This window comes from Pelodiscus sinensis, chromosome 5, assembly GCF_049634645.1.
Source record: "Pelodiscus sinensis isolate JC-2024 chromosome 5, ASM4963464v1, whole genome shotgun sequence".
NCBI lineage: Eukaryota > Metazoa > Chordata > Testudines > Trionychidae > Pelodiscus > Pelodiscus sinensis.
Window position 1 is genome coordinate 134,607,777 of NC_134715.1, and position 61,991 is coordinate 134,669,767.

Sequence of the window (61,991 nt, forward strand, 5' to 3'; positions counted from 1 at the left end):
CTCCTTCACGTGCTTCATAGTGGATTCCTCGAGGATCCCTCCAGGATTTTTCTGGGGACTGAGGTGAGGCTGACTGGTCTGTAGCTCCCTGGATCGTCCGTCTTCCCTTTTTTAAAGATGGGTATTACATTTGACTTTTTCCAATCATCCGGGATTTCTCCCGATCTCCACAAGTTTTCAAAGATAATGGCCAAAGGCTCTGCAATGACATTTGCCAACTCCCTCAGTGCCCTCGGATGCATTAAATCCAGACCCATGGATTTTTGCATGTTTAGCTTTTCTAAATAGTTCCTAACTTGTTCTTTCCCCACCAATGGCTGTCCATCTCCTTCCCACACTGCCTTGTCTAGTGCATTTGTCTGGGAGCTGCCCTTGTCTGTGAAGACAGAGGCAAAGAAAGAATTGAGTACTTCAGCTTTTCCCACATCATCTGACATGAGGTTACCTCCCTCATCCAGTAAGGGCCCTGCCCCCTCTCTGATCACCCTCTGGGAGCCAACCTTGACCTTGCTCAACCCATTGTCACTAAAAGCAACATAATGAAAACACCAAGGGTATGTCTACACTACAGAGTTAGTTCGAACTAACTTAGTTCGAATTAGTGAATTCGAACTAAGCTAATTCGAACTAACGCGTCTAGAACTAAAAACTAGTTTGAATTAGCGTTTTGCTAATTCGAACTAGCATGTTCACATTAAGTGGACCCTGAACAGGGCTTAAGGACGGCCGGAAGCAGTGCCGGCAGGGCATCAGAGGAGGACTTAGAGCGTGGAGATGCTGTCTCAGGCTAGCCGAGGGCTGCGCTTAAAGGGACCCGACCCCCCACCCCGGACAGACAGTTCTCAGGGGTGCCCCGCTTGAAAACCAGTCCTGGCTTGGAGTGCCCGGAGTACCCACACTGGGCACATCACAGCACTCGGCCATCAGCCCGGCTGCACTTGCCGCAGGCTGCCATCTGGGGAGAGGGGGCAATTGGGGGGCTGCAGGAGAGCTTCCACCCCCAGAAGTCTGCAGAGCCAGCCCAGTCCTCCCCATCGGGGTCTCGTACCCCATTCCTCCCTCACCTCCTTCCACTTACCCTTCCCTAGCCCCCCTTCCTGATGTACAAAATAAAGATAACGTTTCTTCCAACATTGACTCTGTCTTTATTGAACAAAACTGGGGGAGACTGGGAAAAGGAGGTGGGAGAGGGGAAGAGAGAGGGTGGGAGAGGGGAGGGCAACTAAAATGATCAGGGGTTGGGAACAGGTCCCAGATGAAGAGAGGCTACAGAGACTGGGACTGTTCAGCTTAGAAAAGAGGAGACGGAGGGGGGACAGGATAGAGGTCTCTAAAAGCAGGGGTTGGGTGGAGAGGGTGCATTCAGAAAAGTTCTTCATGAGTTCCCATAAAGAAGGACTAGAGGACACCAAAAGAAAGGAATGGGTAGCAGGCTTCAAACTAGTAAGAGAAAGTTGTTCTTCTTCCCAAAGCAAATACTTAACCTGTGGAACTCCTTGCTGCAGGAGGCTGTGAAGGCTACAACTAGAACAGAGTTGAAAGGGAAGTGAGATCAAGTCATGGAGGCTGGGTCCATGGAGTAGTCTTAGCCAGGGGGTAGGAGTGGTGTCCCTGCCCAAAGTTTGTGGAAGGCTGGAGAGGGATGGCACGAGACAAATGGCTTGGTCACTGTCTTCGGTCCATCCCCTCCAGGGTCCCTAGGGTTGGCCGCTGTCGGCAGACAGGCTAGTGGGCTAGATGGACCTTTGGTCTGACCCAGGACGGCCATTGTAATCTCAGGGCTCAGGGTCGGGGGTCTCACTGGACCCCCTTGATTTTCATACACACCTGCTCCTGGGTGGCCAGGCTGGCAGCTCTCCTGCCCTAGACGGCCACTTTCCTGTGCCTAGTGCCAGCCTGGTCCCGGGAAGAGGGGGTGGGCTGGGGGACATCGGGTGGGTGGCTCTGTGCCGTGCCAGGTGCAGGGTCTGCTGGCTGGGTGCTGGCAGGCTTGCACCTGGCACGGGCACCGTAGCCAGCCCGTGCCCCTTTAAGAGGTCCGGGGCCGGGAGGGGGACAGAAGAGTTTCCCTGGTGTTGGCCAGAGTGGCCACCAGGGAAAGCTGGGGAGGGCTAGCCTCCCACTAGTTCAAATTAAGGGGCTACATACCCCTTAATTCGAACTAGTAAATTCGAACTAGGCTTAATCCTCGTAAAATGAGGATTACCTAGTTCGACCTAAGCGCTCCGCTAGTTCGATTTAAATTCGAACTAGCGGAGCGCTAGTGTAGCGGCTATGAATGTTAGTTCGAACTAACGTCCGTTAGTTCGAACTAACATTGTAGTGTAGACATACCCCAACACACATCCCACCCTGACACACCTTAGAAAGGCCCCTCTCTAAAAACTACAGCCTTACACTGTGGTACCCATCACCTCCTACTTCCCCCTTTCCCCGGGCCTCTGACATTCACATCCTTGACTCACCAAAGTTCTTTCAGCTGATGGTGACCCCTGCTCTGGGACAGGTTAAGCACAATCCTGCTTCTCTGTATTCCCACAATAACTACAACCTTGGGAACCATATTTCACTGCCCCAGCATTTCGTACTAAGTTGATGTATCTCCAAACCCAGCCCAAATCGATCCCTTTGACACCTCCCTATCCGCTATGTAAGCAACCTAGGAGCAAACTCTATTTACATAACCACACCCATGTCCTTCCCCCTCCCAGCCAGCCGCAGGGACGTGTTCATTCAGACCCTGCTTATGCTTGTGACAGGCGCTTCCACCTTGGGCTGGCGCTTAGCTCCGGCACCCTCCCTCCTCACAGGGACCTTGAGCCCGGGCTGCAGTCTCAGCCAGAGCAGCCCATGCCCCGTAAGCCCAAGCGGGCTTGTGCAGACTTTTCTTTGCTGTGTAGACACACCCTTTGAGCTGCACCCAGAGCAGGAGCAAGCTGTGAAACTTCTAGCAATGGGCCTAGTGACAGGGAGCAGATGGAGAGCTGGCTCCGTAACTCAGCCACCCAGGTGGGTCCCTGCCGGCGGCTGGCTGAACGCTGGTGGGATGGCATGGGGCTGTCGCAGGGCTCTCTGGCTCATGGAGAACTCTTCCAGCAGGTTCAGGCTGTTGGGTAACCCAGGCTCACGTGGGCTCAGAGCGATCCCGGCACAGCGCTGAGTTCCCCTATTACTGTGATGGTCCCAGCAGCCTACGGGGGGCGTTAATGCAGCATTTCCTTCCCTGGTGCATTTCCAGGTTCTTGGGGTGTCTGTGTCTGGCTGGCAGTGTGCGTGCCCGGGGGGGGGCAGAGTGACCCCCGGGCAGGCTGTGCGCCCCATCGTGCTGCTTTTTGGAGAGTGAGCCACTGGTGCCCAGCGAGGTCGTCTGGGTTCTCGCCAGCAGGCCTGTTCGCCGGCCTGGTGTGGGCGTGCCAGTCCCAGAGCCAGATTCTCTGCCCGTGTGAGTCGGCAGAGCTAGGCCAGCAGGGATCAGGCCCCAGCGAGGGAGGGGGCTGCTTGCTACCCTGACAGGTGCGTGGGAGGGTGGCTGCTGCCGGGCCAAGGCGGAGCCGCGACGCCCAGGCCCTGATTCTGCCCCGTGCGAGCTGGCGGGGGCGCGAGGCGTCACGAATGCTGCATCCTTGGCACGTCTGGCGCCCTCGGGAACGTTCTCCGGAGGCCTGGGGCCACCTGCTGGACGGTCTGTGCCTGTCTGCTGCCAGGTCTCCCGCCCACTGCACCCTCCATGGGAACAGCAGCACGGCCAGGCCGGGCCAGGCTAGCAGCCCCTCTCGCCCGCGGGCCCAGGAGCTTCAGAACAGAGCAGTTACGGAGAGACCCAGGCCCTGACCTCCAGCCCCAGCTCCTGCCACTCCCAGGCGTAAGCAGAGGGCAGCCTGCCTTGCCCTCATCCAAGATGGCCGCCCCCAGGATGCCTGCATCCAAGATGGCTTCCTTAGTAAGCAACCCTGGCAGCTTCAACATGGCTGCCCCCTGACTTGCCCTCATCCAAGATGGCCGCCCCCGGATGCATGCATCCAAAATGGCTTCCTTAGTAAGCAACCCTAGCAGCTTCAACATGGCTGCCCCCTGACTTGCCCTCTTCCAAGATGGCCGCCCCCTGGATGCATGCATCCAAAATGGCTTCCTTAGTAAGCATCCCTGGCAGCTTCAACATGGCTGCCCCCTGACTTGCCCTCATCCAAGATGGCCGCCCCCTGGATGCCTGCATCCAAAATGGCTTCCTTAGTAAGCAACCCTAGCAGCTTCAGCATGGCTGCCCCCAGCCTTGCCCTCACCCAAAATGGCCGCCGCCATGGGCGCTCTGAGCAAAGATGGCGGCTCCCCGTTTGGTTCAGGCTGGCGAGCTGGGCTGCCCTTAGCTGACATGGCCGACGGGGCGTCACTGGGAGCCGGTCCAGGCTTTCCAGCGCAGCCTCCCCGTGGAGCGGCCCGAGGGGCGGGGCCGCGAGAAAGTGAAAGTGTCGGAAGCGCCGCGCGCAGCGACCCCCCCCCCCCGGCCGCGAGGTGAGAGCGCGGGGGCAGGGGGAGCCCGGGACGGCCCCCCGAGACAGAGCCCCCCCCCCGAGACAGAGCCCCCCGTTCTGCCCCCCGCCCCCCCGAGACAGAGCCCCCCCCGAGACAGAGCCCCCCCCAGGGACAGAGCCCCCCCGTTCTGCCCCCCGCTCCCCCCGTGACAGCCCCCCCCCGAGACAGAGCCCCCCCCAGGGACAGAGCCCCCCCGCTCTGCCCCCCTGAGCCCCTCCGAGACAGAGCCCCCCCGCACCCCTCCCGGGGCAGAGCCCCCCCGTTCTGTCCCCCGCCCCCCGAGACAGAGCCCCCTGACCCCCCCGTCCAGAACCTGCCCCCCCCAGGATAGGGCCCGACCCCTGACCCCTCCCCCAGGACAGAGCCCTCCCTGCTGTGTAGCCCTCCCCTGCACACCGCTGCCCCCCCCGGGATAGAGCCCCCTGCTGCCCCCCCCCACAGTTTTGTGCCCCCCACTGAGACCCCCCCCAGGTGCACAGGCCCCAGCTGAGCCCTTCCTCCCTGGGTGAGCCCCCCCTGCTGGGACAGCACTTAGGGGAGGAACCCCCCCCCCCCCGCAGGAGACCCCAGACGCTCGCCCCACCCCCGGGAGAGGTGGCTCCGGGCCCGGCCATGCCCCGTCTGGAGGAGGTGGCCAACGTGGCGCTGCGGGTGCCCAGCATCGTGGTGCTGGACCTGCTCTACCGCTGGGACGTCCAGGCCTTTGCGGAGCTGCTGCGGCCCCAGCTGGAGGAGGCCTCGCTCCGGCGCCGCGCCCTGTGGCTCGCCTACTACCTGGGTGAGGCGCCCGGGGGCCACGGGGTGGGGGTGTCGGTCCTGCCCTGGGGCCACCTGCCCTCCTGTGTCATGCAGCCAGCGCGCTTGGCTCCTTCGCCCCGTCCCGCTGGGCGCTGCGTGTCTGCTGCACGTGGGGGGAAGGCTCCGGAGGAGCAGGCGGTGCCCGCGTGGGGCACGAGGGCATGGGCGGAGACTGGGGGTGCTGCTCCCCACACTGGCTGTGTGGCTAGCAGGGGGCACAGTGCTCATGTCACACTGCCCCCGGGCACGGCCCTCCCTCAGCCTCGCGGGCGCCGAGGGATGGACCACGCGGTCACGGTAGCGAACGCCGCGGGCCCCGGAGCGCGCAGGGTGTCCCGTTCTACTCCAGCGCTGGCTCCGTGTGGAGAGGGTGTGGCGGCACGTTGGGGTGCCCCGCCTCCTGCACCCCCGTAGTGGCACGAACAGACTCCACCAGCCGGTAGAACAGAGGGAGTTTACGTTGGGGTCCAGGTGGGCCGAGCCTCGTGCGTCTCCCACAAGCACCGGAGCGGGGCCGACATGAAGTGGGACCCCCGGTCCTTGAGGACCTCCTGGGGGAACCCCACCCTGCTGAAAAGGGCCAGCACTGCGTCTGCCACCGTGTCTGCCTCGATGGAGGGCAGAGCCACGGCCTCGGGGCAGCGGGGAGCCGTATCCACGGCTACCGGGATGTACTTGTTCCCCATCCGGGTCGCCTGGCCGACAGGCCCCTCTGCCTCCATTGCTGCCTTCCACAGCCGCTCCTCTATACGGGGTAGAGACCCCCAAGCCGCTTTCCTCCCATCTTGGGCCTTCCCGCCCCCTGGCAGGAGTTGCAGGACCGACAATATCGCTGCACGGCCGCAAATATCCCGGTCAGTAGAAGTGTTGGAGCAGCCTCAGCCGGGTGCTCCGGATCCCCCGGCGTCCCTCAAAGGAACGTTGTGGGCCAGATACAGCAGCTTGCGGTCATACTTTTGGGGGACGACCAGCTGCCGCTGGACCCCCCATGCCCTCGCCCTCCTGGGGGGGAAGCCATTCCCGGAACAGGAATCCCCACTCCCACAGGAATCTCTCCTGAGGCCAGCCTGGTCCCTCAGCCTCTGCAAGGCGGGGTCTGCCTGCACCGCAGCCTGGAATTCAGCCACAGGGGCAGGAATCGGGACCTGTTCCCTGCCCCTACCTAGGTCCGGAGTCCCAGCCTGGCTGGACCCCGTGTCCGCTGGGATGGGACCCTGAGCCCCCTGCAGGGAGCCCTCCCCTGGGTCAGGGTCACCAGCCTCTCGCTGGCTCTGGCTACGGACGGTGATCAGGGCCCCATGGGGTCCGTCTGGCCACTCCTCTAGGTCACCCTCCATCAGCACCTCTGTGGGCAAGTGCCGGTGACCCCTAGTTCCTTGGGGCTCTTGGCCCCCCATTTCAGATGCACCCAGGCTACGAGCACCTTAAACAGGGTCCCGTCTATGCCCCTCAGGGTCAGCTGAGTGTTGGGCACCATGTGGTCTGGGGCTACGACCTCGGGCCGGGCCAGCGTCCCCTCCGCCCCCGTGTCCCAGTAACCCGTCACCGCCCTGCCATCCACCTGCAGGGGCACGAGGCTCTCACCCTGCCGGGGCCGCCCCGCCCCCACCCGGTACACGGAGAAATCTGCCTCCGGAGGGTCAGATCTCCCAGGGGAGGGGCACTGAGCATCCTCCCCCTACTCTGAGCTGAGGTTTGCCTGCCAGCCCCTGCCTTTGGGGCAGCCTGCCCTTCCTCCCGCCCCAGCCAGTTAACCCTGGGAAATCCCAGGTCTCAGTGCCTGGTGCACTGAGCCCTCTTGTGGCCTTTTTGCCCGTAGCGATGGCAAGTTAGGCCCTGCGGGTCCCTTTGGGCCGGTTCTGTCCGGGCCCTGGCTGGTTCTCTGGGGCGCAGATGACTGGTCCTGGTCCCTGGGGCTCCCCTCGTCGGTGCCTCTCTCCGTCGCTCAGCCGAGAACCGGTCTCTGCGCGATTCCCTCTCTCGCCGCGATTCCTGTTCACACCCGGACCGGCTCTCCATGAACTCATCTCCCGGCCTCCTGGGGGGGTCTCTGGTCTTCGGTCCTTGAGCCACAGCCTCAGGCTGGGTGTGCACGTGTGACGGCGCGTTGGAGTTTTCCTGTCTCCTGCACCCCCGTAGTGGCACGAACAGACTCCCCGAGCCAGTAGAATAGAGGGAGTTTATTGCTTCTCCAGGGTACAGCACAGCACAGATGGAATCTGGTTACAGGAACTGGGGCTAAGAGGCCTCAGTGCCCCCCCCTTGAGATGGGGGGTGGCTGGGCCCTACAATCCCAGCCCCCCTCCCTAGCTCCTTCTCCCCTGCTTCCTAGACAGAAACTAAAGACTGTCCCTTCCAGCCCTGCCCCCCAGCCAGGGGCGTCATTCCCCCTTCCTTTGTTCCTTTCCTTGGGGGGTAGCTGGTCAGACAGGTTGAGAGACCCTCTTTGCATAATGACTCACCCCCCGCCCTGCTGGGCCGTGCTGCAGCCAGCAGCCAGTGGAGGTCACCCACAACCCACTGCCCAGCATAGCAGCCTGCAAGGTACCCCCACTACGTCACAGCAGGCTTCATAGAACTGCTCCATCTGATCAGCTTAATCAGGTCCCTTGCGGGTCTGGGCTCCGACTCCAGACACCCACTTGCGGCAGTATTGCACCCGGCGGGAGGCCAGGTCTCCCATGGCTCCTTCTGCACCCCCCGGAACTTCTTCCTGTACGTCTCGGGGGTCAGCCTCCTTGACCCGCTGGTAATCCCCTGGCTGTAGGTCCTCCGGCTGGTTGAGCACCCCAGCAGCCTCCTGGTTCAGTGCGGGGATGAGCTCCTGCAGCCAGTCAGCTGGGGGGACCCGTTGCAGTCCACAGGCCCTCTCAAAGGAGCTGAGGAGCCCGTCTATGTCGCCCATGTCCTTCAGTTGGGCCACCGTGAGCCTCTCCAAGCGTCTGGCAGTCCTGGGACCCTGGGGCCCATCCGCACTCAGCGCAGCCGGGGCCCCGCCGGTTCTCCGCTCTGCCATGGCCAGCTCATGCTGCCGCTGCCTCTCTCGGTCCTGGACTTCCAATTCCTTCATCCACAGCTGGATCTGCAGCCGCTGGAGCTCTGTTGGGTTGGACCCTGCCCTGGACGAACTGCGGCTGGCAGGACTTTCCTGGGAAGCTGTCCCGTCTCCCCGGCGGGCTTCAGTTCTCCACCCCCTCTGGGAGCCTGACACGCTCCTAAGGGGGGGTCTGGCTGCCCCCCACGGGGACAGGATCCCAGCCCCATGGCTGGTCCTTCTCTTCCAGCTGGGCAATCAGCTGGGCCTTGGTTGCTTTCTGCACAGGCAAGCCCCTCTCTCTGCACAGCCCCACCAGCTCTGCCTTCAGGAGTCGGGCGCAGGCCATCGCCCCGCCGATCCCCTCGGTGCAGACTCACCGGCCTAGTGCTGCAGCGCCCCACGATTCCCAGGAACCGCTTCGCTCTGTCTCCAGCACGCCTGGCTCTACGCCCTCTCCCTGCTGCAGCGCCCCACGACTCCCAGGAACCGCTTCGCTCTGTCTCCAGCACGCCTGGCTCTAAGCCCTCTCCCTGCTGCAGCGCCCCACGACTCCCAGGAACCGCTTCGCTCTGCCTCCAGCACGCCTGGCTCTAAGCCCTCTCCCTGCTGCAGCGCCCCACGACTCCCAGGAACCGCTTCGCTCTGCCTCCAGCACGCCTGGCTCTAAGCCCTCTCCCTGCTGCAGCGCCCCACGACTCCCAGGAACCGCTTCGCTCTGCCTCCAGCACGCCTGGCTCTAAGCCCTCTCCCTGCTGCAGCGCCCCACGACTCCCAGGAACCGCTTCGCTCTGCCTCCAGCACGCCTGGCTCTAAGCCCTCTCCCTGCTGCAGCGCCCCACGACTCCCAGGAACCGCTTCGCTCTGTCTCCAGCACGCCTGGCTCTACGCCCTCTCCCTGCTGCAGCGCCCCACGACTCCCAGGAACCGCTTCGCTCTGTCTCCAGCACGCCTGGCTCTAAGCCCTCTCCCTGCTGCAGCGCCCCACGACTCCCAGGAACCGCTTCGCTCTGCCTCCAGCACGCCTGGCTCTAAGCCCTCTCCCTGCTGCAGCGCCCCACGACTCCCAGGAACCGCTTCGCTCTGCCTCCAGCACGCCTGGCTCTACGCCCTCTCCCTGCTGCAGCGCCCCACGACTCCCAGGAACCGCTTCGCTCTGCCTCCAGCACGCCTGGCTCTACGCCCTCTCCCTGCTGCAGCGCCCCACGACTCCCAGGAACCGCTTCGCTCTGCCTCCAGCACGCCTGGCTCTACGCCCTCTCCCTGCTGCAGCGCCCCACGACTCCCAGGAACCGCTTCGCTCTGCCTCCAGCACGCCTGGCTCTACGCCCTCTCCCTGCTGCAGCCCTGAGCCGGGTGTAATGGGCAGCTGCGCGGGCGCCCAGCATAGGGGAGCGGGTCGGGTGCTGTCCCGGGCTGTGGGTGGGCAGCGCCGTGCCGGGAGCCTCGGGCCGGGCTGACGGGTGTTTCTCTGCCTTGCCAGGCCACGTGCTGTGTGCGGTGGTGCTGCTGCTCCCGCTCCGGGCCCTGGTGAGGCTGTACCTCTACAGCCTGACGCTGCTGCTGCTCTTCGTGGGGCACCAGACAGCCAGGTGAGCCCAGCGACCCGCCTGCCTTGCCCCCAGGGCTCCGCTCTTGCCACGGGCAGGCCTCGGGCACCCCAGTGTATGCGGCTTTCCCAGGGCAAGTGGGGCCCGGCTGCCCACTTCGTAGCGCTGGCTGCCAGGGCTGGAGGTGGGCGCTGCCAGGCTGGGACTCCGACGCCGGGCCCTGGGCTGCCGGGTGGAGGATCGCGGGCGCGTACCTGGGGCTGGGGGACCGCAGTGGGTCGGGGGCGCTGCGGCTAAGGGCTCCTCTCTCCTTCCAGGGACTACGTTCGCCATGAGCTGGAGGCCGAGTTCCGGGGGGCCGTGTTCCAGGACCCCGTGGCGCTCAGCCGCTTCATCACCGCCCTGACGGGTGAGGCTGCCCCGGGGCACGTCCCTGGGGCCCCTTCCTGAGACACCCTCCCTGCGGGGCCAGCTCCCCTCCCCCTTCAGCTAGGGGATCAGCTGGGAGCCTCCAGGCTGGGGGGTGGCCACGTGGGTGTGTCCCAGGGCCATGGCGTTCCCCAGAAACGGGAGCGGCCGTAGCGCGTGTGACGTGGCAAAGAGGGCGGCCAGTGGACGCCGGCGCCCGGGGCGGCCCTGCCATGGTCCGGGGAGACCGCTGCAGGCTGCTCACCCAGCGTCCCAGGGCGCGCGGGGGCCAGCTGAGCAGCACCCCGGCGCATCCCCGAGCCCCGGCCGTGTCTCTGCTCGCCCTGGAGCGTGTGAATTCACACCCCTGCTCCGGCGTCCAGCGCGGCTGGGCAGGACGTAGGGCTGGTCTGAGCGCGGCTGGGCAGGACGTAGGGCTGGTCTGAGCGCGGCTGGGCAGGACGTAGGGCTGGTCTGAGCGCGGCTGGGCAGGACGTAGGGCTGGTCTGAGCGCGGCTGGGCAGGACGTAGGGCTGGTCTGAGCGCGGCTGGGCAGGACGTAGGGCTGGTCTGAGCGCGGCTGGGCAGGACGTAGGGCTGGTCTGAGCGCGGCTGGGCAGGACGTAGGGCTGGTCTGAGCGCGGCTGGGCAGGACGTAGGGCTGGTCTGAGCGCGGCTGGGCAGGACGTAGGGCTGGTCTGAGCGCGGCTGGGCAGGACGTAGGGCTGGTCTGAGCGCGGCTGGGCAGGACGTAGGGCTGGTCTGAGCGCGGCTGGGCAGGACGTAGGGCTGGTCTGAGCGCGGCTGGGCAGGACGTAGGGCTGGTCTGAGCGCGGCTGGGCAGGACGTAGGGCTGGTCTGAGCGCGGCTGGGCAGGACGTAGGGCTGGTCTGAGCGCGTAGGGCTGGTCTGAGCGCGTAGGGCTGGTCTGAGCGCGTAGGGCTGGTCTGAGCGCGTAGGGCTGGTCTGAGCGCGGCTGGGCAGGACGTAGGGCTGGTCTGAGCGCGGCTGGGCAGGACGTAGGGCTGGTCTGAGCGCGGCTGGGCAGGACGTAGGGCTGGTCTGAGCGCGGCTGGGCAGGACGTAGGGCTGGTCTGAGCGCGGCTGGGCAGGACGTAGGGCTGGTCTGAGCGCGGCTGGGCAGGACGTAGGGCTGGTCTGAGCGCGGCTGGGCAGGACGTAGGGCTGGTCTGAGCGCGGCTGGGCAGGACGTAGGGCTGGTCTGAGCGCGGCTGGGCAGGACGTAGGGCTGGTCTGAGCGCGGCTGGGCAGGACGTAGGGCTGGTCTGAGCGCGGCTGGGCAGGACGTAGGGCTGGTCTGAGCGCGGCTGGGCAGGACGTAGGGCTGGTCTGAGCGCGGCTGGGCAGGACGTAGGGCTGGTCTGAGCGCGGCTGGGCAGGACGTAGGGCTGGTCTGAGCGCGGCTGGGCAGGACGTAGGGCTGGTCTGAGCGCGGCTGGGCAGGACGTAGGGCTGGTCTGAGCGCGGCTGGGCAGGACGTAGGGCTGGTCTGAGCGCGGCTGGGCAGGACGTAGGGCTGGTCTGAGCGCGGCTGGGCAGGACGTAGGGCTGGTCTGAGCGCGGCTGGGCAGGACGTAGGGCTGGTCTGAGCGCGGCTGGGCAGGACGTAGGGCTGGTCTGAGCGCGGCTGGGCAGGACGTAGGGCTGGTCTGAGCGCGGCTGGGCAGGACGTAGGGCTGGTCTGAGCGCGGCTGGGCAGGACGTAGGGCTGGTCTGAGCGCGGCTGGGCAGGACGTAGGGCTGGTCTGAGCGCGGCTGGGCAGGACGTAGGGCTGGTCTGAGCGCGGCTGGGCAGGACGTAGGGCTGGTCTGAGCGCGGCTGGGCAGGACGTAGGGCTGGTCTGAGCGCGGCTGGGCAGGACGTAGGGCTGGTCTGAGCGCGGCTGGGCAGGACGTAGGGCTGGTCTGAGCGCGGCTGGGCAGGACGTAGGGCTGGTCTGAGCGCGGCTGGGCAGGACGTAGGGCTGGTCTGAGCGCGGCTGGGCAGGACGTAGGGCTGGTCTGAGCGCGGCTGGGCAGGACGTAGGGCTGGTCTGAGCGCGGCTGGGCAGGACGTAGGGCTGGTCTGAGCGCGGCTGGGCAGGACGTAGGGCTGGTCTGAGCGCGGCTGGGCAGGACGTAGGGCTGGTCTGAGCGCGGCTGGGCAGGACGTAGGGCTGGTCTGAGCGCGGCTGGGCAGGACGTAGGGCTGGTCTGAGCGCGGCTGGGCAGGACGTAGGGCTGGTCTGAGCGCGGCTGGGCAGGACGTAGGGCTGGTCTGAGCGCGGCTGGGCAGGACGTAGGGCTGGTCTGAGCGCGGCTGGGCAGGACGTAGGGCTGGTCTGAGCGCGGCTGGGCAGGACGTAGGGCTGGTCTGAGCGCGGCTGGGCAGGACGTAGGGCTGGTCTGAGCGCGGCTGGGCAGGACGTAGGGCTGGTCTGAGCGCGGCTGGGCAGGACGTAGGGCTGGTCTGAGCGCGGCTGGGCAGGACGTAGGGCTGGTCTGAGCGCGGCTGGGCAGGACGTAGGGCTGGTCTGAGCGCGGCTGGGCAGGACGTAGGGCTGGTCTGAGCGCGGCTGGGCAGGACGTAGGGCTGGTCTGAGCGCGGCTGGGCAGGACGTAGGGCTGGTCTGAGCGCGGCTGGGCAGGACGTAGGGCTGGTCTGAGCGCGGCTGGGCAGGACGTAGGGCTGGTCTGAGCGCGGCTGGGCAGGACGTAGGGCTGGTCTGAGCGCGGCTGGGCAGGACGTAGGGCTGGTCTGAGCGCGGCTGGGCAGGACGTAGGGCTGGTCTGAGCGCGGCTGGGCAGGACGTAGGGCTGGTCTGAGCGCGGCTGGGCAGGACGTAGGGCTGGTCTGAGCGCGGCTGGGCAGGACGTAGGGCTGGTCTGAGCGCGGCTGGGCAGGACGTAGGGCTGGTCTGAGCGCGGCTGGGCAGGACGTAGGGCTGGTCTGAGCGCGGCTGGGCAGGACGTAGGGCTGGTCTGAGCGCGGCTGGGCAGGACGTAGGGCTGGTCTGAGCGCGGCTGGGCAGGACGTAGGGCTGGTCTGAGCGCGGCTGGGCAGGACGTAGGGCTGGTCTGAGCGCGGCTGGGCAGGACGTAGGGCTGGTCTGAGCGCGGCTGGGCAGGACGTAGGGCTGGTCTGAGCGCGGCTGGGCAGGACGTAGGGCTGGTCTGAGCGCGGCTGGGCAGGACGTAGGGCTGGTCTGAGCGCGGCTGGGCAGGACGTAGGGCTGGTCTGAGCGCGGCTGGGCAGGACGTAGGGCTGGTCTGAGCGCGGCTGGGCAGGACGTAGGGCTGGTCTGAGCGCGTAGGGCTGGTCTGAGCGCGGCTGGGCAGGACGTAGGGCTGCTCTGAGCGCGGCTGGGCAGGACGTAGGGCTGCTCTGAGCGCGGCTGGGCAGGACGTAGGGCTGGTCTGAGCGCGGCTGGGCAGGACGTAGGGCTGGTCTGAGCGCGGCTGGGCAGGACGTAGGGCTGGTCTGAGCGCGGCTGGGCAGGACGTAGGGCTGGTCTGAGCGCGGCTGGGCAGGACGTAGGGCTGGTCTGAGCGCGGCTGGGCAGGACGTAGGGCTGGTCTGAGCGCGGCTGGGCAGGACGTAGGGCTGGTCTGAGCGCGGCTGGGCAGGACGTAGGGCTGGTCTGAGCGCGGCTGGGCAGGACGTAGGGCTGGTCTGAGCGCGGCTGGGCAGGACGTAGGGCTGGTCTGAGCGCGGCTGGGCAGGACGTAGGGCTGGTCTGAGCGCGGCTGGGCAGGACGTAGGGCTGGTCTGAGCGCGTAGGGCTGGTCTGAGCGCGGCTGGGCAGGACGTAGGGCTGGTCTGAGCGCGGCTGGGCAGGACGTAGGGCTGGTCTGAGCGCGGCTGGGCAGGACGTAGGGCTGGTCTGAGCGCGGCTGGGCAGGACGTAGGGCTGGTCTGAGCGCGGCTGGGCAGGACGTAGGGCTGGTCTGAGCGCGGCTGGGCAGGACGTAGGGCTGGTCTGAGCGCGGCTGGGCAGGACGTAGGGCTGGTCTGAGCGCGGCTGGGCAGGACGTAGGGCTGGTCTGAGCGCGGCTGGGCAGGACGTAGGGCTGGTCTGAGCGCGGCTGGGCAGGACGTAGGGCTGGTCTGAGCGCGGCTGGGCAGGACGTAGGGCTGGTCTGAGCGCGGCTGGGCAGGACGTAGGGCTGGTCTGTGCCCCGCGCTGCAGGTGGGCCGGGCAGGCGGGTGCGACACCCGCTCAGTTACACGCTGCAGCCCTGGCCAGTGCAGCTGTTGGGGGAGCAGGCGGCAGCTCCCGGGGGGGGGGTCACTAGCCGGGCCGGCCGTGCATCGAGCAGACTGAAACCCACTGGACGGACGGCTCCGGCTCACGGCGCTCGAGGGGCACAGCGACCCCTGGTGGCTGGTCGGAGCCTGGCCCCTCCCTCCCGTGCAGCCTGTGCCGGGCCCTCGGGGAGCAGGGCAGCAGTGGCAGGGCGCTGGAGACGGGTCCCCCATAACCCGGCCCCTTTCGCCTGAGGCTCGGGAGGCCCCGGCCACGCCCAGTGACGCGCAGACTCTGCCCGGGCCCGGCAGGGGCAGCAGTAACCACGTGGCGAGATGGGGAGGCGGCTCGCCACGCCCGACGAGGAGACGCCGCAGGGCAGGGAACAGCACCAGGGGGCCAGGCTCCGGCCCGCGTTCTGGGCGCTATCTGGCCACGTGGCGAGACGGGGAGGCGGCTCGCCACGCCCGACGAGGAGACGCCGCAGGGAACAGCACCAGGGGGCCAGGCTCCGGCCCGCGTTCTGGGCACTAGCTGGCCACGTGGCGAGATGGGGAGGCGGCTCGCCACGCCCGACGAGGAGACGCCGCAGGGCAGGGAACAGCACCAGGGGGCCAGGCTCCGGCCCGCGTTCTGGGCACTAGCTGGCCACGCAGTGAGATGGGGAGGCGGCTCGCCACGCCCGACGAGGAGACGCCGCAGGGCAGGGAACAGCACCAGGGGGCCAGGCTCCGGCCCGCGTTCTGGGCGCTATCTGGCCATGTGCCGGGAAAGCCGGTTTGCGGGGGGGTGGGAAGGGGCCGGCGGCGAGACCCGGCCACGCTGCAGCGCGCTAACCGGCCTGCTCTCCCTCCCCGCCAGGCCAGGTCCTCGTGAGCTCCCTCTGTGCCCTCCTCGTGCGCAGCAGGCAGGTGTGGCTGTTCTGTGCCCCGCTGCTGCCGCTGCTGGCCCGGCTCTGCGGCCTCCCGCTCCCGGCGCTTCCCCTGGTCAACACCTTTGCCACCTTCCTCACCGTGGCGGAGGTGCTGTACGTGGCGGCCTCCCACCTGCCGGCGCCCGGGCACCTGGCGGCTGCGGCCTGCAGGGCGGTGGCTCAGGTGAGCAGCGGCTTGCGGGGGGCGGGGGGCAGCTCGGGGCAGGTCACACAGCGCCGGCTCCTCCTCCCCAGGGCCTGCAGCTGGACAGGCTGGTGGGGCTGGCCATGGCCCTCTGGAGCCAGCTGGCCATTCCCGTGCTGTTCCTGGTCTTCTGGCTGGTGCTCTTCGCCCTCCGGGTCTCCTCTCTCCTGGCCTCTTCCAGCGGCCTCCCTGCCCAGCAGGGGCTGCTCTTCCTGTTCCTCAGCAGGTAGGCAGGGCGGCGGGGTGCCGAGCGTGGCTGTTGCATGGTCTGGGATGGGTGGGGACCTCAGGCCGTCCGGGACCCAGGGCCCCCTCTACCCCACGGCGGGCTGGAGCGCAATCTCCCAGGCTGGGCCCCCCAGGCCGTGGGGTGCGAGGGGAACGTGGGGAGAGTCTCTGCTCCCCGTCCCCGGCTCGTCCCCGAGGCCCCTGCGGCAGAGCCTGGCCCGCCTGCTCCCCGTCCCCGGCTCGTCCCCGAGGCCCCTGCGGCAGAGCCTGGCCCGCCTGCTCCCCGTCCCCATGGCTCGTCCCCGGGGCCCCTGCGGCAGAGCCTGGCCCGCCTGCTCCCCGTCCCCGGCTCGGGAGCGTCTCACCCCGCGGGGTCTCTTGGCAGCGTGGCGGAGTGCTGCGGCACGCCCTACTCCCTGCTCGGCCTGGCCTTCACCGTCTCCTACCTCGCCCTGGCCGTGCTGAGCCTCTGCAAGTTCTACCTGCTGGGCCACGCCGCCTTCCAGAACGGCCACGTCATGCACAGGTGAGGGGCTGGCCGGCGCTGCAGTGGCGGGTGCCTGGGTACCGGGGAGACCTGCGGGTGCCGGTTGGCTCGAGCTAGCTCCGGGAGCGAGCCGTGGCAGCGCGGGCTGAGCTGAGTGCCGGCTAGCTCGGCTCCGTGCCCGTGGGCGGCAGGCGCTGCTCTGACTGCAGGGTACCAGCCGGCTCTGGGGCAGGATGGGCATCGTGCCACCTTCCTCGGGAGTGCAGCAGGGCGCTGCGCCCGCTCTCCCTCGCCCCGTCCCGCACGCTGGGCCTGACTCTTGCGCCCGCACCGGCACGCTCCCTGCAGTTACGAGGGCCGCCTGCTCGGATAGCCAGTGCCGTGTGCACCAGCGAGTGTGTCCGTGCACTGCACGCGCTGTTACCAGGGCCGCCTGCTCGGGTAGCCAGCACCGTGTGCACCAGCGAGTGTGTCCGTGCACTGCACGCGCGGTTACCAGGGCCCCCTCCTCGGGTAGCCAGCGCCGTGCCTGGCCATGTGCACCAGCGAGTGTGTCGTGCACTGCACGCGCTGTTACCAGGGCCGCCTGCTCGGGTAGCCAGCGCCGTGCCTGGCCGTGTGCACCAGCGAGTGTGTCCGTGCACTGCACGTGCAGTTACCAGGGCCGCCTCCTCGGGTAGCCAGCGCCGTGCCTGGCCGTGTGCACCAGCGAGTGTGTCCGTGCACTGCACGCGCGGTTACCAGGGCCGCCTCCTCGGATAGCCAGCGCCGTGCCTGGCCGTGTGCACCAGCGAGTGTGTCCGTGCACTGCACGCGCTGTTACCAGGGCCGCCTCCTCGGATAGCCAGCGCCGTGTGCACCAGCGAGTGTGTCCGTGCACTGCACGCGCTGTTACCAGGGCCGCCTCCTCGGATAGCCAGCGCCGTGCCTGGCCGTGTGCACCAGCGAGTGTGTCCGTGCACTGCACGTGCGGTTACCAGGGCCGCCTGCTCGGGTAGCCAGCACCGTGTGCACCAGCGAGTGTGTCCGTGCACTGCACGTGCGGTTACCAGGGCCGCCTGCTCGGGTAGCCAGCACCGTGTGCACCAGCGAGTGTGTCCGTGCACTGCACGCGCTGTTACCAGGGCCGCCTCCTCGGGTAGTCAGCGCCATGCCTGGCCGTGTGCACCAGCGAGTGTGTCCGTGCACTGCACGCGCTGTTACCAGGGCCGCCTCCTCGGGTAGCCAGCGCCATGCCTGGCCGTGTGCACCAGCGAGTGTGTCCGTGCACTGCACGCGCTGTTACCAGGGCCGCCTGCTCGGGTAGCCAGCGCCGTGCCTGGCCGTGTGCACCAGCGAGTGTGTCCGTGCACTGCACGCGCTGTTACCAGGGCCGCCTCCTCGGGTAGCCAGCGCCGTGCCTGGCCGTGTGCACCAGCGAGTGTGTCCGTGCACTGCACGCGCTGTTACCAGGGCCGCCTGCTCGGGTAGCCAGCACCGTGTGCACCAGTGAGTGTGTCCGTGCACTGCACGCGCTGTTACCAGGGCCGCCTGCTCGGGTAGCCAGCACCGTGTGCACCAGCAAGTGTGTCCGTGCACTGCACGCGCTGTTACCAGGGCCGCCTGCTCGGGTAGCCAGCACCGTGTGCACCAGTGAGTGTGTCCGTGCACTGCACGCGCTGTTACCAGGGCCGCCTGCTCGGGTAGCCAGCACCGTGTGCACCAGCAAGTGTGTCCGTGCACTGCACGCGCTGTTACCAGGGCCGCCTCCTCGGGTAGCCAGCGCCGTGCCTGGCCGTGTGCACCAGCGAGTGTGTCCGTGCATTGCACGCGCTGTTACCAGGGCCGCCTCCTCGGGTAGCCAGCGCCGTTCCTGGCCGTGTGCACCAGCGAGTGTGTCCGTGCACTGCACGCGCTGTTACCAGGGCCGCCTGCTCGGGTAGCCAGCACCGTGTGCACCAGTGAGTGTGTCCGTGCACTGCACGCGCTGTTACCAGGGCCGCCTGCTCGGGTAGCCAGCACCGTGTGCACCAGCAAGTGTGTCCGTGCACTGCACGCGCTGTTACCAGGGCCGCCTGCTCGGGTAGCCAGCACCGTGTGCACCAGTGAGTGTGTCCGTGCACTGCACGCGCTGTTACCAGGGCCGCCTGCTCGGGTAGCCAGCGCCGTGCCTGGCCGTGTGCACCAGCGAGTGTGTCCGTGCACTGCACGCGCTGTTACCAGGGCCGCCTGCTCGGGTAGCCAGCGCCGTGTGCACCAGCGAGTGTGTCCGTGCACTGCACGCGCTGTTACCAGGGCCGCCTCCTCGGGTAGCCAGCGCCGTGCCTGGCCGTGTGCACCAGCGAGTGTGTCCGTGCACTGCACGCGCTGTTACCAGGGCCGCCTCCTCGGGTAGCCAGCGCCGTGCCTGGCCGTGTGCACCAGCGAGTGTGTCCGTGCACTGCACGCGCTGTTACCAGGGCCGCCTGCTCGGGTAGCCAGCACCGTGTGCACCAGCGAGTGTGTCCGTGCACTGCACGCGCTGTTACCAGGGCCGCCTCCTCGGGTAGCCAGCGCCGTGCCTGGCCGTGTGCACCAGCGAGTGTGTCCGTGCACTGCACGTGCGGTTACCAGGGCCGCCTGCTCGGGTAGCCAGCGCCGCGCCTGGCCGTGTGCCCCAGCCGCTCCTGGCTTAGACCCCGGGGCGCTTGGCCTCCAGCAGTTGTTGGGCCCACCCGAGCCCGGTTCTCCTGCTCCCCTGCAGGGGCGTGACCGAGGGCGTGACGCTGCTGCTGCTGGCTCTGCAGACGGGGCTGCTGGACCTGCAGATTCTGCAGAGAACCTTCCTCCTCAGCATCATCCTCTTCATCGTGGTGACGTCCACCCTGCAGTCCATGATCGAGATAGCCGACCCCATCGTGCTGGCGCTGGGGGCTTCGCGCAACAGGTACCCGAGCCCTCGGCCCCGCTGCCTGGCCCCGTGCCACCCCGCACCGTGCTGCTGGCCGCCTGGGACGCCACGCGGGCGGGGCTCCCTCCACAGGGCCCCAGTGCCCTCGCGGGGCTGGGATCGGCCCCTTGGGCCGGCTCCCTCTGCGCCCCCCCCCGCCTGGGAGCCGGTGCCAGGCCCCAAGGACTGGCCGCGAGGGGATGCAGAGCAGTGAGCCGAGCTGCCCGGGCCCAGGACCCCCGTGCTGGGTGTGTCCCTCGGGCGCCGGAGCCTGCGGGCTGGCAGGGCCCTGACCCCCTCTTCCTCCAGGAGCCCTTGGAAGCATTTCCGCAGCCTCAGCCTGTGCCTCTTCCTCCTGCTCTTCCCCTGCTTCCTGGCCTACAAGCTCGTCCGCTTCTTCCACATGGACTTCTGGCTGCTCATCCTGGTCTCCAGCTGCCTGCTCACCTCCCTGCAGGTACGTCTCTCCCCCCCCCCCCGCAGGTACGCCCCTCGTCCCCCAGTGCCTGTCCCCTTCCTGCAGGTACGTCCCTCGTCCCCCAGTGCCTGTCCCCTTCCCGCAGGTACGTCCCTGTCCCCCCAGTGCCTGTCCCCTCCCTGCAGGTACGTCCCCCAGTGCCTGTCCCCTTCCTGCAGGTACGTCCCCGTCCCCCCAGTGCCTGTCCCCTTCCCGCAGGTACGTCCCTGTCCCCCCAGTGCCTGTCCCCTTCCCGCAGGTTCGTCCCTGTCCCCCCAGTGCCTGTCCCCTTCCCGCAGGTACACCCCTCGTCCCCCAGTGCCTGTCCCCTTCCTGCAGGTACGTCCCTGTCCCCCCAGTGCCTGTCCCCTTCCCGCAGGTTCGTCCCTGTCCCCCCAGTGCCTGTCCCCTTCCCGCAGGTACGTCTCCGTCCCCCCAGTGCCTGTCCCCTTCCCGCAGGTTCGTCCCTGTCCCCCCAGTGCCTGTCCCCTTCCCGCAGGTACGTCTCCGTCCCCCCAGTGCCTGTCCCCTTCCCGCAGGTTCGTCCCTGTCCCCCCAGTGCCTGTCCCCTTCCCGCAGGTTCGTCCCTGTCCCCCCAGTGCCTGTCCCCTTCCTGCAGGTACGTCCCCGTCCCCCCAGTGCCTGTCCCCTTCCTGCAGGTACGTCCCTGTCCCCCCAGTGCCTGTCCCCTTCCCGCAGGTTCGTCCCTGTCCCCCCAGTGCCTGTCCCCTTCCTGCAGGTACATCCCCGTCCCCCCAGTGCCTGTCCCCTTCCCGCAGGTACGTCCCCGTCCCCCCAGTGCCTGTCCCCTCCCTGCAGGTACGTCCCCGTCCCCCCAGTGCCTGTCCCCTTCCTGCAGGTACGTCCCCGTCCCCCCAGTGCCTGTCCCCCTCCCTGCAGGTACGTCCCCCCAGTGCCTGTCCCCTCCCTGCAGGTACGTCCCCGTCCCCCCAGTGCCTGTCCCCCTCCCTGCAGGTACGTCCCCCCAGTGCCTGTCCCCTCCCTGCAGGTACGTCCCCCCAGTGCCTGTCCCCCTCCCTGCAGATACATCCCCTGTCCCCCCAGTGCCTGCCCCCTGCCTGCAGGTACGTCCCCGTCCCCCCAGTGCCTGCCCCCTCCCTGCTGGTACGTCCCCTTCCCCCCAGTGCCTGTCCCCCTCCCTGCAGATACATCCCCTGTCCCCCCAGTGCCTGCCCCCCTCCCTGCAGGTACGTCCCCATCCCCCCAGTGCCTGTCCCCCTCCCTGCAGATACATCCCCTGTCCCCCCAGTTCCTGCCCTCCTCCCTGCAGGTACGCCCCCCCAGTGCCTGCTCCCCTCCATGCAGGTACGTCCCCGTCCCCCCAGTGCCTGCCCCCCTCCCCACAGGTACGCGCCCCTACCCCTCAGTGCCTGCTCCCTTCCCTGCGGGTACACACACACAGCCCCCCCTCGCCTCACCGGGTCCCCAGTGCATACTCCCGCGGGAACACAGGACTGGGAGGGATTTCTGGGGCGGGGTCCCAATAACCACTCACCTGGTTCTCCGCATCCCCCCCTCCCCGGGAGGTGGCGTGGGGCCGGCCAGCCTGGTCGTCGTTGGCGACGAAGCCCCGCCCACCGATTCCGCCCCTCTGTGCCAGGTGATGGGCACCCTCTTCGTCTACGCCCTCCTGGTGGCGGAGCTGCTGTGGGACGCGGCCCTGGCGCGCACGGACGAGCTGGTCTACGGCGTGGGCGCGGTGAGCCGGGTGCTGGAGTTCCTGGTGGCCGTCTGCGTGGTGGCCTACGGCACCTGGGAGTCCGTCTTCGGCGAGTGGAGCTGGATGGGCGCCTCCGTCATCATCATCCACTCCTACTTCAACGTCTGGCTGCGGGCCCAGCTGGGCTGGCGGAGCTTCCTGCTGCGCCGGGCGGCCGCCCGCAAGATCCGCTCGCTGCCCAGGGCCTCCCGGGGGCAGCTGCGGGAGCACCACGACGTCTGCGCCATCTGCTACCAGGTGGGCCCCTCCCCGCGCCACGAAACCCCGCTCCCCGAGCACGCTGCCTGGGTTGAGGGGCGCCCGGGGCCCAAACCCCACCCCTGGCGGCCCACACTGCGGCCCAAGCCCCAACCCCTGGTGGGTTGAGATCCACAGGGCCCAACTCTCTCCTCTCCCCCCGGCTGCGCCCCATAGCGTGGGAAGGGGTGGCCTAGCCCTCGCTCAGTCAGCTGTTCTCGTCCCCCGGGCTCAGGCAGCACTGCTCTCCGGACCCCAGGGCTGGCGGTCGAGCGGCTCCTGCGGGGGGCCCAGCCCTGTGGGTGAGGAAGGGGACCCCGGGAATGGGAGGGATGCGCCGCCTGCCAGAGTCGGCAGCCCGCCGGGAGCAGGCGCCCACCCAGCTGTGCTGAGGCCCTGGGACCCAGCAAGGGGCCTCCCGGCACACGGCCCGGCAGGGCGCAGGCTGAGCGCAGGCCAGCGGGCCGTGGAGGGGAGGGGAAGGAGCATGTCCCGGATGGTCCCCGGGGTGCCGCCTGCGCCTCCCCTTGGGCCTGGCTCCCCTGGGCAGCCGCTCCCGCTAACCCCTCCTCTGCCGCAGGACATGGACGTGGCTGTGATCACCCACTGCGGCCACTTCTTCCACACGGCCTGCCTCCGCAAGTGGCTGTACGTGCAGGACACCTGCCCCATGTGCCACCAGCCCGTGAAGCCCGGGGCCGCCGAGGGGCCGCAGCCGGACGAGCACGAGCGGGCAGAGGGGCCCCAGCCGGACGGGCGCGAGCGGGCAGAGGGGCCCCAGCCGGACGGGCGCGAGCGGGCGGAGCCGGAGCCCGGCCCAGAGGGGCCCCAGCCGGACGGGGGCGAGCGGGCGGAGCCGGAGCCCGGCCCAGAGGGGCCCCAGCCGGACGGGGGCGAGCGGGCAGAGGGGCCCCAGCCGGACGGGCGCGAGCGGGCAGAGGGGCCCCAGCCGGACGGGCGCGAGCGGGCGGAGCCGGAGCCCGGCCCAGAGGGGCCCCAGCCGGACGGGGGCGACCGGGCAGAGCCGGAGCCCGGCCCAGAGGGGCCCCAGCCGGACGGGGGCGACCGGGCAGAGCCGGAGCCCGGGGCCGCCGAGAGGCCGCCTGAGAGTGGAGATGCCGGGGCTGGGGGGAGTCCGAGCGCCCCAGCTCCGGGCACCGGCACAGCTTTAGGGGGCGAGGAGCCCAGCTGGCAGGAGCCGGAAGACCCAGCATTGGCAGGGCCCAGCCTGCGTCCAGACGCTGTGCCCAGGGGCGAGGCCACGCACCCGGACCCGGCCGCGGCAGCAGGCCTCCACCACCAGTGTCCCAAGGAGGCTGCAGCCCGTGGCCACGTGCCAGTGCGGGGGGCAGAGCCCTGCTGGGAGCCCCACCCCGCCAGTGGCGAGGAGCAGGCCCCTGCCAGAGCCCCCCCCGGGGCTCAGCCCCAGCCCGGCGCGGGCGCAAGCAGGCAGCGTGACGGAGAACACGGAGGGGGCACGTAGCAGAGGCCGGCACCTCTCGTGGCTCCGCCGGCAGCCGCAGCCCCTCGTCGCGCTGGGCCGGGCAGGGGAGAGTGCGACCGCTACTGGGGGCGTAACCGCTGGGCCCGGGACGTGCCCGTTCAGCCCCGGACACGGGGCCGAGTGCCCCTTTGTGACTGTCCCCAGGCGCCGCCGGAGTCCCCGTCCTGCTGCGTCTGCCCCGGCTGCAGGGCCGGACCGCTCGGGGCCTGGGTGCCTGTGCCCCGGGGACAGCCAACGGGCCAGGCCCTGCGCCCGGCTCCGAGTGTCTCCCTGTGCCGGGAGGGCTGTGCCCAGGCTGCGGGAGCGGGGCGAGGGTGCACGGCGGGCACAGCACTTCCTGCGGCAGGCAGGCCCGTCGCTGTGCCCTGGGCAGGCTGGGTCTGCGGCGGGCGCGGGCCCTTCTCCAGGCCGGGCCCCGAGGGACGGGGGTGCGGAAGCCGTCAGGCCCTACGCGCCGTGGCGGACGCCGTGGCTGCCAGCGGAGACGGGCCGGCCTCGCGGGGCGGGAGCCACGTGGACAGGAGGCGTCCGCTCCGTGCCAGCGCTCTGCCGGGGGAGGGGCCCTCTGTGCCTAGGGCCTTTGTGTGACCCGCGGGCAGCCCCACAGCCGGCACGGGCCAGCCCTGAGTGCGGGGCTCCCTGCCGGGGGGGCTGCGGCAAGCAGGGCGGGGTGCTACAAAAGTGCAATTAAACTCCAGGGACTGTGTGTGCGGCTCGTCACCTGTGAGGGGCAGGATGGGCCCCGGGGTAACCCCCACAGCAGGGAACGGCCCCAGGGCAGCCTGGTCTCACCCCCCCCTCGTCTGTCCCCTCCCCGCCCCGGCGCTGCTGCCTGGCTCGGCCCCTTCGGCTCCTCCGTGCTGCTTAGCCGGGCTCTTCCCGCTCCGTCCGAGCTGGAGGGGACAGGCCCTGAGCCCCAGAGCCTGCCGGGGTGGGGAGCAGGCCCCTCTGCTCCCGTGGGGCCATGCGGAGGAGCAGCGGGGGGGCTGGGAGTTCGATTCACCCCCTTGAATCTGGCCTCTCAGCCCTCCTGGCCTGGCCCCTCTCCCAGCCCCCCCCCAACACCTGGGCTGCACCCTGCTGCTGGGGGGGCAGGAGTTCATTTCGGGCCTGGCTCCTCCTGCAGGGCCTGCTCTGCTGGGCTCGCGTGGGGCGGGGGGTCCGGCAGGCCCTGCGATCTCTGGCCACCTCGGCACGTGGCCCTGCTCCGGTTCGATCCCTCCCAGCTGCCCCGCTCCCCCCAGGGCCCACGTGCGCCGGGCCACGGCCTCACGCCCAGGCCTGGTACCTCCCCTTGCCCTGCCCCTGGGGGCACCAGCCGAGCCTCCGCCGCCTCCCACGTGGGGGGCAGCCCCAGGGCGCTGCTGGCCTGGCTGGGGGCTAAGGGCTGGCAGAGGGGCCTGGTGCCTTTCTGGCGCCTGCCACTAGATGGGGCAGAGGCCTTTCTGGCAGCGACACCGGGCGCCTGGGCAGCCCGCGGGGTCTCCCGCACGGCCCCAGCCCCGGGCAGCGCCTTTCGCATGGGGTCTGCCCAGGCGCTGGAGAGTCCCCCGGCCGGGCCCGTGGTCGTAGTGCGGCTGACTGGGGGCGCCCCACGGCCTGGGCCTTGTGCCCGTGGCTTCCCCCCCTGCGGCGAGTGGTGCCTGCTCTCCCCACGGCTGCCCGGCCAGAGCTGCAGGGGCAGCAAGTGACCCCCCAGCCCTGGGAGAGGAACCCCCCCCCCCCCCGCACTTACCCTGGGGCGAGAGGCTGGCAGCCACCCAGGACACTGCACAAGCCCATTAGCAGGGAGCGAGCGGCCCGCCCAGAGCCCCGGCTGGGGAGGTGAGAATCCCCCGGGAGCCTGCCCAGCCCCACCCCAGCCCCCTTGCACCCAGCCCTACTGGGCCCTTGCCCTGCCCCTGTCCCACCACCCCCTTGCATTTCCCCATGACCCTTTGCACCTCCCCTGGCCCCTTCCACCTCCCCCCCCTTGCACCTTCACCCCGCCCAGCCCCACACGCCAGCCCCCTTGCACCCAGTGCCAGCCCCCAGAAGCAGGGTTCCTGGGCCGGGCCCTGCAGTCCCCCCTCTGGGCGTGGTCCCGATCCTCCCCCAACAGCTGCTTTGTCTGGGCCCCTCAGTCCCCTCGGCCTGCTGGGCCCCTGCTCTCCTGCGCCTTGCCCTGCCGAAGGCCTCGGCAGCCTGAGCCCGGCCCCGTCCTGCCCAGCACCGCGGGCGCCTTGCAGAGCCCAGTGCCCCCGGGGCACTCAGCCGGCAGGGCCGCGCAACGGTCGTTGGTTCCAAGGGGCTGAGCACGGGGTGGCGGGCAGACAAAGGGGCAGCCGGGTCCCCGCCCCGCGAGACTCCCGGCCCTCCCCCGGGCTCCCCGCCTTCTCCCTGGGACGTGGAGCTCGGCCCGGCCCCGGCCCTTTCCTAGATCCCTGGAGGATTCCCTGCTGTGCCCCCGCCGGCCTCCTGCCCTGGCCCTGTGTGCCCTGCGGCCAGCCCATGCCCCCAGGGAGCCAAGGGGACGTGGCACCAGGGCAGCCTGTGGGCACTCGCCCGGCGCGGAGCCCCCCGTCCCCAGCGGTGAGCGCCCCTCGCCGGCCTGGCCCCGCTCTCCCTTGGGCGCCCGGGCCTGCTGCCACGCGGGGGGACGCGCTGCTCCGGGCTGTGCCAGCGCCCGCTCCTGGGCATCCCCTGCCAGCGCCTCCGTGAGCCTGGGGCCGCTGAGCCACGCCCCCATCGCTGCCACCCGCCGGCCCTTCGCCGCCCCCCTCTGCCTCCCGCCGCCGGCCCTTCGCCGCCCCCCTCTGCCTCCTGCCGCCGGCCCCCTGGGCCAGCTTCATAGCCGCCCCCGGGCCTCACCGCGCCCGCAGGAACGTGCCCCTCGGCTCCCAGCCCCCTTTCTAGCCTGAGCCCCCTGGGAGCCCGGCCGGACAGCGCTGGGCAGCCAGGCTCTGCAGGGTGGATATTGACTGCCCCGAGCCCCCGGGCCTGCTGCGTATGGACCAGCAATGGCAGGGGCGGGGGGTTCACAGCCACCTTGGGAAGGGGCCCGGCCTGCAGCGAGGGAGGCGAGACCCAGGCCGGGCCCTGGTGCCCAGTGCAGGGGCATCTCTGGCCCCCCAGCAGCGCCGGGGCACGTCGCTCTGCCCCTGGGCCTGCCCCTCCCGCTGCGCCTCGTTAGCGGCTGGGCTGCCTCCCATCAGGGCTGGATTGCATCAGCGCCGCCGCCAAGCGAGCTGGAAAACAAGGCTCCCCCGGGGGCCGTCGCCCGGCTCCGGAACACACGTCCCCGGGGGCGGCTGCGCGGCTCCTGCTGCCTGGGGGGGGAGCGCGGGTGGAAGGGGCCCCTCCCTGCCAGCCTGCAGCTGCCTTCCCGGCCCCTTGTGCCAGCTGCACCCACCACGGTGCCCCAGACCCCCCAGTGTCTCCGGGAGCCCGGGCAGGGCTGCAGCCGTGGGGCATGCCCCCCGTTTAAGGGACAAACCCCCGTGCCAGTCGGCCCACCCCACTCCCGTGCCCCCCGCCTGCCTGGCCGCTGGCCCTGCTGCTCCCGGGGTCCCAGCGTGCGGCAGGAGGGGCCTCCGGAGCCAGCACGTCGGGGTGGCCTCTGGACACCAGCCCCCCCCATCCCGCAGCCCCTGGGATGGGCGGGGCCCGGTGGGGTGTGGGAGCCCCCAGAAAGGGCTGGTGAGCAACCCCTCCCCCTCAGAACCGGCCCCATGCGCAGGGGTGGCGGAGGGGGCGTCTCCCCTGGTTTGCTGGAGCCCTGGCCCCCTGCAGCCTCCTCCTCGGCCCTCCCCGCAGCCGGCTGTGAGGGGGGCCCGAGCTGAGCCCTGCCCCTCGCTCCCAGACCGGTTCGCGCAGCTGCAGCCCCCCTCAGAAGGGCGCTGGGGGGAGGGAGCCAGAGGCTGGAGCTGCCCCAGATGGGGGGTGCCCCCCCTACCCCTTTCACTGCCGGGCTGGCTGCTGCTTAGCAAGGCGCCCGGGGGAGCCTGCCGCAGCCGAGCGCCCCGGCCGGGTCCTGTCCCTGGGCTTGGGGAAAGGCGCCCCGGTTCCCAGCCCTGGAGGAGCAAACCGGCCGGTCCCCTCCAAGCGCGGGCGCAGGCCGAGCGAGCGGGGAGGGAGAAACGGCCCCGGAGGCCCCTCCTCGTCGCCTCTGGCCTGCGGGCGCCCCGCGGGATCTCCCGCAAAGGGGCAGGGGGCTGCCGCGGACCAGGAAGGAGCCTTCGGCCAGCAGCTCGTCCCAGCCGGAGCCCAGCCCGGCCCCCTTGCTCGCTGCGCCTGCGCCGGTTCACCCGGGTTCGCTCCCTAAACCCTGCGGCGAGGCCGGGAGGGACCTGGCCCCGCCTGGTTTCTGGGCAAAGCCTCGGCGAGTTACCGATTGGGGGGGCGGCGGGTCGTCCGGGACCGGAAGAACCAGGAATCGGAGGAGCCGGGTCCGAGGAACCCAAACGGTGCCTGGTGCTGCCGGGAGGGCGGGGGACTGGACTCGCTGCCTCGCGAGGCCCCTGCCCGTTCTCCTGTTCCCTGGCCCCACAAGCTCGTTTTAATCCCCTCCCGCCAGCGGGGCGTCTGGAGTGAGACAGGCCGGCGGGCGGGGTGGGGGGAAGGGTTTGGGCGGCGCCCTGTTTGCCGGCGTGACGAGACAGGCGTTCTCTGCGGGGCGGGGGCCTTGGATCCACCAGCCATGGGCGGTGGCTGCCCCGTCTCTCGCGCTCCGTGCGGACTTGGATGCTCCGGCCAAGGTCCTGCAGAAGTCCCGCTCGCAGCCCCCTGGCGAGGCCGGGCCGGGGGGCACAGGGGCTGAGGGGCTGGTGCCCTGCGCCGGTGCGGTAACAGCATTTGGCTCGTGTCTTTGCCCCGGCGCCTGGAGCCCCTCACCCTGGTGTTGTGCAGAGCTGGGGTCGGACACAGCGGGGCCGCGCTGGGGCAGGGCGGGGCGAGGGGCCATCTGGCCAGCAGGAACTGGCTTAGCCCCCGTGCCGCCCTGGCCCGAACCAGTCCCACAGCCGGGGGCTGGCCCGGGGTTGCCAGGGGTCTCCGGGCAGAGCGCGAATGGCAGGGCTGCTCGGCCGCGGGGGGCCGGCGAGGCCACGGGGAGCCACAGGGCTGGGGCTGCCAGCCTGAGGGGAGCCGGCTGTGGTGCGGTGTCAGTACCGTGCTGGTCGCTGGGCTTGGGCGGTGGGCGACCCCTGCTGGCCTCTGTCTGTGAGCACGGCCCAGCAGGGGGGGACCTTGGGGGCCCCCAGGACAGTGACTGGACCGGCCCGACCAGCTGAGGGAGGGGAGGAAAAGGAAGGGAGTGTTGGGGGAAGGTCAGTTTTTCGGGCTGGACCCATGCAGGGCACAGTCTGAGGAGAGGCTGGAATCCAGGGGTCCAGGGACCCATCTCAAGGGGGCTGGGGGATCCTGGCCCTGGCTCCTGTAGCCACCTCACGTCTGTGCTGGGCTGTGTCCGGGAGGGGCACTAACCCCCCTGTTCTACGGGCTGGCGGGGCCTGTTCTGGCTGCTCCGGGGGTGCAGGGTGGGGGGACCCCGACGCGCCGTCACACCAGGGTTCTGCCGGGCGCTGAGCGGGTCCCTGCCGTCCAGCTGCCCATCACTGCCCAGCCTGGGCACTCGCGGCTGGGGTGGGCTCTGAGCTTGCAGACCCTCGGCGCTCAGGTGTGGCACGCCGTGCCCGGCTCGGGTGGGACAGGGCGGCAGAGCGGTGCACGCTGAGCACAGGGTGCTGTGCCTTTAGGGGCTAGGGCAGAGGGGGCAGCGTGTGAGGGACCCGCCGGGCAGGCGCCCCAGAAAGCTCAGGCCTGGATTCTGTCGCCTGATCTCCCCCGGGCAGCATGCAGGCACGGCTGGGGACTGGCCACGGCACTGAGCGATGGAGCCAGGTCCCAGGCAGTGGGAGCTCAGCAGCCGGCGAGTTTGTGGGGTCCCAGCCAGTGTCCCTGTAAGCCGGGCGCCTGTGCGGCCGCTCAGGAGAGACTCCACAGCTCGGCTTTCATTTCTGGTGGTGCACGTCCGCACCTGCCTCCGTGCACGCAGCGTGTATGCCGCACATGGACGGTAGCGATTAGCGGGAACACGGGTCCCAGCCCCCAGAGTGCGAACTCCCCCTCGTGGGTTGCACGTGAGTGTGAGCCTGGCACGGGGGCCCGGAGCTCACCAGGACCCTCTAGCAAGGGCTCCGCTTCCCGACACTGGGGACTGGCTAGGGCTGGCAAGCCCTGTGCTCCGGGGATGCTGCTCCTGCCCCAGCTGGCGGAGGCCCAGCTGCAGGGAGGCTCTGGCGGGCGCCGCGCTGCTCTCGGGCCAGGCTGCTGAGCCTTGCGTGCTGCCCCCGTGCGCCCGCCTGCCGCCCTGCCAGGCTATTTGAACACACGGGAGAGTGGGCGGGCCCCCAGCCTTGCGGGGGGACGACTGGACCCGTGTCCAACTAATTACTGGGGACAACTAATGACAAAAGGGGCAAGGGGTGCAGGCTAGAGGGTCATAACTAGGGAGCCGGATGGGGACACCGAGCAGAGAACCCCGCCAGCGCCCACCGCTCCTCAGAGCTGTGGATGGAGCCAGTGGGCGCCGCCCGGAGGAACTCTGCCCGGATTCGTGACACGAGGGAGGAGCGGAAATAGGCCCCCCAGTCGCAGAGAACCCCTCGGCCAACATCTCACTCCTGGGGTTCTAGACGGCAGCCTTTGCCAGGGCCAGGCGCAGGCCGACGAGGTCTCGCGACTCTGTGGGGCCACAGATGGGGTGTGCGTACAGGAAAAGGGGAGGGGAGAAGTGCAGCCAGAACCTCAGTAAGAGGTACTGGAGGAGCCGGACTAGGGGCTGCAGCCTGGCGCATTCGAGAGATGCCTGCGCCAGGTTCTCCCTCACGCCGCAGAAGGGGCAGGCGTCCAGACGGGGGTGAACCGCGCCACGTACACGCCCGTGCTCACGGCCCCGTGGAGGAGCCGCCAACTGATGTCCCCGACGGGCCGTGGAATTAGGTGGGAATAGACGCTGGCCCATCGGGGTTCCCCACCCTCTATAGGTCTGAGATAGTCCCGGGGCGGGACACGAGGGTGGGGAGATGCAGGGTGTGGAGCACGAGCATGTACAGCTGTTCCCTAGGCGCAGTCCGGAAACAGACCGGCTGCAGATTTTGCAGCCGGCTGGGAGTCCAGGGGTGGGGAGGCCGGGGGGGGCCCGCGGAACAGGGGCCCAATAATAAGGGACGGAGGCTTTGGCAGGAAGGGAGGGGCGGGGCGTTCCCTCTCGCATGGACCACTGCAGGAAATCGATAGTGGGCCGCGGCAAAGCCGCCTTCACCTCCTGGAGTAGGCGCAGGGGAGTTCGGGGGGTGGAGAGCCCCATGCGCCGAGCGAGCGCCCGGGGGTCCACCCAGTCCCCCCTGTCGTAGTCCAGGAGGTCCCCGACCATGGTGGTTTCTGCCAGGATCAGCCTCCGGCGCACCGAGGGAGACTCCGCCACCTGCACGCACAAGGCTGGATTGTGGAGCAGGGGCTCCGCGAGGAGGTCTGCCCCCTCGGAGGCCACAACGGACCTGGTCGCCGAGAACAGCTCCAGGTCTGGAGGAGGTCCTGGTAGAATTCCAGCAGCTCTGGGAGGTCTCGCGGAAGGCCCCTCGGGTAGATAAGGAAGAGCTGCCGGTCGTATCGGAGCCCTCGGAGGCGGCGGAGGAAGGCGCGCGCCAAGGTGCCCCATGCCGGACTACCTGCACTGAAGAGGAGTCTCTGCAGGGCCTGGAGGCGGAAGGTCCGGACCTGGCTGTGCACGCAGACCAGGCCCTGGCCCCCCTCCTCCAGGGGGAGGGACAGGACCCCTGCAGAGACCCAGTGCAGTCCCGGCCAAAGGAACCCCAAAGCTGCCCTCTGGAGCTTGGCCAGGACCTCCAGGGCCGGGCGCAGGGTGTTGAGCCGGTGCCAGAGCATGGACAGGACCAGCTGATTCAACACCAGCGCCCTCCCGCGAAGGGAGAGACACCGGAGCAGCCCTGTCCATCTCCGCAGCCGCTCACCCACCCTGGCCTCCAAACCCTGCCAGTTCTCCGGCGGAGAGGGATGCGTGGCGGATAAATAGACGCCCAGATAGAGCAGCGGACCCGCGCTCCACCTGATGGCCTGAAGCGCGGGTGGGAGGGAGCCGGCCCGCCACCCGTCCCCGACCACCAGGCCAGAGCTCTTGACCCAGTTGACCGGGGCGGAGGAGGCTGCCGAGTAGACGGCTTGGCAGGCCTCCACCCGCGCCAGGTCGCCCGGGTCCTGGACCACGAGGAGCACGTCATTGGCGTACGCCAACAGGACCAGCCACAGCTCCGGCTCCCGAAGCACCAACCCCGTCAACCTCCAACGGAGGAGACAGAGGACGGGCTCGATCGCCAGAGCGTACAGCTGGCCCGACAGCGGACACCCCTGACGCACCCCCCACCCGAAGCCAGGCTGGGAGACCACCCGGCTGCTCTCCTGCCTCCCTCCCCAGGCCAGAGTGGGAAGCATCAGCGCGGCACTCACTGCCCGGCTCCCGGGTGCTCCCTCCCGCCAGCCCATCCCTCGCTGCCCACACTGGCTCTGCAGGCTCCTGGGGGCCCTCCCCTACCCCTGTGCCCCAGTTCCAGGGCTCTCCCCAGGGCCTCAGAGAAGGGATCTCCCCTTGCGCCTTCAGCCAGGTCTTTGCTGACGCTGGCTGGGCGGGGGAGGGGGGTGGCTCCCTTCGCAGGCAGCTCCCTCCGCACCTGGGGTCTTTAGGGAGCAGCCCAGGAAACGTGCAGAGTCCGGTGGGGGACTTGCACCCGGGGCCTCTTCCCAGACAGGGGCCCGGTTCCAGGCCCTGCCTCGCTCCCTGAGCGGCCAGCTCCTCCACCCCGCGTCCTGGCCTGCTCTTCCTGGCTGCTGGCTGCCCCGTGCCGTGGGACACAGCTACCTGCGGAGACCACCAGGACCTACTGACTGGAAGGTAGCCAACGTGACACCAATATTTAAAAAGGGCTCTAGAGGCGATCCTGGCAATTACAGACCGGTAAGTCTAACTTCGGTACCGGGCAACTTAGTCAAAACAATAGTAAAGAATAAAATTGTGAAGCATGTAGAAGAACATAATTTGTTGGACAAAAGTCAACATGGTTTCTGCAAAGGGAAATCCTGTCTTACTAATCTGTTAGAGTTCTTTGGAGGGGTTAACAAACATGCGGACAAGGGGGATCCAGTAGATATAGTATACTTGGATTTTCAGAAAGCCTTTGACAAGGTCCCTCACCAAAGGCTCTTGTGTAAATTACATGGCCATGGGATAAGAGGGAAGGTCCTTTCTTGGATTGAGAACTGGTTAAAAGACAGGAAACAAAGGGTAGGAATAAATGGTAAATTTTCAGAGTGGAGAGGGGTAACTAGTGGTATCCCCCAAGGGTCAGTCCTGGGACCAATCCTTTTCAACTTATTCATAAATGATCTGGAGAAAGGGGTAAGCAGTGAGGTGGTAAAGTTTGCGGATGATACTAAACTGTTCAAGATAATCAAGACAGAAGCAGACTGTGAGGGACTCCAAGAAGATCTCACCAAACTGAGTGATTGGGCAGCAAAATGGCAAATGAAATTTAATGTGGATAAGTGTAAAGTAATGCACATCGGGAAAAATAACCCCAACAATACGTACAGTATGATGGGGGCTAATTTGGCTACGACAAATCAGGAAAGAGATCTTGGAGTTATCGTGGACAGTTCTCTGAAAACTTCCACACAGAGTGCAGCGGCGGTCAAAAAGGCAAATAGGATGCTAGGACTTCGCCAAAGGATCAATGCCCACAAAACAGATATCAGACAAGATCACAAAGAAAAACCAGTTTCTTGCCATTTTAACCAGAAAGGACACTCTCTCAATGACTTAACCACCTGCATTCTGCTACAAAGACCTTTTACATCTGCACTTGACAGGGAATCCTCTGAACTGTCATTCATGTTAAAATTCGACACTCTCCGGGAAGGAATGAACAAACACTCAAACTATCTCACCCATTACCAAGATAGCTTCCCCAATTATCACCTCTAATACCATTAGCTCACAGACATCCCACTCTCCCCACCTCTAATATCATCAATTCACAGACACTTACCTTCCTTCCCCCCCCCCATCCCCCTCCTGTTCTGCAATGTGATTTGTCCTTTTCATATTTGTTCATTTTTTTTAATTGTATCCTTTGGTATATATGGTTGTGACTACTTTCTTCCACTATTTGATCTGAGGAAGTGGGTCTGGCCCACGAAAGCTCATCACCTAATAAACCATCTTGTTAGTCTTTAAAGTGCTACATTGTCCTGCATTTTGCTTCAGCTACCCCAGACTAACACGGCTACATTTCTATCAGGAACTATTAGGAAAGGGATAGAAAATAAGACCCAGAATCTCTTACTGCCCCTGTATAAAACCATGGTACGCCCACATCTGGAATACTGTGTACAGATGTGGTCGCCTCACCTCAAAAAAGATATTTTGGCCTTGGAAAGGGCAACTAAAATGATCAGGGGTTTGGAACGGGTCCCATATGAGGAGAGGTTAAAGCGACTGGGACTTTTCAGTTTAGAAAAGAGGAGACTGAGGGGGGATATGACAGAGGTCTATAAACTCATGAGGGCTACGTGTAGACTACGTCCCTTTTTCGTAAAAGGGATGTAAATTAGACGTATCACAATTGCTAATGAAGCGGGGATTTAAATCTCCCCCGCTTGCTTCATTAGCATAAAAATGGCTGCCGCTTTTTTTCAGCATGGAGCTTTGCCGGAGAAAAGCGCCAGTCTAGACGCTGATCTTGAGGAAAGTAAAGCCTTTTCCGAAAGATCCCTTATCCCTCTAGGGCTCGAGCTGCCGGGAGACGAGCGGGGCCGCGGGCAAGGGGCGAGAGCGTCGGCAGTGCAGGGGCGAGAGCGAGCCCCTGCACTTAGGGCCCCGGGCTGGGACCCGCAGAGAGGGCAGGCCTGGGTCCCCCTCCCCATCCCCCTTGAGGACCCAACCCGTCAGAATCGGAGCACGCACAAACCAGCGAACTGTGGCCGTGGCCACACTCTAAACGCCGGGGCGCTGCCGGGGCGACACTTCTGACCCATAGGAGATGCCCCTCTCCCAGAGGCAGTAGCCAGACGGGCGGGACACTCGGGCCTGGCCTGCCCTGGGCCGGGGCTGGCTGAGCTGTGGCCGGCAGAGCGAGCTGGCCGGGCCGCAGCCCAGCACTGGGGTCTGGCTGCAGAGGCCGCTCTGTCACGTCCCGACTCTCCCGGGAGCCGCAGCGCTGTGCTCACCCCGGGCGCGCTGCACGGCACGCAGGGGGCGGAACGCCGGGGCGCAGCGCACATGCCGCAGGTGGGCGGAGGGGGTCTCCCATCGCCCCAGGCTTCGGAGAGGCAGAGCGGGCCCAGCACTGGAGGGAGCCCCGGTGACGGAGTGGGGAGGGCATGGGGGGGCTTGCAAGCCAAAGGGGGGGGACATGCTGGGCCCCCGGGGGGTTACCGGTGTAACGAGGGGAGGGGCAGGGAGTTTGTTGTTCCAGGGACCAGCACAGAACTGGAGCCCCCAGCGTCTGGGGCCCTGGGGCCCGGCAGCCCCAGCTTGGGGGGCACGGCCGGGTCTGGCCAGTGGGTGGCTGCAGAGACCTCGGAGCCCTGCCCAGCTGGTCCCAGTGAGGGAGGAACAAAGGGCAGAGGAGAGCAGAGGGGAGAAGGGGGGGCGCTGACCCTGGTTACCTGGACAGAAGGCAAAGGCCAGGGGAGATGCTGTCGCACTAGTGCCCCCCCAAGAAGGGGCTGTCACACGGGAGTGGCCCACAAGGGGCTGTCGCACGAGAGTGCCCCCCGAGAAGGGGCTGTCGCACGAGAGTGCCCCCCGAGAAGGGGCTGTCGCACGGGAGTGGCCCACAAGAAGGGGCTGTCGCACGAGAGTGCCCCCCGAGAAGGGGCTGTCGCACGGGAGTGGCCCACAAGAAGGGGCTGTCGCACGAGAGTGCCCCCCGAGAAGGGGCTGTCGCACGGGAGTGGCCCACAAGAAGGGGCTGTCGCACGAGAGTGCCCCCCGAGAAGGGGCTGTTGCACGGGAGTGGCCCACAAGGGGCTGTGGCACTAGCGGGGTTCCCCGGGACTGCACAGCCCACGTGTGGGCACGGACCTGGGAGCCCGTGACACCCAGCAGTGCAAGTGTAGACGTAACCTGGCTGCCTGCCCTTCCCCCACCCGTCTCAGCCATTCCCCTCCCTTTGGCCGGGACAGGGGATTCCGGGCTGTCTCTAGAGCGTGGGCGGCAGCGGTTTGGCACATGGCTTCTTGGGAGGCAGTATTGGGGGCTGGTAGTATTGAGGGGCAGGCAGTATTGGGGGCCAGCAGAATGGGGGGCTGGCAGATTTCCGGGGGCAGTCTGGGGGCCCACTAGCCTAGAGGATTGGGGTGGCCCTGGCAGATTTCAGGGAGGCCATCTGGGAGTCCTGCTAGCCTGGCAGATTGGGGAGCCCCTGGCAGATTGGGGGGCTCCTGTCAGATTTCAGGGGGCCATCTGGGGGTCCCACTAGCCTGGCAGATTGGGGACCCCCTGGTGGATTGGGGAGCCTGGCAGATTTCGGGGGGCCATCTGCGGGTCCCGCCAACTGGGCGGATTGGGGGGCCCTGGCGAATTTTGGGGGGCCGGCCGGGGGTCCCGCTGACCGGGTGGATTGGGGGACCCTGGCAGATTGGGAGGCCTGATGGATTTTGGGGGGCCAGCCGGGGATCCCACTAGCCTGGCAGATTGGGGGCCTCTGGCGCATTTCAGGGGGCCGTCTGGGCGGATTGGGGGGCTCCTGGTGCATTTCGGGGGCCATCTGGGAAGATTGGGGGGCCCTGGTGGATTGGGGGGCCCTGGCGGATTTCGGGGCGCCGGCCGGGGGTCCTGCCAACCGGGCGGTTGGGGGTCCCTGGCGGATTTTGGGGGGCCATCTGGGCGGATTTCGGGGGGCCATCTGGGTGGATTGGGGGGCCCTGGAGGAATGGGGAGCGCCTGACGGATTTCGGGGGGCCGGCCGGGAGTCCCTGGCGGATTTCAGGGGCAGTCTGGGCGGATTGGTGGGCCCCTGGCAGATTGGGAAGCCTGGCGCATTTCGGGGGGCCGGCCAGGGGTCCCTGGCGGATTTCAGGGCAGTCTGGGCGGATGGAGGGGCCCTGGCGGATTGGGGGTCTGGCGCATTTCGGGGGGCCGGCCGGGGGTCCCGCCAACCGGGCGGATGGGGGGGGCCTGGCGGATTGGGGGTCCCTGGCGGATTTCGGGGGCAGTCTGGGCGGATGGGGGGGCCCTGGCGGATTGGGGGTCTGGCGCATTTCGGGGGGCCGGCCGGGGGTCCCATAATCTGGCGGATTGGGGGTCCCTGGCGGATGGGGGGCCCTGGCAGATTGGGGGTCCCTGGCGGATGGGGGTCCCTGGCGGATTTCGGGGGCAGTCTGGGCGGATGGGGGGGCCCTGGCGGATTGGGGGTCCCTGGCGGATTTCGGGGGCAGTCTGGGCGGATGGGGGGTCCCTGGCGGATTGGGGGTCCCTGGCGGATTTCGGGGGCAGTCTGGGCGGATGGGGGGGCCCTGGCGGATTGGGGGTCCCTGGCGGATTTCGGGGGCAGTCTGCGCGGATTGGGGGATCCTGGCGGATTTCGGGGGCAGTCTGGGCGGATGGGGGGGTCCTGGCGGATTGGGGGTCCCTGGCGGATTTCGGGGGCAGTCTGGGCGGATGGGGGGGCCCTGGCGGATTGGGGGTCCCTGGCGGATTTCGGGGGCAGTCTGGGCGGATGGGGGGGTCCTGGCGGATTGGTGGTCCCTGGCGGATTTCGGGGGCAGTCTGGGCGGATGGGGGGTCCCTGGCGGATTGGGGGTCCCTGGCGGATTTCGGGGGCAGTCTGGGCGGATTGGGGCCCTGGCACATTTCGGGGGGCCGGCCGGGGGTCCCATAATCTGGCGGATTGGGGGGCCCTGGCGGATTGGGGGTCCCTGGCGGATTTCGGGGGCAGTCTGGGCGGATGGGGGGTCTGGCGCATTTCGGGGGGCCGGCCGGGGGTCCCATAATCTGGCGGATTTCGGGGGCAGTCTGGGCGGATGGGGGGTCCCTGGTGGATTGGGGGTCCCTGGCGGATTTCGGGGGCAGTCTGGGCGGATGGGGGGTCCCTGGTGGATTGGGGGTCCCTGGCGGATTTCGGGGGCAGTCTGGGCGGATTGGGGCCCTGGCACATTTCGGGGGGCCGGCCGGGGGTCCCATAATCTGGCGGATTGGGGGGCCCTGGCGGATTGGGGGTCCCTGGCGGATTTCGGGGGCAGTCTGGGCGGATTGGGGGGGCCCTGGCGGATTTCGGGGGCAGTCTGGGCGGATTGGGGCCCTGGCACATTTCGGGGGGCCGGCCGGGGGTCCCATAATCTGGCGGATTGGGGGGCCCTGGCGGATTGGGGGTCCCTGGCGGATTTCGGGGGCAGTCTGGGCGGATGGGGGGTCTGGCGCATTTCGGGGGGCCGGCCGGGGGTCCCATAATCTGGCGGATTTCGGGGGCAGTCTGGGCGGATGGGGGGTCCCTGGTGGATTGGGGGTCCCTGGCGGATTTCGGGGGCAGTCTGGGCGGATGGGGGGTCCCTGGTGGATTGGGGGTCCCTGGCGGATTTCGGGGGCAGTCTGGGCGGATTGGGGCCCTGGCACATTTCGGGGGGCCGGCCGGGGGTCCCATAATCTGGCGGATTGGGGGGCCCTGGCGGATTGGGGGTCCCTGGCGGATTTCGGGGGCAGTCTGGGCGGATGGGGGGTCTGGCGCATTTCGGGGGGCCGGCCGGGGGTCCCATAATCTGGCGGATTTCGGGGGCAGTCTGGGCGGATTGGGGGGGCAGTCTGGGCGGATTGGGGGTCTGGCGCATTTCGGGGGTCCCGCCGCCGGGCGGATTGCAGGGCGGAAGCCGGGGGCTGCCCCTGCCCGGCGCTGCCCCTCGCCCCCCGCCGGCGGCTCGGGGAGGGGCCGCTCCTCCCCGGAATGATGTCAGCCGGCCCGGCTCCGGCCCCCGCTCGCCCTCCCCGGGGAGGAGGCGGCGGCATGGCCCGGGTCGGCCAGGCCGGCGGGGGACGGGGCCGCCCGGGGGCGCAGAGCGGCGGGGCCCCGGGGGCCGGGCCGGCGGCGGGGCGGCGGCTGCTGCTGCTGGTGCTGCTGCCCGGCGAGCGGCGGCGCCGCAGCGGCAGGAGGCGGCGGGGAGGCGGCCGGACCAGCGCCCCGGGGCCCCGGCTCCTGCTGCTGCTGCCGAGCGCCGAGCCCCCCGCCCCCGCCTGGATGGTAACCGGCCCCGGCCCCGCGCCGCCCCCGCGCCGCCCCCTCCCCCCCCGCGGCTGGTGATTTGCACTTGGCTCCTGCTTCTCTGCAACTTCTCTGGACCGCCCCCCCCGCGCCCCCCCCGCGCGAACACGCCGCCCAGATGCGCCCGCCCCGCCGGCTGGGACTGTCGGCCCCGGCACCTGATGGGCGGCGGAGGCGACCTGACCCTGGCCCGGGTGCAGAGCCCCGGGCGGCTTTGAGCGGGGCTCGGGGCCCGCGGCACCAGGCGGCCTGCGGCTTTGGGGACCCCCCCCCCCCCCCCGTTAAGTGGCCTTGGCTCCAAGTTTGGCAAAACAAACTTTGCAGGGCCAGTGGCTCAGTGGAGCCCGGGAGAAGACCCCCCCCCCCTTCCTTTCCCAAGGCCGGTTTGATGTTCTCCATCCAGGAGGGGCTCCCCAGAGGAGGGCTGGCCATGAAGGAAGAGCCCTTGGCCGGTGGGCTAACCGTGAGGTCCTGGATGCAAGGCTCCGGGGTCCTAGACGCCAACACCGCGGCCCAGAGGTAAGGGACCAGCCCGCCCGGCCCGGCCCCCTCCCGGCAAAGCCGTCTGGCAGGAGCCACACCTCAGCTAGCCCATCTCCGGGCTGGGGATGCGGGGCCAGACGGGGCCAGCCTGGCCCTCAGCTTTGTGCCGGGTGTGGAGGAAAGTTCATTTTATTTTCCTTGGCCTCTTTATTGTCTGATGTGGTTGGGGAGGAAGCCCCCAAAGAAGTCGATACGCAGGCAGCCTGGAAGGAGAATTAACTTAGAGGAATTTTAGAGCCCACGTATTTTTGTTCCTAATTCATTTTCTCTCCCCCCCCCCCCCCAAGTTTGGGAGGTTTGCAATTGCCATCGCTGTGTCTGCCGGGCGACGCTAACCCGTGGAAACCTGCTCTGGTTCCGGCGAGAGAGACCTGCACTTTTGGGGGCTCTTCGAGCCGCGTTCGCTGTCAGACCTCGCAGACACAGACGTGCTTTCAGCTGGGTCTCCGGGCAGAATCCTCCCAGTTTAGATTGGAAGCGACGAGGGGGATCCGTTACCGCTGGGGGGGTGGGTCACGGTTGCGTTTCCTTTCCCCGGCGGTTGGAAAGTGTTCTGAGATTTGCCCGTCTGGCTGGAGTGGCCCGGGGAGCCGGCTGCTCCGACATGCAGGAACTGTTGTTCTTTTCCCCGTCTCCTTCTTTGCCAAACACCCACCGTTGTGAAACTTCGGCTGAAAGTTGGTTTCTCAGTTCCTGGCGGGCGAGCGGGCTGGGGTGGGTTTGGTTCTTGTCATTGGTTACCTGGTTCCTGGGCCATGCCCGGCTGGTGGAGTTTGCTGGGGAAATTGAGAAGCGTGACGGGTCACTTGTCAGGTTTCTACTGCTCAGACGCCTCTTGTTGTGGTGTAGAAGGGTTTTGTGTCTGCAGCCGGCCCGACGGCATCCCTGTTAGCTTGTTGCTGTGCCTTGCTGCCCAGAGCTACGTGACCCCCTGGGTCTGTGCGTGGAGGACACTGAGTTTTGCTTCTTCGATTTGCACGGGGGGTGTTATTGCTTGTTGAATGCTCCCAGCGCTTCGATTGCTGCGCTCCTGGAACGGTGACTGTAGCTCTGCTGCACCGAGGGGAACCGAGGTTACGGAATAATGTGCACGAGATACGATGGCGGGGGGGGCATCCTGCTGGATTTTCCCGGGAGCGGGAAAGGGGCCTGAGCAAAGTCCCCTCGCTAGGAGTTCTGTGAACGCTCTAAGGAACGAGGCAGTGAACTGAACCGGCCCGGGGCTCCCTCCGTGCGACGTGTCGGCTTCGGGACTGGGGAGCTCGTCTCCAGCTGCCAAATGGAACAGAAACCGCCAGGGCAGAATCGCGGGGGGTGGCAAAGAGCCACGCAGGTCCGGGCCTGGCAGGGCTGCTCCGTTTGCTCCGGCTCCGAACTCTGCGCCCAGGCTGGTTTTAAGCTTCAGAAGCAAAGGGGCTGAGCAGACCTCGAGCTGTTATGTGTATTTGGGGCTGTAGGTGGCACTCCCCGGGGAGACTCTATTGAAACCCCGTCGTCCTAATGGTACAAAAGTCCCATCTGTCTAATGGTCTCGCTCTCCATCCATCCGCCTCATTCCATCCATCCGTCCGTCCGTCCAACCTTCCGTCCATCTGTCCAACCGTCCATCCATCCGCCTCATTCCATCCATCCATCCATCCGTCCAACCTTCCATCCGTCTGTCCAACCGTCCATCCATCCGCCTCATTCCATCCATCCATCCGTCCGTCCAACCTTCCGTCCATCTGTCCAACCGTCCATCCATCCGCCTCATTCCATCCATCCATCCGTCCGTCCAACCTTCCATCCGTCTGTCCAACCGTCCATCCATCCGCCTCATTCCATCCATCCATCCGTCCGTCCAACCTTCCGTCCATCTGTCCAACCGTCCATCCATCCGCCTCATTCCATCCATCCATCCGTCCGTCCAACCTTCCGTCCATCTGTCCAACCGTCCATCCATCCGCCTCATTCCATCCATCCATCCGTCCGTCCAACCTTCCGTCCGTCTGTCCAACTGTCCATCCATCCGCCTCATTCCATCCATCCATCCGTCCGTCCAACCTTCCATCCGTCCGTCCGTCCAACCGTCCATTCATCCATCCGTCCAACCTTCCATCCATCCACCCATCCATCCTTCCATCCACCTCATTCCATCCATCCGTCCGTCCAACCTTCCGTCCGTCCAACCGTCCATCCATCCATCCTTCCATCCGTCCAACCTTCCATCCGTCCGTCCAACCTTCCATCTGTCCAACCTTCCGTCCATCCAACCGTCCATCCATCCATCCGTCCGTCCAACCGTCCATCCATCCATCCGTCCGTCCAACCTTCCATCCGTCCGTCCGTCCGTCCAACCGTCCATCCATCCGTCCGTCCAACCTTCCGTCCGTCCGTCCAACCGTCCATCCATCCATCCGTCCGTCCGTCCAACCTTCCATCCATCCACCCATCCATCCTTCCATCCACCTCATTCCATCCATCCATCCGTCCGTCCAACCTTCCGTCCGTCCAACTGTCCATCCATCCATCCAACCTTCCATCCATCCATCCAACCTTCCATCCGTCCAACCTTCCATCCATCCTTCCATCCACCTCATTCCATCCGTCCAACCTTCCATCTGTCCGTCCAACCTTCCATCCGTCCGTCCAACCGTCCATCCATCCATCCATCCTTCCATCCATCCACCCACCTCATTCCATCCATCCGTCCGTCCAACCTTCCTTCCATCCGTCCATCCATCCGTCCATCCAACCTTCCATCTGTCCGTCCGTCCAACCTTCCATCCGTCCGTCCGTCCAACCTTCCATCCATCCTTCCATCCACCTCATTCCATCCATCCAACCTTCCATCTACCCATCTCAATCCATCCATCCGTCCATCCATCCACCCCTCTCATTCCATCCCTGAAGATCACACCACACAAAGCAGGGCAATTTAGCGGGACTCTGCCCTCTCGCTCCCCGGGGGTGAGCAGAAACTCCTGCAGCCCAGCCACGGCAGTGGTGTCCGGGGCACGGAGGATACGGCAGAGCTGGCCTTTCGCGGCTGACCTGTGCTAGAGTCCAGGGCCTCGCAGGTGCCCTGCCTTGCCTCGGTGCGGCTGCCCTGCTCCCTGCAGGGCTAGGTCCCTCCCTCGCTCGGGCTGGGGAAGGCTGACCGACAGGAGCATCTTTGATGCCAGGCATCCCGGAGGGCGGGGAAATCCCTCCCTGCGCCGTCAGGCCTGGTGGCTGGGCTTGGCTACAGTCTGCCCACACAGCCCCCGCGGGGGGCGTCCGAGCCTGGAATCGGCCCTGTCGCTCTCTTCTGGCACTTTGGGTCCCCAGCGCAGCTGCCCCTGCCAGGCCCTGCTGGGGGCGTGGGATGGGATCCAGCCCTGGGAAGCTCAGGTTGAAACCCCCACGTGAAAGGGGTCGATTTATCCCCCCCCCCCCGCTCACACTCCTTGCGGTAACAGGCAGGACCGACCCACGTTCACAGGAAGCGGATGACTCCCGAGGGCCCCCCCTTTTCGGGGCTCCCGTGTCCCCTCACCCGACAAAGTTCACTCAGTGAAAGATCTCCCGCCCGGCCGTGTAACCGAACGCTCCCGCCGGGCCAGAGGGTCAGCGTGGGGAGGGTTCCTGCCGCGCAGAAGGCACGTGCCGGCGGATCAGCCCCGGTGTCCCAGTTCAGGCCCATGGCTAATAAGGCTGGTGGGCTGCGCTGGGGGGTGGGAGCTGGGGGAAAGGACCGGACCCCTTCCAGGGAGCCCCCCTTAACGGCGCTGCCCCTCTGGCTCCCCGGGCGTTCGTGCCCGCGGCTCCCTCCCCCGCTGTCGGCCGAGAAGCGCTTTGTGCGCCTGGCTAATTGCGCCCGATGGGGATTTTGTTCCCTGTACATCCGTCAACATCCGTCCCCAGGGCGCTTCCTTCCCCCGGAGCCCCAGGGCTGGGCGAGTCCCGCCCCCGGGCAGGTGAAGAGAATGTTTTACCAGGGCAACACGGCCACTCCCCAGAGCCAGATTTCCAGCCCCGAGGTGGGAGAGACGGGCTCCGTAACCCTTCGCCAGGAGGCGGGGCCTCGGCCTTTCCTGGGGCGCCCCGGGATCCCCGCCTGAGACGATGCACCCCACGGGGGGGGGGGGGGGGCCAGCGGCTGTCTCTTGACGTCAGTGGCCTGGGCCGGGGTGCCGCCGTCGCATCAGTCCCCCCCAGACTGCCTGGGTCCCTGCGCAGCTGCCGTGGGACACGGGGGTGGGCACGGCGGTGCCAGGAAGGGCGGGGGGTGCCCGACTTTGTGGCAGCAGAAGAGCGGCCTGGCAGGCGGAGCGTTGTGAGCAGGGGGGCAGGGAGCAGCTCCCCAGAGCAAAGCACCTTGCAGCCCATTTGAGCCCTGGCACAGATCCTGGCAGGCTGGCCCCCCGGCGTGGCCGCTGCCTGCCCCGGGCAGCTGGGGGGCTGGCTGGGGGACTGGCTGGGGGGCTGGCTGGGGGACTGGCGCTCTGTTGTGCCAGGGGTCGCGCCCGGCGCTGCTCCCGTTACCCCTCCGCGGGGGTGGTTAAAAGCCCTTCGTGAGATCCCCGCCGGCCGACGCAGGATGCTCCCCCCGCGGGCGCCCGGCGGGGCCGTGTGCAGAGCGAGGGGCCCGGGGCCCGGCTCACGGCGGAGGAGCCCTGGCAGTGGCTGGCTGGGATCCTGGTCCCTGGCGGGGCTGGGCGCGGAGGCCGGGGCTTTCCTGGAACAGGCCCTGGCTGCTCTCGCCTGCTAGGAAACACTCCCATTGCCTTTAATAATTCATGGCAGCCGGGCCGGCTCTCAGCCCAGTCCCCCCAGCCCTTCGCCTCCCTCGCTCTGCTCCTTTCCCGCCTGACCCCCGCCCGGCCGTGGGACTGGGGCTGGCAGGGGAGGCCGGGGGGGGCTGGCAGACGTGGCCGGCATGCCAGGAGGGAGCTGGCTGGGGGGGTGGCCGGGCAGGGGGCTGCCCCTGGTGGGGTGGGGGGGGCGTGTGAAAACACACATGTCGGGTTATGGGGCTCTGTGGCTTGGGGAAGGGGGGGTTGGACTCCGGGGTTCTGTTCCCGGTTTTACCATGGATTTGTTTTGGGACGGCCCCTGAGCCACGCCCCTCTCCTTGCCTCAGTTTCCCTGTTGGTACGGGAATGTCACAGGTCCTGGGGCCCTGCGGAGACGGTCAGAGCAGGGCCAACTGCCCAGAACCAGGGCGACTCACAGCCCAAGCCGGGGGGTCCCCCACAAGGCACCAAACCAGCAACAACCACCTGACCAGCACCAAGCCTCCCAAGCAACCCCCCAAGACACCCCAGTGCTCCCTGGGCCCCCCCAGCCTCCTTACACAGGGGAGAGGTTATAACCCATCCCCCACCTGCCCTCAGACACCCCAGTGCTCCCTGGGCCCCCCCAGCCTCCTTACACAGGGGAGAGGTTCTAACCCATCCCCCACCTCCCCTCAGACACCCCAGTGCTCCCTGTGCCCCCCCAGCCTCCTTACACAGGGGAGAGGTTATAACCCATCCCCCACCTGCCCTCAGACACCCCAGTGCTCCCTGTGCCCCCCCAGCCCCCCCTCACACAGGGGAGAGGTTATAACCCATCCCCCACCTCCCCTCACACACCCCAGTGCTCCCTGTGCCCCCCCAGCCTCCTTACACAGGGGAGAGGTTATAACCCATCCCCCACCTGCCCTCAGACACCCCAGTGCTCCCTGTGCCCCCAGCCCCCCCTCACACAGGGGAGAGGTTATAACCCATCCCCCACCTCCCCTCAGACACCCCAGTGTTCCCTGTGCCCCCCCAGCCTCCTTACACAGGGGAGAGGTTATAACCCATCCCCCACCTGCCCTCAGACACCCCAGTGTTCCCTGTGCCCCCCCAGCCCCACCTCACACAGGGGAGAGGTTATAACCCATCCCCCACCTCCCCTCACACACCCCAGTGCTCCCTGTGCCCCCAGCCCCCCCTTACACAGGGGAGAGGTTATAACCCATCCCCCACCTCCCCTCACACACCCCAGTGCTCCCTGTGCCCCCAGCCCCCCCTTACACAGGGGAGAGGTTATAACCCATCCCCCACCTCCCCTCACACACCCCAGTGCTCCCTGTGCCCCCCAGCCCCCCCTCACACAGGGGAGAGGTTATAACCCATCCCCCACCTCCCCTCAGGCACCCCAGTGCTCCCTGTGCACCCCAGCCCCCCCTCACACAGGGGAGAGGTTATAACCCATCCCCCACCTCCCCTCAGGCACCCCAGTGCTCCCTGTGCCCCCCAGCCCCCCCTCACACAGGGGAGAGGTTATAACCCATCCCCCACCTCCCCTCAGGCACCCCAGTGCTCCCTGTGCCCCCCAGCCCCCCCTCACACAGGGGAGAGGTTATAACCCATCCCCCACCTCCCCTCAGGCACCCCAGTGCTCCCTGTGCACCCCAGCCCCCCCTCACACAGGGGAGAGGTTATAACCCATCCCCCACCTCCCCTCAGGCACCCCAGTGCTCCCTGTGCCCCCCAGCCCCCCTTACACAGGGGAGAGGTTCTAACCCATCCCCCACCTCCCCTCAGGCACCCCAGTGCTCCCTGTGCCCCCCCAGCCTCCTTACACAGGGGAGAGGTTATAACCCATCCCCCACCTGCCCTCAGACACCCCAGTGCTCCCTGTGCCCCCCCATCCCCTCCTCACACAGGGGAGAGGTTATAACCCATCCCCACATCTCCCCTCAGACACCCCAGTGCTCCCTGTGCCCCCCCAGCCTCCTTACACAGGGGAGAGGTTATAACCCATCCCCCACCTGCCCTCAGACACCCCAGTGCTCCCTGTGCCCCCCCCTAGCCCCCCCCTCACACAGGGGAGAGGTTATAACCCATCCCCCACCTCCCCTCAGACACCCCAGTGCTCCCTGTGCCCCCCCAGCCTCCTTACACAGGGGAGAGGTTATAACCCATCCCCCACCTGCCCTCAGACACCCCAGTGCTCCCTGGGCCCCCCCAGCCTCCTTACACAGGGGAGAGGTTCTAACCCATCCCCCACCTCCCCTCAGACACCCCAGTGCTCCCTGTGCCCCCCCAGCCTCCTTACACAGGGGAGAGGTTATAACCCATCCCCCACCTGCCCTCAGACACCCCAGTGCTCCCTGTGCCCCCCCAGCCCCCCCTCACACAGGGGAGAGGTTATAACCCATCCCCCACCTCCCCTCACACACCCCAGTGCTCCCTGTGCCCCCCCAGCCTCCTTACACAGGGGAGAGGTTATAACCCATCCCCCACCTGCCCTCAGACACCCCAGTGCTCCCTGTGCCCCCAGCCCCCCCTCACACAGGGGAGAGGTTATAACCCATCCCCCACCTCCCCTCAGACACCCCAGTGCTCCCTGTGCCCCCCCAGCCTCCTTACACAGGGGAGAGGTTATAACCCATCCCCCACCTGCCCTCAGACACCCCAGTGCTCCCTGTGCCCCCAGCCCCCCCTCACACAGGGGAGAGGTTATAACCCATCCCCCACCTCCCCTCACACACCCCAGTGCTCCCTGTGCCCCCCCAGCCTCCTTACACAGGGGAGAGGTTATAACCCATCCCCCACCTGCCCTCAGACACCCCAGTGCTCCCTGTGCCCCCAGCCCCCCCTCACACAGGGGAGAGGTTATAACCCATCCCCCACCTCCCCTCAGACACCCCAGTGTTCCCTGTGCCCCCCCAGCCTCCTTACACAGGGGAGAGGTTATAACCCATCCCCCACCTGCCCTCAGACACCCCAGTGTTCCCTGTGCCCCCCCAGCCCCACCTCACACAGGGGAGAGGTTATAACCCATCCCCCACCTCCCCTCACACACCCCAGTGCTCCCTGTGCCCCCAGCCCCCCCTTACACAGGGGAGAGGTTATAACCCATCCCCCACCTCCCCTCACACACCCCAGTGCTCCCTGTGCCCCCAGCCCCCCCTTACACAGGGGAGAGGTTATAACCCATCCCCCACCTCCCCTCACACACCCCAGTGCTCCCTGTGCCCCCCAGCCCCCCCTCACACAGGGGAGAGGTTATAACCCATCCCCCACCTCCCCTCAGGCACCCCAGTGCTCCCTGTGCACCCCAGCCCCCCCTCACACAGGGGAGAGGTTATAACCCATCCCCCACCTCCCCTCAGGCACCCCAGTGCTCCCTGTGCCCCCCAGCCCCCCCTCACACAGGGGAGAGGTTATAACCCATCCCCCACCTCCCCTCAGGCACCCCAGTGCTCCCTGTGCCCCCCAGCCCCCCCTCACACAGGGGAGAGGTTATAACCCATCCCCCACCTCCCCTCAGGCACCCCAGTGCTCCCTGTGCACCCCAGCCCCCCCTCACACAGGGGAGAGGTTATAACCCATCCCCCACCTCCCCTCAGGCACCCCAGTGCTCCCTGTGCCCCCCAGCCCCCCTTACACAGGGGAGAGGTTCTAACCCATCCCCCACCTCCCCTCAGGCACCCCAGTGCTCCCTGTGCCCCCCCAGCCTCCTTACACAGGGGAGAGGTTATAACCCATCCCCCACCTGCCCTCAGACACCCCAGTGCTCCCTGTGCCCCCCCATCCCCTCCTCACACAGGGGAGAGGTTATAACCCATCCCCACATCTCCCCTCAGACACCCCAGTGCTCCCTGTGCCCCCCCAGCCTCCTTACACAGGGGAGAGGTTATAACCCATCCCCCACCTGCCCTCAGACACCCCAGTGCTCCCTGTGCCCCCCCCTAGCCCCCCCCTCACACAGGGGAGAGGTTATAACCCATCCCCCACCTCCCCTCAGACACCCCAGTGCTCCCTGTGCCCCCCCAGCCTCCTTACACAGGGGAGAGGTTATAACCCATCCCCCACCTGCCCTCAGACACCCCAGTGCTCCCTGGGCCCCCCCAGCCTCCTTACACAGGGGAGAGGTTCTAACCCATCCCCCACCTCCCCTCAGACACCCCAGTGCTCCCTGTGCCCCCCCAGCCTCCTTACACAGGGGAGAGGTTATAACCCATCCCCCACCTGCCCTCAGACACCCCAGTGCTCCCTGTGCCCCCCCAGCCCCCCCTCACACAGGGGAGAGGTTATAACCCATCCCCCACCTCCCCTCACACACCCCAGTGCTCCCTGTGCCCCCCCAGCCTCCTTACACAGGGGAGAGGTTATAACCCATCCCCCACCTGCCCTCAGACACCCCAGTGCTCCCTGTGCCCCCAGCCCCCCCTCACACAGGGGAGAGGTTATAACCCATCCCCCACCTCCCCTCAGACACCCCAGTGCTCCCTGTGCCCCCCCAGCCTCCTTACACAGGGGAGAGGTTATAACCCATCCCCCACCTGCCCTCAGACACCCCAGTGCTCCCTGTGCCCCCAGCCCCCCCTCACACAGGGGAGAGGTTATAACCCATCCCCCACCTCCCCTCACACACCCCAGTGCTCCCTGTGCCCCCCCAGCCTCCTTACACAGGGGAGAGGTTATAACCCATCCCCCACCTGCCCTCAGACACCCCAGTGCTCCCTGTGCCCCCAGCCCCCCCTCACACAGGGGAGAGGTTATAACCCATCCCCCACCTCCCCTCACACACCCCAGTGCTCCCTGTGCCCCCCCAGCCTCCTTACACAGGGGAGAGGTTATAACCCATCCCCCACCTGCCCTCAGACACCCCAGTGTTCCCTGTGCCCCCCCAGCCCCACCTCACACAGGGGAGAGGTTATAACCCATCCCCCACCTCCCCTCACACACCCCAGTGCTCCCTGTGCCCCCAGCCCCCCCTTACACAGGGGAGAGGTTATAACCCATCCCCCACCTCCCCTCACACACCCCAGTGCTCCCTGTGCCCCCAGCCCCCCCTTACACAGGGGAGAGGTTATAACCCATCCCCCACCTCCCCTCACACACCCCAGTGCTCCCTGTGCCCCCCAGCCCCCCCTCACACAGGGGAGAGGTTATAACCCATCCCCCACCTCCCCTCAGGCACCCCAGTGCTCCCTGTGCACCCCAGCCCCCCCTCACACAGGGGAGAGGTTATAACCCATCCCCCACCTCCCCTCAGGCACCCCAGTGCTCCCTGTGCCCCCCAGCCCCCCCTCACACAGGGGAGAGGTTATAACCCATCCCCCACCTCCCCTCAGGCACCCCAGTGCTCCCTGTGCCCCCCAGCCCCCCCTCACACAGGGGAGAGGTTATAACCCATCCCCCACCTCCCCTCAGGCACCCCAGTGCTCCCTGTGCACCCCAGCCCCCCCTCACACAGGGGAGAGGTTATAACCCATCCCCCACCTCCCCTCAGGCACCCCAGTGCTCCCTGTGCCCCCCAGCCCCCCTTACACAGGGGAGAGGTTCTAACCCATCCCCCACCTCCCCTCAGGCACCCCAGTGCTCCCTGTGCCCCCCCAGCCTCCTTACACAGGGGAGAGGTTATAACCCATCCCCCACCTGCCCTCAGACACCCCAGTGCTCCCTGTGCCCCCCCATCCCCTCCTCACACAGGGGAGAGGTTATAACCCATCCCCACATCTCCCCTCAGACACCCCAGTGCTCCCTGTGCCCCCCCAGCCTCCTTACACAGGGGAGAGGTTATAACCCATCCCCCACCTGCCCTCAGACACCCCAGTGCTCCCTGTGCCCCCCCCTAGCCCCCCCCTCACACAGGGGAGAGGTTATAACCCATCCCCCACCTCCCCTCAGACACCCCAGTGCTCCCTGTGCCCCCCCAGCCTCCTTACACAGGGGAGAGGTTATAACCCATCCCCCACCTCCCCTCACACACCCCAGTGCTCCCTGTGCCCCCCCAGCCTCCTTACACAGGGGAGAGGTTATAACCCATCCCCCACCTGCCCTCAGACACCCCAGTGCTCCCTGTGCCCCCCCCCAGCCCCCCCCTCACACAGGGGAGAGGTTATAACCCATCCCCCACCTCCCCTCAGACACCCCAGTGTTCCCTGTGCCCCCCCAGCCCCCCTCACACAGGGGAGAGGTTATAACCCATCCCCCACCTCCCCTCAGACACCCCAGTGCTCCCTGTGCCCCCCCAGCCTCCTTACACAGGGGAGAGGTTATAACCCATCCCCCACCTCCCCTCAGACACCCCAGTGCTCCCTGTGCCCCCCCAGCCCCCCTTACACAGGGGAGAGGTTATAACCCATCCCCCCTCCCCTCAGACACCCCAGTGCTCCCTGTGCCCCCCCAGCCCCCCTTACACAGGGGAGAGGTTATAACCCATCCCCCCTCCCCTCAGACACCCCAGTGCTCCCTGTGCCCCCCCAGCCCCCCCCCTCACACAGGGGAGAGGTTCTAACCCATCCCCCCAACTCCCAACAGGTTCTCCCAGTCCCAGAGGACCAATGGATACCTCGCTGGGCCCGCCCTTTAGCATCAGACATGGAGAAGTTTGGAAGGAAGGAAGGTTGAGAGTGACGCTGTTAAGGGCATCGCCCCGCACATACCAATGCAAAGTTGCTGGTGGCACAGGTGGGCCCATGTGCTGCAGCGCAGCCTCTGTCCGGAGGGGTCCTCGGTTCCAGCAGAGCCCCTGCGGGCTTGTCGGAGAAGCACTGCTGGGCGCTGGACCGGCCCCCTCTCTCCACAGGCTGGCTGAGCTGCTGGTGTTTCCCAGGGTCTGTCTACACTAGTTGGAACTAGGGTGGTTAATGTAGGCAACCGAAGTTGCAAACGAAGCCCGGGATTTAAATATCCCAGGCTTCATTTGCATCTTGCCGGGTGCCGCCATTTTTAAATCCCCGCTAGTTCGGACTCCGTGCCCGCGGCTACACGCGGCATGGACTAGGTAGTCCGGGTTAGGCTCTCTAATTCGAACTACCGTTACTCCTCGTTCCAAAAGACAGTCCCATGAGCAAACGGCTGTGGGATCGTCGACCAGCTTTAACATCCCTAGTGCAGACGCGCTGTGATCCGGGCCGGCCCAGGGTCACCAGCGAGGGCACCTCACCCTCGGGGTGTTCGCGTGTCCCTCAGGCTGTGTCTAACCCTAAACCCGACCTCAAAATAGGTGACAGTACCCCGCGCTCCCACCCTGCAGCCCTGGGGCCCCCCGCGCTCCCACCCCTCAGCCCTGCCCCCCACAGCCCTGCCCCCCACAGCCCTGGGACCCCCCGCGCTCCCACCCCTCAGCCCTGCCCCCCACAGCCCTGTCCCCCACAGCCCTGTGACCCCCCGCGCCCCCACCCCACAGCCCTGTCCCCCACAGCCCTGTGACCCCCCGCGCCCCCACCCCTCAGCCCTGCCCCCCACAGCCCTGTCCCCCACAGCCCTGTGACCCCCCGCGCCCCCACCCCTCAGCCCTGCCCCCCACAGCCCTGTCCCCCACAGCCCTGGGGCCCCCCGCGCTCCCACCCCTCAGCCCTGCCCCCCACAGCCCTGCCCCCCACAGCCCTGGGACCCCCCGCGCTCCCACCCCTCAGCCCTGCCCCCCACAGCCCTGTCCCCCACAGCCCTGGGGCCCCCCGCGCTCCCACCCCTCAGCCCTGCCCCCCACAGCCCTGCCCCCCACAGCTCTGGGGCCCCCCGCGCTCCCACCCCTCAGCCCTGCCCCCCACAGCCCTGCCCCCCACAGCCCTGGGGCCCCCTGCGCTCCCACCCCTCAGCCCTGCCTCCCACAGCCCTGGGACCCCCCTCGCTCCCACCCCTCAGCCCTGCCCCCCACAGCCCTGGGACCCCCCTCGCTCCCACCCCACAGCCCTGCCCCCCACAGTCCTGGGACCCCCCGCGCTCCCACCGCTCAGCCCCCACCTCCCACAGCCCTGGGACCCCCCTCGCTCTCACCCCTCAGCCCCCACCTCCCACAGCCCTGGGACCCCCCTCGCTCTCACCCCTCAGCCCCCATCTCCCACAGCCCTGGGGCCCCCCTCGCTCCCATCCCACAGCCCAGACCCCCCACAGCCCTGGGAACCCCCACGCTCCCACCCCACAGCCCTGGGACCCCCCTCGCTCCCACCCCACAGCCCCAGCCCCCCACAGGGCAACTAAATGATTAGGGGTTTGGAATGGGTCCCATATCAGGAGAGGTTAAAGCGACTGGGACTTTTCAGTTTAGAGAAGAGGAGACTGAGGGGGGATATGATAGAGGTCTATAAAATCATGAGTGGTGTGGAGAGGGCCGATAAAGAAAAGTTATTTATTAGTTCCCATAATAGAAGAACTAGAGGACACCAAATGAAATTAATGGGTAGCAGGTTTAAAACTAATAAAAGAAAGTTCTTCTTCACACAGCGTGTTGTCAACCTGTGGAACTCCTTGCCAGAGGAGGCTGTGAAGGCTAGGACTATAATAGAGTTTAAAGAGAAGCTGGATAAATTCATGGAGGTTAGGTCCATAAAAGGCTATTAGCCAGGGGATAAAATGGTGTCCTTGGCCTCTGTTTGTCAGAGGCTGGAGAGAGATGGCAGGAGACAAATCGCTTGATCATTGTCTTCGGTCCACCCTCTCTGGGGCACCTGGTGCTGGCCACTGTCAGTAGACAGGATACTGGGCTAGATGGACCTTTGGTCTGACTCAGTACTGCCGTTCTTATGTTCTTATGTTCACAGCCCTGGCACCCCCCTCGCTCCCACCCTGCAGCCCCCACCTCCCACAGCCCTGTGACCCCCCTCACTCCCACCCCGCAGCCCCACCCCCCACAGCCCTGGGACCCCCTTGCTCGCACCCCACAGCCCCTGCCCCCCACAGCCCTGGGACCCCCTTGCTCCCACCCCACAGCCCCCACCCCCACAGCCCTGGCACCCCCCTCGCTCCCACCCCACAGCCCCTGCCCCCCACAGCCCTGGGACCCCCTTGCTCCCACCCCACAGCCCCCACCCCCCACAGCCCTGGCACCCCCCTCGCTCCCATCCCACAGCCCCTGCCCCCCACAGCCCTGGGACCCCCCACGCTCCCATCCCGCAGCCCCCACCTCACACAGCCCTGGGACCCCCTTCACTCCCATCCCGCAGCCCCACCCCCCACAGCCCTGGGACCCCCTTCACTCCCATCCCGTAGCCCCACCCCCCACAGCCCTGGGACCCCCCTCGCTCCCATCCTGCAGCCCCCACCTCCCACAGCCCTGGGACCCCCTTCACTCCCATCCCGTAGCCCCACCCCCCACAGCCCTGGGACCCCCTTGCTCGCACCCCACAGCCCCTGCCCCCCACAGCCCTGGGACCCCCTTGCTCCCACCCCACAGCCCCCGCCCCCCACAGCCCTGGCACCCCCCTCGCTCCCACTCCACAGCCCCTGCCCCCCACAGCCCTGGGACCCCCTTGCTCCCACCCCACAGCCCCCACCCCCCACAGCCCTGGCACCCCCCTCGCTCCCACTCCACAGCCCCTGCCCCCCACAGCCCTGGGACCCCCTTGCTCCCACCCCACAGCCCCCACCCCCCACAGCCCTGGGACCCCCTCGCTCCTGCCCTGCAGTCCCCTGGATTTCTGCAGTGAGCAGTGCTTTTCTGACAGGTCTAAGCCAGCTGATTGGTTTCTATGGTGACCTGCCCCAGGCCTGGCCGGCTGGGCTCTGTCCTTGGGGCTGGCCCGGCCCTTTGCAGCAGGGCCGAGAGGTGGCGCCGTGTTCCTGGCTGCGCCCGCCTGCTCTGAAATATCCCCAGAGACGGGGATTCCACAACCCCCCGGGCAATTGATCCCTGTTTCACCCCCCGACAGGCAGGAAGTGTTTCCTAATGTCCAACCTAAACCTCCCTGGCTGCAGTCTAAGCCCCTTGCTGCCTGTCCTGTCCTCAGAGGCCGAGGGGAACAATTTTTCTCCTTCCGCCGTGTTACTTGTTACTCCTTGTAGGTACTTGAAAGCTGCTGCCCTCTCCGGCGTCTCTTTTCTAAACAAGCCCAGTTCTTTCAGCCGTCCTTCGTAGCTCCTGTTCTCTGGACCGTTCATCATCCTTGTTGCTCTTCTCTGGACCCTCCAGTTTCTCCACATCTTTCCTGAAATGCGGAGCCCAGAACTGGACACGAGACTCCTCGGGTCTGTCCACACTGCCAGCCTAGTTCCAACTAGGGTGGCTAATGTCGGCATTCGAAGTTGCAAACGAAGCCCAGGATTTAAATATCCCAGGCTTCGTTTGCATCTTGCCGGGCGCCGCCATTTTTAAATCCCCAGTCGTGCGGACTCCGTGCCCGCGGCTACACGCCGCACGGAGTAGGTAGTTCGGGTTAGGCTCTCTAATTTGAACTACCCTTACTCCTCGAGAGCGGCAGTGTAGACATACCCCTCCTGAGGCCTAACCAGCGCAGAGCAGAGCGGAAGAATGACTCCTCGTGTCTTGCTCACAACACTCCTCTTAATGCAGCTCAGAAGCACGTTTGCTTTCTTTGCAACAGCGTCACACTGCTGACTCATGTTCAGCTTGTGATCCACTATCACCCCTAGATCCCTTTCTGCCGGACTGTCCTCCTTCCTAGACAGTCGCTTCCCGTTCTGTGTGCCTAAGCGGAGCACTTTGCATTTGTCCTTATTCAACTTCATCCTGTTTCCCTCAGACCATTTCTCCAGTTTGGCCAGATCCTTTTGAATTCTGACCCGTCCTCCAGAGCAGTCGCAACCCCTCCCAGCTTGGGATCATCTGCAAACTTACTAAGCCTCCTCTCTATGCCGATATCTAAATCGTTGATGAAGATATTGAACAGAGCCGGTCCCTAACCAGACCCCTGTGGACCCCCCTTGGTATGTCCTACCAGCACCTGGGAACCGTTAATAACGACTCTCTGAGAACGGTTCTCCAGCCTGTCATGCACCCACTTTATGGGAGCTCCGTCTAGCTTGTGTTTCCCTAGTTTATTCATAAGAAGGTTGTGCAAGAGCGTGTCAAATGCCCCACGTAAGGCTAGGTATCCCACGCCCACCGCTTCCGCAAGACGTGTTCTCCTAGGATGTATTTAGTTCTTTGGCATCCTCCTCTGAGCTGCTGTGCACTGCAGGCCTAGATCCAGGGTCGGATCCTGTCCTGGGCCAGTGGGGTGCGTGGCAGTCGCGCCGGAGGTACCGGAGAACGGCGTTCACCTGGTGGCAAGTGGGCGTGTGGGATCGCTGCACTGCGGCGCCCTGGCCGGCCTGTTTGGCTTGGCCGTGTGCCTGGAGGGTTCGTGACACGACCTAGTCTCTGAATAGGGCTCATCTCTCCTTCCTGGAGTCTCCATCCCGGGGTGGGGGGTTGGCAGCCCCGGGCAGAGCCAGGCAAGGGGGCGAATGCAGCAGCTGGTTTGGTTGTGAATCTTGCTGTGGGGTTTTGCTCACAGCTCCTGCCCCTGGAGGCAGGGCCCTGTCACAAAGCCAGTGTCCGGCTGTCCCCAGGCAGACAGCCCCAGCAGCCTGGCCCCAGCGCCATCTGTGGGCGTGCAAACCGGGGGGCCTGGAGTTTTGGTGCCCGACTTGGGCCGTTTGAATGCTGGCTCTTGTCGGCACCCCCCCCCTTCCCCCACGGGGGGCCTGCCGCTGACCGGGAAGTAGCCAGAGACTTGCGCTGAGACCAGCCGGATCCCAGGGCTCTGCGATCGGCGAGCGGGCTCCGTTCCTTCCACACTCACCTCTCGCCCTCCCTTCCTCGGGCGAGCAAACCTGGAGGGTTTAGAAGCTAACGGACCGGCCCTGGGCGAGGTCTGCGTCGCGGGGGGGCTGGTCCTTTGGGACCGGGAGACCCGGCTGGGATGAGGAGGGTCCACGACCTCTCATCCGTACGAGCAGCGGGGCTGGCGGGGGGCTGGCGTGTCTGTGGGGATTGCTTGGGGGCTCCGTGGTCGCCGGCGCGGTGAGAGATGCGCCTCATGAGTTTGGCTCTGGCTGGTTTCTAAGCAATTCGCCCGGGACCAGCTGCCCTCAGAGCGCGGCTGCTGGCAGCGGCACAGTCGGCAGGATCCACCGGGCCGGGCGAGAGCTTGGGGCCAGGACCCCCCGCTCTCCAGCCGCAGGCTGGGCACTGAGCGTCGAGCTGGCTACAGAGCCGCTGGGTGAGCGAGCGCCGGCAGGAGGGGCGGGGCCCCCGGGCCCTGGGAGGGCGTGTTCAGAAAAGGGGTCCCCGTCGGGAAGGCAGAACCGCGAGTCTTGCTCTTGGTCAGGGAGCAGCAGCCCGCACCCCGGCCCACGGGCGCCGCGGAAGGGCTCGGGAGGCGGGGGGCAGCAAACAATTCAGCTTCTCTCTGCCCGACCTCTCTTGCCACTGGCACCCATCAGGGGCGCGCGTCACCCGCAGCACACGTGGCTCACCGTGGCCCGTGGCCGGGCGGCCCGCTTCCGCCCACGCTGATGTGCCTAGTGGTGTGGCCAACGTGCCGGGCGCGTGCAGCGAGGGGCGGGCTGATCGCACCCAGCACTGACCCGCTGGCGCACGTTCTGGGTGCGCACGTTTGTCCCGGGCGCCCGGCGAGGCTCCCGCCATCTTGCGGCCCAGGGAGAGGAGGGAGGCCGCTCTTGTGGCCCACTCGCTGGCCCCGCTTGCCCAGTGCCGGCCTGGGCGCCGGGCGCCGGCTGCGGCTCTCAGCGTGGTTGAGCCTGGGCCGCCGAGCTGGGGAATGTGGGGAAGGCCGTGGGGCGTGCAGCGGGGCGTGTGTACCCAAGGGGGCGTGTGGGGCGCTCCCGAGAGCGGCGCAGGGACCTGGCTGCTCCCAGCCCGCGGCTCCTTCGCGTGAGGCCACAGAGCACGGGGGCTGCGCCGCGCTGGCCAGCAGGTCCTCCGGCACCCCGCGCCCCTGCGTCCCCCCAGCCAGGGGAGGGCGAGCGAGCACCGGTCTCGGCTTCCCAGCCCCGGGTCAGTGTACCCCTCCACGCTCCCCCCTCGCCCCAGGCCGGGCCCTGGGAGGGAGGAAAGGTGCAAACCTGGCACCTGCCCACTCACGGCATGATCGCCACCCGCCAATCACCAGCTGTCCGCAGACCCCTCCCCAGGCCTGCCGTGGAGCAGGCCGCGGCACCAGGGCCAGCCGCCCGCCCGGCTGCAGCCTCGTGGCAGGGGACTCTGCTCTCTGAGCTCACCGGCCGGGCCACCCTCCTGCAGGACAGCTGCGGCAGGGGCTGGCCACCACCTCACCAGGATTCCCGCTTGGCTTTTCCCACCCGAGCGGGATGAATTTTGGTATGTACACCAAGGTGGGGGGGACCGTGCGAGAGGGAGGGGCCGTGCGAGAGGGAGGGGCCGTGCGAGAGGGAGGGGCCGTGCGAGAAGGAGAGGGCATGCGACACGGAGGGGTCGGGACCAAGGAGTTGTGAGCGTGGGAGGGGCTTAGGGTTGGGGCAGAGGGTTGGTGTGACGTTGCGTCCTGTGTTCCCTCTGGCGTTGCGTTCCCTGGTCACTTTGTTGTGTGTGTGTTTCTGCTGTCCTGCGCTGCTCTGCAGTAAATCTCTGTGTGTGCCTCAGTTTCCCCGGGCACTGCAGCGCTATGTGGACGAGGAGGGGAGGCTGGGCAGGCTGGGCACGACTCCCTGGGGAAGGATGTTCAGTCTCCCGTCCTGAGGCCCAGGTGAGGCAGGTAACACCTGGGGCCTGGAAGCAGGACAAAGCAGGAGGGGGGGCGGCCTGGGGGCTGGGAGCAGTGGGGAGGGGAGGGGGGGAGTTAGTTTCTGTGCTGGCTGGGGGAGAAGGGAGCCCAGCTGGCCTGGGGGGCCGGGGCAGGGGCCCAGAGCTGAGGCTCTGCCCCCCCCCCCCCCCAAGCTGGGCTGCACTGGCGGCTCCTGGCTCCTGGCACAAGTCTGGGCTACGCTGGGTCCCTGGGAACCAACAGCCCTTCTCTTCTACCTGCCGCCGGAGAGTCCCCTCTGGCTGTGGGTGGGGGTGTAGGGATAGGGACAGGGCTGGGCCGGGGGGGCAGGGCCTGAGGGGCAGCGCAGAGGGGGGCAGCCGGGGGCCAGGGGGGAGCAGGGCCTGAGGGGCAGCGCAGAGGAGGCAGCCGGAGGTCGGGGGGCAGGGCCTGAGGGGCAGCGCAGAGGGGGCAGCCGGAGGTCGGGGGGCAGGGCCTGAGGGGCAGCGCAGAGGGGGGCAGCTGGGGGCCGGGGGAGCAGGGCCTGAGGGGCAGCGCAGAGGGCGGCAGCCGGGGGCCGGGGGGCAGGGCCTGAGGGGCAGCGCAGAGGGGGCCAGCCGGGGGCCGGGGGGAGCAGGGCCTGAGGGGCAGCGCAGAGGGGGCAGCCGGGGGCCGGGGGGGCAGGGTCTGAGGGGCAGCGCGGAGGGGGGGCAGCCGGGGGTCGGGGGGGCAGGGCCTGAGGGGCAGCACGGAGGGGGCAGCCGGGGGCCGGGGGGGCAGGGTCTGAGGGGCAGCGCAGAGGGGGGCAGCCGGGGGTCGGGGGGGCAGGGCCTGAGGGGCAGCATGGAGGGGGCAGCCGGGGGCCAGGGGGGCAGGGTCTGAGGGGCAGCGCAGAGGGGGGCAGCCGGGGGTCGGGGGGCAGGGCCTGAGGGGCAGTGCGGAGGGGGCAGCCGGGGGCCGGGGGGGCAGGGTCTGAGGGGCAGCGCAGAGGGGGGCAGCCGGGGGTCGGGGGGCAGGGCCTGAGGGGCAGTGCGGAGGGGGGCAGCCGGGGGTCGGGGGGCAGGGCCTGAGGGGCAGTGCGGAGGGGGGCAGCCGGGGGTCGGGGGGCAGGGTCTGAGGGGCAGCGCAGAGGGGGGCAGCCGGGGGTCGGGGGGCAGGGTCTGAGGGGCAGCGCGGAGGGGGGCAGCCGGGGGTCGGGGGACAGGGCCTGAGGGGCAGCATGGAGGGGGCAGCCGGGGGCCGGGGGAGCAGGGCCTGAGGGGCAGCACGGAGGGGGCAGCCGGGGGTCGGGGGACAGGGCCTGAGGGGCAGCACGGAGGGGGGCAGCCGGGGGCCGGGGGGGGCAGGGCCTGAGGGGCAGCACGGAGGGGGCAGCCGGGGGACCGGGGGGCAGGGCCTGAGGGGCAGCGCGGAGGGGGCAGCCGGGGTCAGGGGGCAGGGCCTGAAGGGCAGCGCAGAGGGGGGCAGCCGGGGGTCGGGGGGCAGGGCCTGAGGGACAGTGCGGAGGGGGCAGCCGGGGGTCGGGGGGCAGGGCCTGAGGGGCAGCGCAGAGGGGGCAGCCGGGGGTCGGGGGGCAGGGGCCTGAGGGGCAGCGCAGATGGGGCAGCCGGAGGTCGGGGGGCAGGGCCTGAGGGGCAGCGCAGATGGGGCAGCCGGGGGTCGGGGGGCAGGGCCTGAGGGGCAGCGCAGATGGGGCAGCCGGGGGTCGGGGGGCAGGGCCTGAGGGGCAGCGTGGAGGGGGGGCAGCCAGGGGCCAGGGGGCAGGGCCTGAAGGGCAGCGCAGAGGGGGGCAGCCGGGGGGTCGGGGGGCAGGGCCTGAGGGGCAGTGCGGAGGGGGCAGCCGGGGCTGGGGCGGCAGAGACCTGCGAGGGGCAGTGCAGGGCGGCCAGGGCAGGTGGGGGAGGCGGGCAGAGCCGGGGGGCACAGCCCGGCGGGGGTCCCGCGCTCTCCCGGCACTCAGAGCCCTGCGCTCCCCTTTGCAGCGGGGTGGGCCTGGCCCGCGCCCACTTCGAGAAGCAGCCGCCCTCCAACCTGCGGAAATCCAACTTCTTCCACTTCGTGCTGGCCATGTACGACCGGCAGGGGCAGCCCGTGGAGATCGAGCGCACCGCCTTCATCGACTTCGTGGAGAAGGACAGGGTGAGAGCCCGCCCCCTCTGTGTGCTCAGCCCCGCCCCTCCTGGGCCACGCCCCCCTCTGTGCCCGGCCACGCCCCTGCCTGGCTCCCATTGCATGGCTGGCCCCGCCCCCTCTCTGTGCCCAGCCCCGCCCCTCCTGGGCCACGCCCCCCTCTGTGCCCGGCCACGCCCCTGCCTGGCTCCCATTGCATGGCTGGCCCCGCCCCCTCTCTGTGTCTGGCCCCGCCCCTTCTGGGCCACACCCCCCTGCTTGGGTCCCACTGCATGGCTGGCCCCGCCCCTTCCCTGGGCCACACCCTTTCATTGGGCCCAGCCCCCTCCCTGCTTCCTGCCCTATGACCAGCCCCGCCCTGGCTTCCAGCTGGGGGGCAGCAAGGAGGGGGCACGGGGCAGCGGGGGGCTCGGGTCCCAGTGACCAGCCAACGCCCGACCTGCCATCTCCCCCCCAGGAGCAGAACGGTGAGAAAACCAACAACGGCATCCACTACCGCCTGCAGCTGCTGTACAGCAACGGTTAAAGGGGGCGGGGGCGGGGCTGCGGGACCAGGAGGTTTGGGGGCGCTGGGCCGGGGACCCCAGCACCGTGTGACCCAGTCCCCAGCCCAGCGCGCCCGGTGCCAGCTCCCCCCGTGTGTCCTGCGTCCAGCTGGGGCCGGACAGGCCCCCTGCCCCACATCCACCTGCCGAGCGGCACCTTCGCGGGCAGCTCCTCTCCCCGGACTGTCGCCTGCAGCTGCAGGAGAAATAGCCTGGGCAGGTCCTGGAGCATGTGCGCTTGCAGGTGGCAGAGGCTGTGGGGCGGCAGTGTGGGGGCAGAGGCTGTGGGGCGGCAGTGTGGGGCAGGAGCTGTGGGGTGGCAGTGTGGGGCAGGGCAGGGCTGGCAGGGGCTGTGGGGTGACAGTGTGGGGCAAGGCTGCAGTGTGGGGCAAGGCAGGGCCGGCAGGGGGCACAGCCGGCAGAGTGGGGCAGGGCTGTCAGGGGGCATGGCTGGCAGTGTGGGGCAGGGCAGGGCGGTCAGGGGGCACGGCCGGCAGTGTGGGGCAGGGCAGGGCTGTCAGGGGGCACGGCCGGCAGTGTGGGGCAGGGCAGGGCGGTCAGGGGGCACGGCCGGCAGTGTGGGGCAGGGCAGGGGCTGTCAGGGGGCACGGCCGGCAGTGTGGGGCAGGGCAGGGTGGTCAGGGGGCACGGCCGGCAGTGTGGGGCAGGGCAGGGGCGGTCAGGGGGCACGGCCGGCAGTGTGGGGCAGGGCAGGGCTGTCAGGGGGCACGGCCGCAGTGTGGGGCAGGGCAGGGCTGTCAGGGGGGCACGGCCGGCAGTGTGGGGCAGGGCAGGGCTGTCAGGGGGCACGGCCGGCAGTGTGGGGCAGGGCAGGGCTGTCAGGGGGCATGGCCGGCAGTGTGGGGCAGGGCTGTCAGGGGCAGGGCCGGCAGTGTGGGGCAGGGCAGGGGGGCTGTCAGGGGGCAGGGCCGGCAGTGTGGGGCAGGGCAGGGCTGTCAGGGGGCACGGCCGGCAGTGTGGGGCAGGCAGGGCTGTCAGGGGGCACGGCCGCAGTGTGGGGCAGGGCAGGGCTGTCAGGGGGCACGGCCGCAGTGTGGGGCAGGGCTGTCAGGGGGCATGGCCGGCAGTGTGGGGCAGGGCTGTCAGGGGGCATGGCGGCAGTGTGGGGCAGGGCAGGGCTGTCAGGGGGCACGGCCGGCAGTGTGGGGCAGGGCAGGGCTGTCAGGGGGCACGGCCGGCAGTGTGGGGCAGGGCAGGGCTGTCAGGGGGCACGGCCGGCAGTGTGGGGGCAGGGCAGGGCTGTCAGGGGCACGGCCGGCAGTGTGGGGCAGGGCAGGGCTGTCAGGGGGCACGGCCGGCAGTGTGGGGCAGGGCAGGGCTGTCAGGGGGCAAGGCCGGCAGTGTGGGGCAGGGCAGGCTGTCAGGGGGCATGGCGGCAGTGTGGGGCAGGGCAGGGCTGTCAGGGGCAGGGCCGGCAGTGTGGGGCAGGGCAGGGCTGTCAGGGGGCATGGCCGGCAGTGTGGGGCAGGGCAGGGCTGTCAGGGGGCAGGGCCGGCAGTGTGGGGCAGGGCAGGGCTGTCAGGGGCAGGGCCGGCAGTGTGGGGCAGGGCAGGGCTGGTCAGGGGCAGGGCCGGCAGTGTGGGGCAGGGCAGGGCTGTCAGGGGGCAGGGCCGGCAGTGTGGGGCAGGGCAGAGGGCTGTCAGGGGGCAGGGCCGGCAGTGTGGGGTGGGGCAGGGCTGTCAGGGGGCAGGGCCGGCAGTGTGGGGCAGGGCTGTCAGGGGGCAGGGCCGGCAGTGTGGGGCAGGGCAGGGCTGTCAGGGGGCATGGCCGGCAGTGTGGGGCAGGGCAGGGCTGTCAGGG

General features: G+C 68.0%; 2 protein-coding genes across 2 annotated transcripts; both read left to right on the plus strand.

The window, feature by feature from the left end:
• Nucleotides 1-4,989: 4,989 nt before the first annotated feature.
• On the plus strand, nt 4,990-23,953 carry LOC142829726 (RING finger protein 145-like). Its single transcript, XM_075931122.1, is given in 11 exon segments — nt 4,990-5,308; nt 9,846-9,954; nt 10,230-10,321; nt 15,429-15,664; nt 15,736-15,911; nt 16,299-16,439; nt 19,123-19,305; nt 19,618-19,765; nt 21,387-21,743; nt 22,324-23,025; nt 23,028-23,953. Coding segments are annotated over 11 exon segments (2,484 nt in total). The 5' UTR covers nt 4,990-5,142; the 3' UTR covers nt 23,202-23,953.
• A 14,311-nt stretch (nt 23,954-38,264) lies between these two features.
• Nucleotides 38,265-60,328, plus strand: LOC142829728 (transcription factor COE3-like). Its single transcript, XM_075931123.1, has 4 exons — nt 38,265-38,534; nt 38,959-39,074; nt 59,478-59,634; nt 60,083-60,328. Exons 1-4 carry the CDS (start codon nt 38,301-38,303, stop codon nt 60,149-60,151), a joined length of 576 nt encoding a protein of 191 aa, XP_075787238.1. The 5' UTR covers nt 38,265-38,300; the 3' UTR covers nt 60,152-60,328.
• The last annotated feature ends 1,663 nt before the right edge of the window (nt 60,329-61,991 follow it).

Bases quoted from the DNA above. Each gene is read 5' to 3' on its own strand.
- LOC142829728 (XM_075931123.1), top strand. From the start codon at position 38,301: ATGGCCCGGGTCGGCCAGGCCGGCGGGGGACGGGGCCGCCCGGGGGCG. The intron at 39,075-59,477 runs GTAAGGGACCAG...TCCCCTTTGCAG, and splicing joins GCCAACACCGCGGCCCAGAG to CGGGGTGGGCCTGGCCCGCG. The intron at 59,635-60,082 runs GTGAGAGCCCGC...TCTCCCCCCCAG, and splicing joins ACTTCGTGGAGAAGGACAGG to GAGCAGAACGGTGAGAAAAC.